This window comes from Benincasa hispida, chromosome 8 (assembly GCF_027475165.1).
Source record: "Benincasa hispida cultivar pf3 chromosome 8, pf3_genome.v1.1, whole genome shotgun sequence".
NCBI lineage: Eukaryota > Viridiplantae > Streptophyta > Magnoliopsida > Cucurbitales > Cucurbitaceae > Benincasa > Benincasa hispida.
The window spans coordinates 5264648-5336736 of record NC_143485.1 but is presented as its reverse complement, the minus strand read 5'-3'; the positions used below and the strand labels follow the sequence as shown (position 1 = coordinate 5336736).

General features: G+C 34.5%; 1 protein-coding gene across 2 annotated transcripts; it reads left to right on the top strand.

The window, feature by feature from the left end:
* The first annotated feature begins 29874 nt into the window (after window positions 1-29874).
* On the top strand, window positions 29875-44996 carry VPS41 (vacuolar protein sorting 41). Of its 2 annotated transcripts, none has more exons than XM_039038384.2 (19): window positions 29875-30289; window positions 30685-30954; window positions 31047-31226; window positions 32489-32752; window positions 33432-33564; window positions 33653-33743; window positions 34286-34388; window positions 35174-35277; window positions 35348-35441; window positions 35540-35695; window positions 35778-35840; window positions 35946-36011; window positions 40125-40325; window positions 42371-42448; window positions 42520-42639; window positions 42771-42851; window positions 42934-43019; window positions 44007-44088; window positions 44173-44996. In XM_039038384.2, the coding sequence occupies exons 1-19, from the start codon at window positions 30029-30031 to the stop codon at window positions 44620-44622; spliced, it is 2883 nt and encodes a 960-aa protein (XP_038894312.2). In that variant the 5' UTR covers window positions 29875-30028; the 3' UTR covers window positions 44623-44996. The 2 variants fall into 2 exon arrangements, with proteins under 2 accessions (XP_038894312.2, XP_038894313.2); XM_039038385.2 differs by having other exon boundaries at window positions 29918-30289; window positions 30685-30895.
* The last annotated feature ends 27093 nt before the right edge of the window (window positions 44997-72089 follow it).

The window sequence follows — 72089 nt, the reverse complement described above, 5'->3', positions numbered from 1 at the left end:
CCCGAGATTACGTCTTATTCCTCAAGTTCATACTGATCCTCTAATGAACAACTAGTTTGTGATCCAATCACTAAACCAAACTCTCTCAACCCAGTGAGAGGGTAGGACCCCTTGTTCAAGACCTGAATTCAGTACTTAAGAGAACAACCTTTCTCCTTTCCCTAAATCGGGTAGGCGTGAACTCCGTCTTGCACCCTATGTTCCCAGCTATCTATTCGGTCTTACTCATGAAATGGGAGTCTTATTGAGCAGGCGTTGTTGAGCCAACCTCACCTATGCAAATCTAAGAGCAAACCTGAATAAACAGAAGTTCATAGTTAGCTCAGGATTAAGATCGAGTTACCTAGGTCATCTAGGTGAAATAGTTAGTCTTATACAATAAACAACGTTATAAAGTAAGAGTGACTTATTTCGTGGTTCGATCTTATGCAAACTCATTGCATAGGACGCCCCCACTCCTCATGTCATAACATGTATGAATTAAGATCACATTGTATGTAGCACTTTACAACTCTTTGTAACAACTATAGAGTAGGCCGCATCCAATGGTGTGACCAGAATAAGGTACCCAACCTTATTCATGTATCATAGATCATTTTGACTATTTACTCGAACCTGATTTACTCTTATGTCTCCACATAAAGTTCAAGTACTCATACAATAGTCATGAGTCTTAGTTTATTGGATTTAGACTTTCATACAATTTATGAAATCAATAATAAGTATATTGATTATAGAAAATGTTTATCATTTTACAAACTGCGACTTTTAGGACATAAAACCCAACAAAGAGGACCCAATCATAGTAGGACTATGACTTATGTCCATTAGAGGAATCAGTGGTACTTAAGGAGTTAGATATAACTACAGGGGCAAAATGGTATATTGGCCCATCTATACTTACGAGCGATCTGTGAAGGGTTATCACATTGTTGATTGGTTGATATGGACACAGAAATATATCTATAGTGAGGAGAGTGCAGCTGTTGGTCTTTAGTGGAGTGCCCGGCAGTTAACAGATGGTGGATCTCGTGGCTAAAAAGTTTAGTCAACTATTCACGTACTGTTGGAGCTTCAAGTTATAGGTCCGTAAGGTCCCCTTGGTAGCTCAATGGGTTTAATTTGAGAATCAGTTCATAGGGTTGATTTGAAGCGTTCAAATTAACATGAGAAAAATCAATTATATATGATATAATTAGTGTGATGTATGAGATACATAAAGTGGAGGATTAATGTAAATATGATTTACATTAAGTACCATAAAAATAGAAAAAGAACAATGGTTTATATGTTTCATGAGATGAAATATTAAAACTATAGGTTATAAATATAATATGATAAGTTGGTTATCATATTTATTTATAATAATATTAATTATTTGATAATTAAATCTTTTTCTCTAATAACCAATTGAGTGGAAGGTTATTGGTGGTTTTATGATAACCGTGAGATAAAAGGAAAAATGTTTTCCTAAAATTAGAAGAGTTGCCACTTTCAGAAAGGAACTCATGGTGAAAGCTATCAAGTGAAAATGTTTCACTAAACGATAGCTTTAGAGAGACTAAACAATCATGGAGTTTGACTATACGATAGTTCATCAGCTGATTGTAGCTAAACGATCGCAGGACCTTGTATATACGATAGGTTGCCATCTTCTACACGATTGAGCACATCGTCTATACGATAGGCTGTGTCATCTCCTACTTGCTCAATCGCCTACATGATTGTTGTTCCTCTAGTCTCTTCCTCTAACCAAGTTCATACAGAGCCCACAACTTTTGGATTCTCACACTGAGAATACTAAGGTAACCATTGTGGTGGTGTCCTCACTCAACTCGATTGAGTTTGAGGTTTTGGAGGTTGTTCGTTAGGTTCGTGTTTGTGTTGATCGTGCTGTGTACCGGTCATTGTGTTCGAGGGCTGAGGTATTGTTCTTTGACGCATTTGAGTGATCAAGGGAGTTTGAAGAATGATTCTTCAAAGGTATGTATATTCTATCCCTTGATTGTCTTGTCAGCATGCTATAATTTCTAGTTGTTGCATGACCTGTTAGTTTCTGTTTATTGTACTGTAATTGATTATTTTTAATTTCGAATGGAATTTGGAACGATCCTTCTGCTGCTCATGGAAATCCTCATGTCTGATTTTCTTCATGATCCACATGTATGTCTCCACATACATGCTTAAGTCACAACGATAGCCATGAACATTAGTTTATTGGTTTATGGTAAATGCAACTAAAATATCTCATATTTCATAGACAAAAGTGAATAAAATATCTCATATTATTACATCACAAGCATTTATTCATACAGGTGTTTACAAACTATAGGATCTTACGAGATTCAGGGCATCAACCCCAACAATCTCCCACTTGTCCTAAAGCGAGTGGGTGTACAAGATAAAAACAAGTACAAAACAATAAACTAGGGCACTAAGGCCCAGTACAAAATCTCTCACTTGCCCTAGTCCAACCGCGGACGGTCCCATAGACCCATGCTCTGTAGGTGACCCTAAAAAATGGTAGCCATGAGAGCCTTCATAAACGGGTCAATAACATTGTGTTTCGAAGCGATCTTCGTGACTATCACGTCTCCTTGATGCACAATCTCACAAATGAGATGATACTTCCGCTCTATATGTTTGTCGTGCTTGTGACTCTTGGGCTCCCTAGAGTTCGCCACAACACTACTATTATCGCAATAAAGGATGATGGGGCTAGATATGTCTGGAACAACTTCCAGATCAGTCAGGAACTTCCTGAGCCAAACGGCCTCCTTAGCAGCTACATACTCGACCTCCATCGTGGAGTCAGCGACGCACCCTTGCTTAGTGCTTCGCCATACTACAGCCCCTCCGTTAAGAGTGAACACTGAACCTAAAGTGGATTTCTGAGAATCCTTGTCAGTCTGAAAGTCAGAGTTCGTGTATCCAGTAAGGATCAAATCCTTAGATCCATACACGAGCATGTAGTCCCTCATTCTCCAAAGATACTTAAGGATGTTCTTGAAAGTGGTCCAATGATCCTGTCCTGGATTAGACTGATATCTATGATTATCCCCACGGCATAGCAGATGTCAGGTCGAGTACATAACATCGCATACATCAAACTGCCAACGACAGATGCATATGGGACCCGTCTCATTTCCTCAATCTCTTAAGGTGTCTTAGGACACTGTTCCTTAGACAATGTAACTCCATGCCAAAAAGGCAGTAGGCCCTATTTGGAGTTCTGCATCGAGTACTTGATCAACATCTTGTCAATGTACGATGCCTGAGATAGCGCTAGCACTTTGTTCTTTTGATCTCGAAAGATCTGAATACTTAGAACAAACTGAGCCTCTCCCAAATCTTTCATTTGGAATTGAGTCGCTAGCCAGATTTTAACTGAAGTAAGTAAACCTACATCATTCCCAATGAGTAGGATATTTTCTACATACAACACTATGAAAACTACTGAACTGTTGATGATTTTCTTGTAGACACAAGGCTCATCAACATTTTGGTCAAAGCCGTAAGATTTGATCGTAGTATCAAACTTTATGTTCTAAGATCGAGCGCCTGTTTCAGCCCATAAATGGACCGATTCAGTTTGCAAACCTTTTGCTCTTGACCTTGGGGTATGAATCCCTTGAATTGCACCATATAAATGGTCTCCTCAAGATTACCATTCAAAAAGGCAGTCTTGACATCCATTTTCCATATCTCATAGTCATAATATAAGGCAATGGACAGGAGGATGCGAATAGACTTCAACATGGCAACATGCGGATAGACGGTTGTCCAAACATTCCCTGTAGGGACTCCATGATCTTACGCGCAGAGACCATAGGCTCATGCTTCTTGGCCAAAACATCGTACAGACTGGTCAAGATATAAGCTCAGGCCTTCTCGTTCAATTGTGTCCATTTCTCATATGCCTCCCGAACATTTCGAGCGGCAGCATGATTTGGAATAGGAGGACACTCCTTTGTAAGAACAAACCTAAGGTCATCGATGATCATTATGGTACTTATCATGTTTTTCCAACTAGCATAGTTTTCGCCAATCAGTTTATCGGCACTTAATAGAGCTAACGTGGCTGTAGCCATTTTAACGTTGCTGAAAAACATTAACAAACTTAAAATGTCTATGCATTACCACTTTTTAACACCAATTTTTGTTTTAGCAAAATAGTTTCTATGTGTCCTAAGTGAAAAGACATCTATTTTGCAATGATATCCCAGCGAAGCAGGACAAAAGTCACCGGTGGGGTGATCAAGTGCCCCTTCACTGGGATAAGACATTCTCAATCATTAGACAGAAACAACTCTTGTAACTGACTCTAACAGTCACCATTTTTGGGTCTAGAACTGTTAACCTTTAACAATTCCGCATAAGTGTAACGCCTCATTTTAGGAACTAGAGTCCCGCCCTAATGCGCCCACCTTAGGAAAAAAGCAGATTAGGACAAGAGACTAAAGCGACCTTATCCTCTACAGGAGATCAGATAAAAAGTCGTGCATAACTACCATCCTTTAGAGGGACACTCCCAAGGTACCTTGGGGCAATGTATAAAACGTTATCCAAGCTAATGAGAGAGACCATGAGATATGTTGTCACACGTTCCGCTCCCACTTACTATGAGCATTCTCTCCATTCACCTTAGTATTGACCTACCCAAACACCATTCTTTAGGGGGACACTCCCAGGGGGCCTTGAGGTCGAGGATAGATCTCATGGTGTGAACATTAGGGAGAAACGTGAAGAGGTTTAAGTGCAGCATCATATACCTCAAGTACCTCCCACTGAATGTTCTACTTAGCGATTCATTAATTTAGACAATATGGCTACTGATTTTATCTAAGTGTGAGTTTATTTTGCTCAGAAACAACTCTTGCTTTTGATAATTAAACAAGTTTGAATCAAGTCCCATTAAACTCTTTAACGGACTATCATCAAATTTGCATGCATGCAACAAATCTTTCTAATTTACCTTTCCAGGTAGGTTCCCAGGTAGGGATGTTTTATTTTCTTATGCTTAAGTACCCCAGCCTAAACAGAACCTGTCTTAGATAAAAGGTCCCTTATAGATAGACTTGGTACATATTTAATCTTTTATTAGTCAATTTAATCCTATTAAACTGATTAAAGATTAAACCTTAAGTATCTAATCTCATTAGAACCATGATCTTAGGTCTATCTCCATCAAATTTTAAAACTCTTTTAAAACATGATTCAAGCCTAAGTTTGCATGCATGTCTTTCTTATTGATTTTAGTTCTAATTTCCATTATAAATCTTATAAAAGAAACAATCAAAATCATCCACATTGCTAAGCTAGACTAGGTATTTATCTCTTATAAATTTAACTTATGTGTCATGCTTCATGCAATGTCCATTTATTACTATATATAACTCTTATATACATGGTAATGAACTAAACATACATGCTTCCGTAGACCCTTATACTATAACATTTATAATATAAAGATGATGCATGAATATGCTTAATACATGCATAAATATAACCCTTATATTATATGATGCATTAGCATGCTCTTAAGTAATATAATCATGCAAAATATTATATCATAACTCTTACAATATAGAGATGATGCATGGCCAATGCATGACCTATGGTAGGATTTAGTCTATATGGCATACTATATGACATATAATAAAAACATACATCTCATGTACATTTACCAAAATTAATGGACCGGGATGATTAGCCTAAAAAATCAGAAGTTAAATCTATCTATTACATTAAACCATCAAGTAAACCAATTCAACAAGCGAACCGAGTCTTGATCCACCTGGGCAAAGCCTTCTTTGTGATTGTTTAGCAAAAGTGGTCACGTAACCACGATCGTGTAGCAATGATTGAGTACCTTTGACTATGTGATGCAGCATGAAGGCCACTCTATCGTTCAACGCACTAAGTTTAAACACAAGTCTAAACGATCGTGTAGACGACTACTATCACTAAAAGAAAAATAACTTTCAATGACGAATAAAATGTGTTGCTAAAAGCATAAAAAGTCCACTAAAAGTATTAACAACGCGTAGAGGCGTGTCACTATGAATGTCGCGGTAGCCGCGTACTTAAAAGTTTTAGTGACGCATTTCATTATGTACCTCTAAAACACAACTTTTACAGACACTAACACATTATTGAAAGGGTACTTTTAGCAACGCACAATTTGTTGCTATTAGTTTTATATAGTGACATGACAAGTTTTTCTCTAAAAGTTAAGTTTTAGCGACATATAGGACTACTGCTAAATGTGAACTTTTGGTCATCTCATTACAAGCATCTTTTGCAACATTGACAAGCGTCAATAAAAAAAAATCGATTTACTAACGTTATATAAAGCGTTGCAAAAAGTATTTTATTGAATAAAAAAACAATGCTCAATTTAATATGTGAACCTGTTACAAAATCTAAAATGTAATAACCTTTTAAACATTTTAAGAATTGATTAATCATTTTAAATTAAAACAAAAAATTATAAATGAAGATGCACACATTCCCAAACATCAAAACACTATCATTAAAACAAAATGAAATACCAACTTGATCACAAGTTTGGATGACAAAAATCTCAATGTAATATCAACCTACTGAAATCATTTCCTAAATGTGCTCAAAGCTATATCAATCAAAATTAGTACCAACACTAGCTATCACAAGTTTACATAACAAAAATCACTATGAAACATGATCGTCTAGACGATCGAAGAACAAGCGCTAAATAACATTTACCGAGCGATCGTGTAGCAAGTAACTATCCGTTCAAGCATGTGTTAAGAGTTAGATAATAACCAGCAGAAGTATCAAGGATCCATAAGCATTCAAATTCACTAATTTTGGCAGAAACTAAAGCATGCTCTTCTAAAAAGAGGGTTTTAAGATCATACTTTTGAAGAACTCTCCAAGAACTTGATCAATCTGCAACAGTCTTCACCAAAGATCACCATGAACCACCTCAAGATCTTCCCCACTATCCTCTTAGAGCTTTAGATCGAGTTGTGGGACTCAAGAACAGCTTGAAACGATGAAGAACAATGAAATACTCATAGCAACTCACTTGGAAGAACTCTTTCTTCTCACTGAAAATTTTCTCTCAAAATTTCTGTGTTAGCATGCCTTCAAATCACTCCAAACTTCTTTATTTATTGCAGATGAACATGCAAAGAAGAGAAATGCATGGCTTGCAGCTCATGCTTGGAGTATTAATGAAGAGAAGAAAATGGGCTTTGTGTGAGCATCAAGAAGATGATATTGGAAAATCAACATTTTCCATTTTAAAAGCATGCAATCTGATTTTTCCAATTTTTGTTTTTTAAAACCAAAATTTGATTTCAAAATTCAATTTTGATTTTAATAACTGAAAAAATCATTTTCTAAAATTAATTTCATAAATTAATTTAATATCAAATATTAAATTAATTTTTGCATAATAATCATCTTCATATATTTAAATCATATTTAAATATATATTCTCCTATCCCGTTTAATTTGAATGTTTCAAATTAATTTCTCAAGCTACTCTAAAGCTTAACCATTTACGAGCTAGTAGGGGAACCTTGCGGACCTACAGTTCATGGGCTCCAACGATTCGAGATTAATCGGTTAAACTCATTAGTTCGATCTAACCCCCATTCGTTAACTAATGGGACACTCCACTATAGCCCATAGTTGAACTACCTTCACTGTAGATATATTAGGTCAATTTAATAACCATAATCAGTAAGTCGATCATTCATAAGTTGTTCGTAATCACAGCTAGGTCAAAAATACCGTTTTACCCCTGTGAATACATCTTGTTCCTTAAGTTCCTATTGACCCTCTAATGAACAATTCTGATTCATAATCTCTATGAATCAAATCCTTTCTCTATCATAAGAAGGCGGGGCCCTGATTGTTCAAGACTTGGAATCAGTACTTAAGAGAACAACCTATCTACTAACCTTAAATAGGGTAGGAGTGAATTTCATCTTGCAAGGCTATATCCCCAGCTATTCATCCGGTCTTATCCCCAAAATGGTAAGCTTATTGAATAGTACTATTGGACTATTTTCACCGTTTGTAGATAAAAGGATAATCCCGAACAAACAGGAGTTCATAGCTAGCTCAGGATTAAGATTAAGTTAACCTAGGTTATATGGTAAATGAAATAGTCAGTTTTAACAGTAAACGGTCGTTATAAATAAAAGTGACTATTTTCATGGTTCAGTCTATATGCAAACTCATTGCATAGGATGCCTCCACTCACATGTCTCAACATGAACGATTTGTGGATCACATCATTTGTAGCACCTTACAACTTCTTGTAATAACTACAGAGCGGGCCGCATCTAATAGTGTTACCAGGATGAAATACCAAATTTCATCCATATACTTATTAGACCATTTAAGCTATATACTATCAACTTGATCCTGTTTATGTTACTACATAAAGTTACAGTATTCAGACTATAGCCAATGATACGTTTATTGGATTTTCATAATAAGATGCAAAATCAACAAGTCATTATTATTGATAAATAGAATGTTTAACACGAACTGCGAGTTCTATAACATTCCCAATAGTAGGATGGCCTACACGATCGTGTAGTGCATGCACGTCTACCTTGCAATGAGTATCCCATACTCAACGATCGTTTATCCCCATCGTTTACACAATCTGACCAACCCTTGGTCTTCTTCTTCCTTGAAGTAATTTGCATTTCTATGCCTTGAAACTTCATCACGAGTGACTCGAACAGACTCAAACACTTTGAATTACAGACTCGATAGCAAGTTAATATGCCCAAAAACACAGGGGCCCTCACAATTAACTTTGAAATATAAGAGAATTCAATAACCAGAGGTGATCATCCCAAAAACTCCATTAATCCACATCCATAAACACATTTAACACTTAAACAGAATGTAGACATGCTTAAAACCCACCAAGAAAGTAAATGCAATTCTATACAGCAATGGATTTGGAATATCAGCACCTGGCTCTGATACCAATTGAAGGAACTCTTATTCAAGAGAACCAGTGAACGGAAGCAAGATCTTTCCAAGTCTATTGTGAAAGAATAAAGGCATTCACAAACATACATAACAGTTATGCATCTTAGAACGAATTACAACATGCTATCTTAATCAAATACAAAAGGAAAGAGAGACATAACTTTAAAGCACACTTCTTCTGTAAATCTCTCGTTCTCGTGAAGAATTGGATAACAACCTCTCGCTATCGTTCAAATCACCTAGCCAATTGTCTAATAGTCACAAACTGTCTGATCCACACACAGCAACCACCCAGCAACCTTAGTATTCTCGGAGTGAGAATCCAGGAAGTGTAGGCTCTATGTGAATTTGATAGAAGGATGGAGGAAGAAAACGATTGAACTACACGATCAAGCAAGTGGGAGAAGGTACCGTCTATCGCATAGATTGAGAATGCTTAACCGTTTAGTAAATCTTGCTAGCACACGATCGTTTAATAAAACACGGTAGATCATTTACATGATCATTTAGTAAACCTCACTAGCACATGATCATTTACTAAACCACGCTAGATCGTTTAGAAAATGTCGCTCTATCGCTTAGTCTCTCGTGAGGCCTATCGTGTAGTCTCTCGTGAGTAAACGATTAGTAGTGCAACAAATGAAGCGATCTCTTAACAAAAATGAAAACACTTTTCATTTTATTCTTCATTTATTCAAAACTGAAAATAACCTCCCACCTTCACGGTTAATGGAGAAAATAACCAACCACAATTATCATACAATTGTTTAAATTATAAATAAATATAATAACCAATTTATCATATTATATTTATAATCTATGGTTTTAATATCACATCATATGTAATATTTAAACCATAGTTATTTTCTCCTTTATTTAATATAAATCATATTTATATCAATTACTCCAAATAATGTATCTCATACATCATATCAATTTATCACATATAATTGAACCAATTTAATTATATCATATATAATCAAATTCCCTCTTGTTAATTTGAACACTTCAAACTAACCCAAAAACTAATTCTCAACTTGAATTCATTAAGCTACCAAAGGGACCTTATGGACCTGTAGCTTGATGCTCCAACGGTACGTGAATAACTGACTAAATTCTTTAATCACGAAATTTACCATCCGTTAACTGCCGGATACTCCACTAAAGACCGACAACTGCACTCTTCTCACTACAGCTATATTTCTGTGTGCATTGGATATAACCAATCAATAGTATGATAACCCTTCACAGATCACTCATAAGTACAGCGAGGCCAATTTACCATTTTGCCCTATAGTTACATCTAACTCCTTAAGTACCACTGATTCCTCTAATGAACAATACATCATAGTCCTACTATGAGTGAGCACCTCTCGGGCCATGAGAAAGTGTGTGGCGCCACATCATTCAAGTCCCGGAATCAACCCTTAAGGGAGCAATCTATCTACTTACCCCTGCTTCGGGGAAGGAGTGAATTTCATCTTGTGTAGCTGAGTTCCCAGCTCCCCAATTAGACGAATACCCAAAGTGGTAGGTTTAGTCGGCAATCTGGCCATTCGCACCCATGCAAATCAAAGGACCGCCCTCATAGGTACGAGTTCCCAACTCACTCAGGATTAAGGTCATGTTACCTATGGTCATCCTAGTGAAATGAAAGTCTCTGTCTTGAATGGCGTTATATAACGAGACTAAACATTTCGTGGTCCAGTCTTATACAAACTCCTTTGTATAGAACACCTCCACTCACATGTCTCTACATGTATAATCAGGATCAACCCGTCTGTAGCACTATACAACACTTGTAATATCTACAAAGCGGATCGTATCCGTAGTGTCACCAGGATAAGGTTTCCCTCCTTTATTCATATACTACAGATCATTTAGGCTATCACTTAAGGCATGATCCATTTGTATGTCTCTACATACATGCTTAAGTTACAACGATAACCATGGATCTTAGTCTATTAGTTTTTGGTAAATGAAACTAAAGTATCTCATATTTCATAGACAACAGTGAACAAAATATCTCATATTATTACATCACAAGCGTTTGTTCATACAGGTGTTTACAAACTACAGGACCCTACGAGATTTAGGGCATCAACCCCAACAGACATCTGATGAATGATCATGGTGTTATTGCGATTCACTCATACTACATTCTTTACGCTCGAAAACAAAATGTGAAAAATTAGGGCAGCAGCATCGTTATGCTACGGATTTTGACGAAACACCAGAGTCCGCATGCATGTGTCTCTTACCCCACTCAGCGTTGCTACCCTGTCATTACCCTCGCTTTATGCTCGAGGGTAGGCTATAGCAAAATCCTAATTACACCGTACCTTTAGTATGATAGAGAAAACCAATCCTTTTATGTAGGAGATACCATTTCCACTCGATTTTCTCTTAATTTTCTTAGTTTTCTGCACTTTTTCTTTCATTCTTTTCTTACCTTTGATGCATTCATGTAATTCCTCGATCAAATCTTGAAGGAGGTGTTATATTAAGATAAGTAATTCTTAGTTTAGGATAGATTCTTAAATTTCTTGGTATGAGGCTGAATTTTTTATAATTTCTAATGTAAGTTCTTGATTTCTCTCATAAATTTTTGCTGTAATTCATTCTTGAATGTTGAGATAACTTCTATGCATTGGATTTTAGAATCTTTGGCCAATTTTCTTTAATTTAGTGAAGGCTAGAATTTAAGTATGTCTATGTGTTTGATTTCTTAGGGCAACAAAACTAAAAAGGGAAAATGTGTGAATTTAGGTTACTGGAATTAATCTTGTTCACAATTATGCATGAATAGTTAAATTCAAGAATAAATGAATTAGTAACTTAGGCTTTCCGAACTACTAATACAAATGGACAATTAATATGGACGTTATTGAACCAAATTAGTTGTGTCATTTAGAATTGATTGGATTTTTTAATCATAAAATTGTGGTATTGCAATTCTAGGCTTTTAGGTTGCATAGGCTAAGTGTATAATTAGCAAGAATATTGATTTGTTGAATGCCAATATGTACCAAGAAAAATTAAGAGGACACCTAAACTAGGCTAGATTATTTTTAAAATTGAGTTCCTCTCTTTACATTTACACATTTACATTCCCATCTTTACATTCTTGCACAATTTTATCAATTTTTACATCTCCCCACTCTCCCATCACAATGGAGTTCATTAATTGTTTTAACGCTAGTCGATGGTTGGACGATCTCTTTCTTGCCATCTATACTACATGTTAATGTAGGTTGTTGGATTGGAGTTATAAATTTATTTGGTCCTTTGAAGTGTGATCACGACATGTATTTCCTTGTCGATCAAGGAGGTTTTGAATATTTCGTCTCTTTTATAGACAATTATTCGAGAGTTCGGTATCTTTACCTAATGCAACATAAGTCTGAAACTTTTGAAAAGTTCAAATAGTATAAGACTGAAGTTGAAAACTTGTTAGGTAAAACAATTAAGACACTTCTATCTAATTGAGGTAGAGACTATATGGATTTGAGATTCTAAGACACTGTGATAGAACATGGAATCACCATCCCAACTCTTGGCACCTGGTACACTTGAACAGAATAGTGTATCAAAAAGGAAAAACAGAACATTATTGGACATGATTCGGTCTATGATGAGCTATGCTCATTTACCTGATTCTTTTTGGGTTTATGTAGTTAAGACTACAATATATATCATGAACAATGTTCCATCCAAAAGTGTCTTTGAAACACATTTTGAATTATGGAGAGGTCATAAAGGGAGTTTACGACATTTCAAAATTTGGGAATATCTAGTTTATGTGCTGACAACAAACCTAAAGAAATTGGAACCTTGTTCGAGGGTATTTCTATTTGTAGGCTATCCCAAGGAAACCAGGGATGGTCTCTTTTATGATCCAAAGGAGAAAAAGATCTTTATATCGACAAATGCTACAATCTTAGAGGAAGATCAAATAAGAGATCACAAACCATGCAGTAAATTAATTTTAAGTGAAATTTTCAATGAAAATAACAGTACTTCAACGAAAGATGTTGACAATGCTAGTACATCAACAGGATTTGTTGATGGTGCTAGCACATCTAGTCAAAATCCTTCTCAAGAGTTGAGGGAGCCTTTTTGTAGTGGGATGACTATATCCCATCCTACGAGATATATAGGTTTAACAAAAGCCCGTGTTATCATATTTGATGATGGCATTGAGGATTCGTTATTTTCTAAAAAGGTAATGGAAGATGTTGATAAAGATGAATTGGTTAAAGCCATGGATCTTGAAAGGAATCTATATATTCCAATTCAGTGTGAGATCTTGTAGATAGGCCTACTGGGGTAAAACCTATAGGTTGCAAATGGATCTATAAAAGGAAAAGAGGTGTAGATGGAGAGGTTCAAACCTTCAAAGCAAGGCTTGTGGCAAAGGGTTATACCCAAGTAAATGGGGTTGATTATGAAGAAACTTTTTCTCCTGATGTCATGTTAAAGTCTATTTGCATTCTTTTATACATTGCCACATATTATGACTATGAAATATGGCAAATAGATTTCATGACTGCTTTTCTGAATGGCAATCTTGATGAGAACTTCTACTTGAATCAACCAGAGGGATTCATAGAACAAGGTCAAGAGCAGAAGGTTTATAAGCTAAAATGATCCATTTATGAATTGAAGCAAGCATCTAGATCTTGGAACGTAAGTTTTGACAATGCGGTCAAATCTTATGGCTTTGGACAAAACATTGATGAATCTTGTGTTTACAAGAAAATCATCAAGAGCATTGTTTTTCTCGTATTATACGTGAAGGAACTATGAAGTTTCGTAGTGGAAGCGGGGATCGGCCCAATTTTAATTTTCACATAACACAACTTATGCAATTAATATTAAATTTACAGCATGCAAGGAAGAATGGGAAGAAGATCTTATCCTTGAAGATACCGAAATCTTCTTCACTAATTTGCTCTTCCTCGATTACAAACAATCACGATCTAATGAACGACAAATCCATAGGGCATCACCACAAGAATTACCTCTATATTCTCTTGGGATGAGAATTTTTCAAGAATGTGTGGGCTCTGAGATTTTGGAAGAGGGAGATAGTTTAAGTGAGAGAGGGAAAGAATTCTAGGGAGATTTTATGCAGATCTTGAAAAACACAACACCCTCTATTTTTGTGAAATCTTCTGTGAGGAAGATGAATCTCTCCCGTGGAAAAACTGGCCCACACGTTAGTGATTGAGAGAATTAAGGGGAGGGAAGTTATTTCCCTCCCTTTAATTTTGAAATTTAAAATTAAATTAAATTAATTTAATTTAAATATGTGTATATATATATATATGTTATATCATATATAACACATAACCTATAGTTTTTATATTGTATCAAATACAATATAACCTATAGTTTTAATTCTCTCAATAATGCATGGTATTTAATATAAATCACATTTATACTAAATTCAATTATATGAATCTCATTCATATAATAAGTATTTGAATCATATTCAAATATTTAATTCCTCTCTAAATAAACTTTATATTATAATGTATAGAAGACATTAAATTAATTACATCATATATAATTAATTTAAATTAATCATATCACATATAATTAATTCCCTAAATTGATTTGAACAATTCAAATTAATCCAAAATTAATTCTCAATAATCCCTGTTGAGCTATAGAGGGGACCTTATGGACCTATAGATTGAAGCTCCAATGCTACTTGAATAATTAATTAAACTGCTGTGCAATAACCTTAAAGACCGACACATCCATTAACTGTCGGCCACTCCATTAAAGACCGACAACTACACTCTTTACACTACAATTATATTTCTATGTCCATTGGATATAATCAATCAACTGTGCAATAACCTTTCATAAATTGCTTGTAAGTACAGTTGAGCCAAAACTACCGATTTGCCCTTGTAGTTACATCTAACTCCCTAAGTACCACTGATTCCTCTAATGAACAATAAGTCATAGTCCAACAATGACCAAACTCCTATCGGGCTAAGAAAGAGTGTGGCGTCACATTGTTCAAGCCTCGGAACCAACCCTTAAGGTAGCAATTTATCCACTTACCCAAACATTAGGGAATGAGTGAATTCCATCTTGTGTAGTTGTTTTACTGACTCCCCAATTAGACGAATCCCTAAAATAGTAGGCTTATTGAGTCGGCGATCTGACCACTCTCACTCATACAAATCAAAGGACCACCTTCATAGACGTTCACAATTCACTCAAAATTCAGGTCATGTCACCTATGGTCATCCTGGTGAAATGTAAGCCTCTATTATGAACGGTGTTATATAATGAGACTAGTCATTTCGTGTTCGGTCTTATACAAACCCTTTTGTATAGAATATCCTGCTCATATATTTCCACATGAATGATCATGATCATATCATTTATAGCATTTTACAACAATTGTAACATCTACAAAATATGTCGTATCCATAGTGTCACCAAGATAAGCTACCCAACCTTATCCATCAACTACAGACCATTTAGGTTATCACTTAAACATGATCCACCTATATGTCTTTACATACATGTTTAAGCTACAGAAGATAACCTTGGATGTTAGTTCATTGGTTTGTGGGTTAATGCTACTAAATGTCAAATAAAACATCTCATATTTTATTAAATAAATAAAATGTTTGTACATTACAATTACAAACTACATGACCAACGAGATTTAGGGCATTAGCCCCAACTATACGTAGATGATATCCTACTTATTATGAATGATATAGGATTTTTTACTAACATTAAAACTAGCTAGTTGCTCAATTTCAAATGAAAGATTTGGGAGAAGCATAATATATTCTTGGCATTCGAATTATTAGAAATCGTAAGAATCGAACATTAGCCTTGTCTCAATCATCTTATATTGATAAAATTCTTATGAAATATTAGATGCAAAATTCCAAGAAATTTAATTTACCTTTTAGGCATGAAATTACATTGTATGGGTAATTCAATGGACATATAAATATACTGCAATTCATAGGAGTGCAACTATGGGTCTTTATTGGAGTGTCGCATAGTTAATGAATGTTGATTAATTTAATTAAATAGTTTAATTAATTAATCTTGTATCGTTGGAGCTTATAACTGTAGGTTCATTGGGTTCCTCTGCTAACTCACAAATGAATTAAACAAGGATTTTAAAGTGGAAAGAATTTGAAAAGTTCAGTTTATTTTAAAGAGAATTAATTGTATATGATACAAAATAATATAATGTTAATTGTATATGATACAATTTATATACATTATATTATAAAGTTAATTTTGAATTAGATTCATAATTAACTATATAATAAGATAGTATTAATATTTGAATAAAAATCAAATATTAAATTAATATAAATTGGATTTATATTAAAACTATATGTTATAATTAATATAAATAAGATTCACATTAAAACGTTAACTATAGGTTATGTGAGAGATACACATTTAAATATGGTTAAAATTAATTTAATTAAATATTAGATATTTAATTAATTAATTAATTTTATTTAATTAATTAAATTAAACTCCCTTGCATTGTAGGGGAATGGGAGAGTGAGAGAGTGGAGAAAGGGCAGTTACCCTCTCTCTCTACCTTTAAATATGCATAATAGTCTGTAGTTGTTTTTTGGGGCTTGAATCATATTTAGGTTAAAAATTATACTCTCTCACACATACACTCCATCACACATACTCTCAGAGAAAGGAGTTCTCTGTTTTTTTTTTCCCTTCCCTTCCACAAGTTTACCGCAAGCCTTTTTGTCCAAAGAGGATAGTAGAAAAGATTATTGGTCGTGTCACATTGTTTTGCACGTGTTGTAATTGCCAAACCGAGAGAAGAAACATTGAAGATCGATCTTCAAAGGGAATATTATATTTCTTTGGAATTCTTAAGAGAATGCTTAATCATGTAGCTTTGTTGCTATTATGTGAAAAGTTTATATCACACAAATTAAGGCAAATAGCGATCACACGTTTCCGCACAAGAAATTTGATTCCTTCATGGTAGACATACGGGTGGATCATGTTCAAGTAATAACCTAAATGATCTATAGTATATGGATAAGGTTGGGTGTTTTATCCTTGTGACATTATAGATATGACCCACCCACTTTATAATTATTACAAAAGTTATAAAGTGTTACAAACGATTTAATCATAATAGTTCATGTGGGGACATGTGAGTGGAGGTATCCTATACAGAGAGTTTGCATAAGACCAGACTGTGAACTGATTCATCTCTCTTTATAACACCGTTGATTGAAGAAATTAACATTTCATAGGATGACCATAGGTGACTTGATCTTAATCTTGAGTGAGTTATAAACTTCTATCTATGAGTGAGTTATAAACTTCTATCTATGAGTGCAGTAGGTGACTCAACCTTAATCCTGAGTGAGTTATGAACTTCTATCTATGAGTTAGTTCTTTGATCTATATAGGTGAGAGTGGCTAGATTCATTGACTCAATAAGCTTACCATTTTAGGGATTTGTCTGAGTAGGAACTGAGAACATAGCTATATAAGATGGAATTCACTCTTTCTCACATTTAGGGTAAGTAGATGAATTACTTCCTTAAGTGTTCCATCTGGGTCTTGAACAATAGAGCCCCTCCCTCTCATTCGCCCAATAAGGTTTTGTTATGGTACAGGTCGTTCATTAGAGGATTAGTGGGACTTGAGGAGTTAGATGTAATTCAGGGGTAAAATGGTAATTTGACTCAACTGTAGTTACAAGCAATTTGTGAAAGGTCGACTCACTGTTGATTGATTATATTCGTGGACATAGAAATATATCTATAGTGCAAAGAGTCCAGTTGTGGGTCTTTAGTGGAGTAACCTATAGTTAATAAATGTTGATTAATTTGGTTAAAGAGTTTAATTAATTAGTCTCGTATCATTGGAACTTCTAAACTGTAAGTCCATTAGGTCCCCTTGCTAGTTCACCGAGGATAAAACAAGGAATAAATGGTTTTAGAATAATTTGAATTGTTCAAATTATTTAAAAGATATAGAAGTGTGAATGTGATTAATATAAAATACACTATATATTGATACATTATGGTATATAGTTAATTACAAATATGATTTAAAATTAATACTATATATGAGATAAATATTTGAATAATATCCAAATTAATATAATGCATATACATACATTATAATGTAGAGTTAATTTTGAATGAAATTTAAAATTATACTTTATTATACGAGAGTAATATATTTGAATGAGATTCAAATGTTAATTGTATGAATGAGATTCATATAATTACTATAGGTATAATTAATGTGAATGAGATTCATATTACAACTTTAGGTTACGTGAGAGATATATTTGAATAAGATTCAAATATAGTTTTAATATGAATAAGATTCATATTAAAATTATAGATTAAAATTAATATAAATGAGATTCATATTAAAACTATGGGTTATATGAGAGGATATTATTTGAATATGATTCAAATTAAGTTAAATATATGGTATTTAATTATTAATTAATTAATTGTTCATTAATAATATTATTATTTAATTATACATTAAAGGGCCCTTTTTAAATAATAAAAAATATTTAAAAATATTTACACTTTATAGCAAAAAGTTATAAAAGTACAAAACAATTTTGAAACTTTTTACTATGAAGTGTAAATATTTTGGGATTTTTCTATTTATAAGAATTTTTCTATATTAAATTAGATTTGATATATTATTTAAATAATATAAAAATGGGAATTATTCTATGCATAATGGAGGGGAGTTATTGTTGGGAATGTCCTAAACTCGCAGTTCGTAAATGTTGTTAACATATTCTATTTATCAATAAAAATGTTGTTGAGTATTTTATTCAAAAAATTATTATTGATATTGCATTTTTTTATGAAAATCCAATAAAAAATTCATGGCTATAACATGAATACTTTAACTTTACGTGGCGACATAAGAGAGGATCAAGTTCTAGTATGTAGCCAAAATGGTCTATAAGTATACAAATGAGATTGGGTACCTCATCCTGTTGACACTATTAAATGCGGCCCATTTTTGGATACTGATACAAATGATGTGAACCAAAAATATTCATGTGGAGACACGTGAGTGAAGGCATCTATGCAATGAGTTTATATAAGACTGGACCTCGAAATAGTCACTTTTCTTTATAACAACCGTTTACTATTAAAACTGACTATCTCAACTCAATGACCTAGGATAACTCGATCTTAATCTTGAGCTAACTATGAACTCTTGTTTATTCGGGAGTATCCTTTGATCTGCATAGGTGAGAGTAGCCTCCCATTTTGGAGATAAGACCAAATAGATAGATGGGGACATAGCTTTACAATATGGAATTCACTCCTACCCGATTTAGGATTAGTAGATGGGTTGTTCACTTAAGCGTCGATGCCTTTTCTTGAACAACGGGCCCCACTGTCTCATGGAAGAGAGGGTAATGATTTATAATTTGGACTATAAATCAATAGTTCAATGGAGGATCGGTAGGAGCTTAAGGAGCAAGATGTATTTATAGGGGTAAAACGGTAATCTTTGACCCAGCTGTAAATACAAACGACCTAGAGTGCAACTATCAAGCTATAGTGGAATATCTTGGTAATTAATGAAAAGTGATTAATTTAGTTTAGATAGTTTAATCAATTAATCGCAAATTGTTGGAGCTCATGATTTGTATGTCCATAAGGTCTCTTTACTAGCTCGTAATTTGGATTAGTAAATTGGGTAATCTTGATGAGATTTGAAATTAGGGTTTAGAATTTGAAATGTTCAAATTCAATTAAGGTTTCTATTAATTATATTCAATACAATTAAAATATTTAATTTTATCAAAATTAAACGAAATTGGAGAATCGATTAATATTTAAATTATGATTTAAATATTAATTATATGAAATTAAATTTATTGTAGTGAACTTGGTATTTTATTAATTTAATATTAAATATTAAATTAACAAAATTAATTAAAATGTTTAATTAATTAGTTTTATTTAAAATTAATTAATTGAATCAATTTTTATAAAACTAATCGACAAATAAATTAGTTTATTTGAAAATTGATTTAAGAAATCAATTTTGAAAATACAAAATGGAAATTTTCAAAAGTTGGAAATCTCCACTATGGGTGCAAGCACCTTATTCATCCAATTCCACTCAATTCATGAAGAAGGAGTTGGCCTTCTTGCAAACTTTGAGACTGCATGATGAAAGCTTTATAAACTAGAGTGTTGGGCTGAATCATGAGCAAGCATTCGGAATTTCTACAAGAATTCTGCAAAATTTGAAACCCTCTCCAAACCCTCTTCAGTCTTACCAAAACCAGCTCAATTTAGTGTTTCCACCACACAATCCTTACAAGAGAATAGTAGAGAAGATCTTCATGGTGGTCTACTTTTAGATTGAAGCATCTTTTCGTCGAGCTCAACTGGTTGTGAAGAAGTTTCATCAAAGGTATTGTGTTTAACAAACCCTCTTATAAATTAGTTATTCTAAATTAAGTGTAACTAGAGTGCTTATTGATTCTCATTTTCTCTGCTGCATGTTAGTTTACTCCATCAATTATAACTCCCTCTCCATTCATCACCTCTCAATCCATCACTTCTTTGAGATTTCTGTAAAAGTTACAAAACAACAAAAGTAAAATTTTCTCTCATGAACACTAACTCTAGAAACCTCTTTGTACTTTTTTCTTTGATCTTCCAAATCAAGAAGGATCCCATCATCCTATTTCTTATCCTGATAATAGTAAGGAAGGTCTAGTAGTGGGACCTTGTGTTGGGGTTGATGCCCTACATCTCGTAGGGTTTTATAGTTTGTAAACATTATTGAACAAACTCTTGATGTATTTAATAAAATATATGATATTTTATTCTTTGTCTATAAAATATGTGATATTTTAGTTGCATTAACCACAAACCAATAAACTAACATCAAAGGTTATCTTTGTAACTTAAATATGTATGTGGAGACATACGAGTGGATCATGTTTAAGTGATAATCTAAATAGTCTATAGTAGATGGATAAGGCTGGGTACCTTATCCCAATGACACAACGAGTATGGCCCGCTTTGTAGGTGTTACAAATGTTGTAAAGTGCTTCAAATGATCTAATCCTAATCATTCATGTATTAGACATGTGAGCGGGGATATTCTATACAAAGGAGTTTGTATAAGACCAGACCACGAAATGTTTAGTCTCATTATATAATACCGTTCATAATACATACTTACATTTCACCAGGATGACCATAGGTAACATGACCTAAATCCTGAGTGAGTTGTGAACTCCTACCTATGAGGGCGGTCCTTTGATTTGTATGGGTGAGAGTGGCCAGATCGTCGATTCAACAAGTCTACCATTTTGAGGATTCGTCTGATTAGGGAACTGGGAACACAACTACACAAGATGAAATTCACTCCTTCCCTGATGCAGGGGTAAGTAGATAAATTGCTCCCTTAAGGGCTGATTCTGGGTCTTGAACAATGTGACGCCACATCCTCTCCTGGCCCAAGAGGGGTTTAGTCATAGTAGGACTATGATCTGTTGTTCATTAGAGGGATCAGTGGTACTTAAAAAGTTAGATGTAACTACAAGGGCAAACAATAATTTGGCCTAGCTGTATTTGCGAGTAATTTGTCATCATACTGATTATTGTTTATATCCTATGGACACAATAATATATCTGTAGTGTGAAGAGTGCAATTGTCAATCTTTAGTGAAGTGCTCGATAGTTAACGGATGGTGAATAATATAATTAAAGAGTTTAATTAATTATTCATGTATCGTTAAAGCTTCAAGCTACAGGTCCATGAGGTCCCCTTGGTAGCTCAAAAGGATTTAGTTAAGAATCAGTTTTTGGATTAATTTGAATTATTCAAATTAATAGAGAGATTTAACTATATATGGTATAATTAAAGAGAGGGGTGGGGCCCCTTGTTCAAGACTCGGAGTCAGCACTTAAGCGAACAACCTCTCTATTATCCCTAAAAGCAGATAGGAGTGAATTCCATCTTGCACCCTATATCCCCAGCTATCTACCCGGTCTTACCCCTGAAATAGAGGTTTATTGAGCCGACGTTGTTAAACCAACCCTCACCTACAGAAATCTAAGGATAATCCTGAATAAACAGGAGTTCATAGTTAGCTCAGGATTAAGGTCAAGTTACCTAGGTCATCGCTTTGAAATAGTCAATCTTAAACAATAAACAACGTTATAAAGTAAGAGTGACTTATTTCGTGGTCCGATCTTGTGCAAACTCATTGCACAGGATGCCTCCACTTCTCATGTCATGACATGTACGAATCAGGATCACTTCGTCTGTAGCACTTTACAACTCCTTGTAACAACTAAATAGTGGGCCACATCCCATAGTATTACCAACCTTATTCATATACTATAGATCTTTTTGATTATTTGCTTGAACCCGATCCACTTTTATGTTTCCACATAAAGTTCAAGTACTCATGTAATAGTTATGGATCTTTTTAGTTTATTGGATTTATTTCTAATACGAAATAAGAAATTCATATATTCAATAAAAACTTATTGAATTTTTAGAATAAGTTTTATTGTTTACAAGCCACGAGTTTTAAGACATAAAACCCAACAAACTCCCACTTGAACTAAAACTCCAGTGGTAACTTATATATATAAATATATAATACTAAGTTTTTAAGGTTTTACAGAGAAATACAATAAACTAGGGCATCACATACCCATGGTTTACCATTTCAGTAGCACATACCCGATTTTTCTCTCACTTGCCCTAGGTTATATACCTGGTAGTCCTAGTCTTACTAGGAGATTCTCAAACACTTTAGCCGAGAGCATTTTTGTAAACATGTTATTGTTGTTAGGACTGGTGTCCTAATTCTCCAGGTGATCTCGTAGTTTGTAAACATTTTGTACACATTGTTATTAATAAAATAAGTGTTATTTTATTTGCATTTACTCATATCCAATAAACTAAGATCCGTGGTTATTTCATATAACTTAAGCATGCATGTGAGACATACAAGTGGATCATGCCTTAAGTAATAACCTAAATGGTCTGCAGTATAAGGATAAATGAGGGATATCTTATCTTGGTGACACTGCGGATACGACCCACTTTGTAGATATTTACAAGTGCTGACCATTCATGTAGAGACATGCGAACGGGGGTGTCTTATACAAAGAGTTTATATAAAATGGACCACGAGATGATTAGTATCTTTATATAACGACGTTGATAATTTAGACTTACATTTCACTAAAATGACCATAGATGTCATGACCTTAATCCTGAGTTGGGAACTCCTGCCTATGAGGGCGGTCATTTGATTAGTATGGGTGAGAGTGGCCAGATTGTCAACTCAACAAGCCTACCTTTTTGGGGATTCGTCTAATTAGGGAGCTCGGAACTCAGCTACACAAGACGGAATTCACTCATTCCTCGAAGTAGGGGTAAGTAGATAAATTGTTCCCTTAAGGGCTGATTTTGGGTCTTGAACATAGTGGCCACACCCTCTCTTTTGGAAGAGAGGACTCAGTCATAGTAGGACTATGACTTATTGTTCATTAAAGGAATTGGTGGTACTTAAGGAGTTAGATATAACTATAGAGAAAAAATGGTAAATTGGCCCAACTATACTTACGAGCGATTTATGAAGGGTTATCGCACTGTTGATTAGTCATATGGACACAAAAATATATTTGTAGTGCGAAAAGTGCAGCTGTCGGTTTTTAGTGGAATGACCTGAAGGAAATCAAACTTGGGATTTTCATGAGCAGCGGAAGCAAGACTATTCCAAATTACAATCATGAATCAAAAAATCATTTACAGTCGACTTCAATACAAGTAGCTATACAATTAACAGAGAGATTACAGCATGAAAAAACAAATGTATAGAGGGAAAAACTGTACTAACAACGGCAGAAACGTCTTCACGCTCTGATGCGTAACTCTGATCGAACACCAGCAACCACGAGCGTTCAATATACACGACCGCAACACAACACGAACTCTTCGTGCTCGTCCTCAATGATCTCCTCGATCACAATCTCCTCCGCAATAGCAAACGGCCTCCACAACACCACGAACGACCTCCGAAAAACCTCGACGGTGTCGAGTTGAGTCTGACACCACCAACAAGGCGACCTTGATATTCTCAATGTGAGAATGCAGAGGGTGGGCTTTGTTTGGACTTGGTGTGAGGCAGACGAACGGAGGAAACAACGATTGCGTACACGGCTGGGTAAGTAGGAGAAGACAGACACCTATCGTATAGGTTGATGCCCAATCGTTTAGATAAAACTATGCGATCGTTTAGCTCGGTGTGTTGTGTACAGACTCTACACAATTGTTTACCTTGGGCCAGCGATCGTCTAGCAAAGCTATGCGATCATTTAGTAAACACTGCACGATCGTTTAGCTTGTACCTACACGATCGTTTAGCTCGTCCAGCCGTCGTTTAGTAAATCTGTATTTACTTGACGACTTCCGTGAGTTTCTTTTCACCGGAGAGAAAACTCAAATTCCTTTTCAAATTTTGTAAAAACCTTCTTTTTCAAATAATAGGAAACCACTTTCCTTTATACTCATGGTTACCATGATCCAATAACCACCCACTATATTTAGTTACTTAAAAGAAAAAGTATTAATTATCTAATAATTAATTTTATTATAAACATAAATGATAACCAACTTATCATACTATATTTATAACCTATAGTTTTAATATTTCATCTCATGAAACATATAAACCATAGTTCTTTTTCTATTCCATGGTACTTAATGTAAATCTCATTTACATCAATCTTCTACTAGATGTATCTTATACATCATACCGATTATAACATATATAATTTAAATACCTCTTGTCAATTTAAACATTTCAAATCAACATCAATAACTGATCCTCAATAGAATCCAAGCTACCAAGGGGACCTCATGGACCTGTAGATCCAAAGCTCTAACGGTACGTGAATAATTGACTAAACTCTTTAGTCACGGGATCCACCATCCGTTAACTGCCAGGCACTCCACTAAAGACTGATAGTTGAACTCTCCTCACTACAGATATATTATGTGTCCATCATAACCAATGAGTAGTGCGACAACCCTTCACAGATCACTCGTAAGTACAGTTGGGCCAATAACCGTTATGCCTCTGTAGTTATATCTGTCTCATTAAGTGCCACTGATTCCTCTAATGAACATAAATCATAGTCCTACTATGATTGAGTCTTCTCTTCCAAAGAGAAGCTGTGACCACTATGTTCAAGCCCCAGAATCAGCCCTTAAGGGAGCAATCTCTCTACTTATCCCTACTTTGGGAAAGAAGTGAATTCCATCTTGTGGATTGAGTTTCCAACTCTCAGATCAGACAAGTCCCTAAAAAGGTAGGCATATTGAGTTGGCAATCTGGCCACTCTCACCTATACTAATCAAAGGACCACCCTCAAAGGCAGGAGTTCACAAAACACTCAGGATTGAGGTTGTGTCACCTATGGACGTTTAGGTGAGATGTAAGTCTCTAGTATCAACGGCGTTATATACAGAGTCTAGTCATCTCGTGGTCAAAGTCTTATACAAACTCTTTGTATAGGACACCCCCACTCCACGCCTCCATACGAATGGTCAGGATCTACCATTTGTAGTATTTATAACATTTGCAAACCTTTACAAAGCAGGCCGTATCCGTAGTGTCACCAAGATCAGGTATCCCACCTTAATCCTTATACTACATACCGTTTTAGTTTATCACTTAAGGTGTGATCCACTTGTATATCACATACATGCTTAAGTTCACATAAGATAACCAATGAGCTTTATTTATTAGATATGAGTAAATGCCAGAATTAAATAACACTTATTTTATTCATTGAACAATGTGTATCTTTACAAAACAACGAGACTCCGGGAGAATTAGGACACCAATCCCAACATGACCAACAATTAACGGATGGTGGATCTCGTGACTAAATAGTTTAGTTAGTTACTCACATACCGTTAGTGCCAAGCTACATGTCCATGAGGTCCCCTTAGTAGCTCAATGGGTTCAAGCTGAGAATCAGATTTTGGGTTAGTTTGAAGTGTTCAAATTAACAAGAGAAAATTCAGTTATATGTAATATAATTGATGTGGTGTATTAGATACATTAATTGGAGAAATTAATATAAATATGATTTATTTAAGTACCATAAAATAGAAAAAGAACTATGGTTTATATGTTTCATATGATGAAATATTAAAACTATAAGTTATAAATATAATATGATAAATTGGTTATCATATTTATTTATAATATATTAGTTATATGATAATTAATTCTTTTTCTCTAATAACCGATTTGAGTGGGAGGTTATTGGAAGTTTTATAGTAACCGTGAGATAAAAGGAAAATTGTTTTCCAAAATTAGAAGTTGGTTCCATTCGAAAAATTCTCATGGAAAAAGGCTATCAAGTAAAAATAGTTTTTACTAAACGATAGCCATTGAGAGCATACATGATTGCTTAAAGTTGACTATATAGTTACTCGTTGATCATTGCTACACGATTAAGTAGCAAAGTTTATTAGATAGACTTCCATTTACTAAACGATCGAGTACATCGTCTATGCGATAGATAGTATTCATATCTCCCACTTACTCGATCGTATACCTCCTCTTTTCCTCAAGCCAAGATTATACAGAGCCCACAACTCCTGGATTCTCACATCGAGAATACCAATGTAAAATTTTTGGTGGTGTTCTAACTCTGTTCGTGAATCGAGTTAGACTTGATTAGGTTCAAGGAGCATTCAGTTGTTCGTGCTATTGGTGTTCTGTTCATCGTGTTCGAGGGCTGTGTTTGACGCATTGGAGACTAATCAAGGGATACTTGAAGAATGGTTATTCAAAGGTACACATATTCTATCCCTTGAATCTTATTGTAGCATGTTATAATTTCTGTATATGCATAATCTATTCGTTTCCGTTTAAGACTGTAATCGTTGTGTTAATTCGGAATGGAATTTGGAACGATCCACTTTCGCTACTCATGGAGATCTCTGTTTGTGATTTCCTTCAAGTGTACAATAGACTTCTCATTAAACTATATGGGGAATGCATCTTATTGTCACAACACTTGTTTCTCAATAATGGCTAGGAAGTCATATATTCCTCCCACTACATCGAGGTACTCTCTACTCTTTGAGTAAGATGCATTTGACCTATCCGAAACAACTTTTGTTTACAGTGTCAATTTCAATCAGTAACTCTTTATTGATATATGCAAGCTTTTATGGAAACAAATAATACATGGTGATCTCGAACAATATTCTAACACTTAAGAGTTCGATATTAACACTTATATCGATCTTTTCAAATTTATGAACTATGTAAACAACTTTTACATATCATAAACAACTTTTATGAGTTTTCCATATCTCATATAGAATTTCAGAAATACCTTAAAATTAAAATGATGTTAAAAAAACAATTAAGGCAACTCAGTGTATAAAGTTTTTACTGGATTTCATGTTATATCAAATAGTCTTAGAAATCTCAAACTTTCTATACTTTGATCTAATAGAAGTATTTCGGTTTTATTTTACCTAACAAGTTTTATACATATTTGAACTTTTCAAGTGTTATAAACTTATCACTTAGGTTGAATAACTACTTGGCTTGATTGATTTTTAGCCGTTTTAAATATCTAAATATTTGCAAATGGCTTTTAACTAGGTTGTTTCTAACAGAAGTTGCTTTGCAATAGAACAAACATGACTTTTGTTAATGAACATTTCATTTACAACAAAAATTTATACAATTTATTCTTTATAACAAGACAAAATAACTTTTATTACAATAACAAAAGTAGATAAGATCATCTTCTGAGAGCAACAACAACATCTCCCACTGGTCAACTGAAGTACAACAAGCAATCTTTAGGAACTAGTTTGCCTGTTTTGCTTTCTCTGCTCTTTTCTCTGCAAGGTACTGAGGACAGTTTCTCTTCCAGTGCCCTTCTTCGTTGCAGTGGAAACATTTTTCTTTATCTGCAGTGTTAGTCTTGCCTATTCTACCAGCGGGTTTCTTCTTCCCCTTCCCCTTGTTCTTCTTAACTGGAATACTCTTAGTCTGTGAAGAAGAAACAACATCAGGCTTTTTGGAGGACATCCTCTCTTCTCAACGGTAGTAACATTTACTTCCAGTTCCAGACCTTTTGCTCTCATCATAGTCTGGTAAGCCTATAGCTCATTGAGTAGAGTAGTCAAGTTATATTCTATTTTATTCATGAGGGCGTTCGTGTAAAACTGCAGAAAACTCTTCGGAAGAGATTCTAGAATAAAACCAACTTGACTTTTCTTGTCAACGACAACCCATTTACTTATGTCACATTGAAAACCCATTTACTTCTGTCACATTGAAATGGACCATCATGTCTAGGACGTGTTAGAGGCCCATTCTTTCATACGACAGTTGTAAATATATTTAATAGTATTATGCCTCAGGGAGAATGATGGTTGTCCAAACATCCCATGGAGAGATTCCACAATCTCTTTGGCAGTACTTGTTTATCCAATAATAAAACGATGTTTAAGATTTGGCAGTGCCTAAACGCTTTTGAAATTCTTACCTTTTTTCTTTTCTTAAAATAAGAACTCTAATGGTACATTCTCTTTGCCCAATTTAGATTGTTGAATATTGATTGGAATTGTTGACATGCATATTTTGAGGATAAAACAAGGGATGAGATAATTCAGTTGTGAAAAAGGGTATATGCATAGAAAAAATAAAAGCTAAAAAATAATAAATGTGATTTTTTAAACCAATATATTAGAAAAAACCAAAATTTACGCGTGAATTATATTATATTTTTCTTAATGGGATAAGAAAATATACACGTGAATTGTATATTTTTTCTTTTTCAGTTTTCTATTAATTATTTAGGTTTTTAAAGATGTTTATTCATATTTTGATATGTTTAAAATAATTATCAAACTAATTTAAACAAGGATTAGGATTTATTGGAATCAAATATTAGAGATAACCAAATCTAAACCAAATTAATTTATGTATATATTCTTAATAATAAATTTTGGATATGAAATATTAAAATCAAATAGGAGAGGTAATCAAATTTTAAACTAATAAAAATAAAATACCCAAAATCTATATGTAAATGGTATATATATATATAAATATAATTTCCACGTGAACTATAAATTATTTTTTGAATGATTTTAATGTAAAGCTACATTATATAATCCCATAACCAATCACTAAAACGTGCATAAGAGAAAAACAAATATTTTCCGTAATAATTGGTAAATTGATTTGAAAATTAGTACTTGGATTTAAGATTTAAAAAATAAGTTAAGATTTTGATATAATATTTGGTAAATATATAAAATTTGGTATAAGATTGATGAAGATTCATAATATTTTGGAGAAATTACTTGAATATCGGTGTAATCTAGATGTACCGAGAAAGCGTAAAAGACTAAAATAATCAATAAGTTAGAAAAAATTAAATCTCGGAGATCGATTTGAAAAACTATTTAAACGAGTTTTAATAAGTTAGAAAAAACTAAATCTCGGAGATGGATTTGAAAAACTATTTAAGAGTTAAAAAAAGGGGACTAATTTTGTAAGGTAAAATCTTAAATGAGGTTATTTATGACGATTTTTCAAAAATATATTTGAGAATGTGAAATACAAACTCTGTTTTATTTAAATTAATTGTTTTGAAGATGTTGTTTTCAGATTGCATATGGAACATGCCATTATCAATTGTTGTTGTCGCACGAACGCCCTCTTCTAATAATTTTATCGCACGATTTTCCTTTGGTAAAGTAATAAGCCGTGTAATGGAAATTAAACAAACATCAAATAAATTAGGGGGAAACTAGTCTTCCTTTCCAAAGCCTTTTGTTTTTCCCCATAATTGATCTCTCTACTTCCTTTTTCATTAACTCCAACTTTTTTCCTTCTCTGGCGAACCGCGACAATCTGAATCGGCCGTACATCACAATGGCTCCCATTCTGTCGGAAAACGGCGCCGAAGGAGACGACGAGAGGGAGGAGGAGGAAGAAGACGATGAGGAAGAAGAAGAAGAAGAAGAAATGGCCGACGATGAGGAGGAGCCTAGGCTCAAGTATCAGAGAATGGGAGGAAGCGTACCATCTTTACTGGCCAGTGATGCCGCCTCCTGCCTTGCTGTTGCGGAGCGGATGATCGCGCTTGGGACTCACGCCGGCACCGTTCATATTCTCGACTTTCTCGGAAATCAGGTTTCGCTTCTTTTGTTTAAATCGGTGCTCAAATTTGATCTTCTTATTTTATTTTGGAAATTTTTGGAAATTCGGTGTGCAATTGCCTCCAGTTCCGAGCAGAGCTGTGTTAAATTTTGAGATTATGATAGTTGTTTTTGAAGTATTTCAATATGGCTCAATTTCGCGCTATCAGATACAGACCCGAGCTGCGATTTTTCCATGTATTCTATTAGATTGTACTTTGTAGTAGTGAACAAAATATATCAATGGTCAAACTATGAGATTCTGTGGTTTTCTAGTACACATGATTTTACTTTTGATGAGGCATTAGAGTGGAAAGTTTTCATGGGTAACCGTTGGTTATTGCTACACATGCTAATCGTCAAGTGTGTGCTCGATTTTGTTTTTCTTAGGTTAAGGAGTTCTCTGCTCATACTGCCGTTGTCAACGATCTCAGCTTTGATACAGAAGGTGAATATGTAGGTAGTTGTTCGGATGATGGTTCGGTTGTAATTAATAGTCTGTTCACCGATGAGAGAATGAGGTTTGAGTATCATCGACCGATGAAGGCAATTGCATTGGATCCAGACTATGCAAAGAAAACTTCTAGAAGATTTGCAACAGGTGGTCTAGCGGGCCATTTATATTTTAATTCAAAGAAATGGCTAGGATATAAAGACCAGGTTTTCAAATTTCTTTTTGCCACCCCAGTTGAGAAAATCTTCCTTGTATCAGATGACTTGATTCTCACTGCAAAGTTAGCTGCTTTTTTTAGGTCTTGCATTCTGGTGAAGGCCCAATACATGCAGTGAAATGGAGAACAAGCCTTATTGCTTGGGCAAATGATGCAGGCGTAAAGGTTTATGATGCTGCAAATGATCAGCGAATTACATTTATTGAAAGACCGAGAGGAAGCCCACGTCCTGAACTTTTGCTCCCTCAGTTAGTTTGGCAGGTTTGTTTAATTTTCATGATGTTGTAGACATACTGTAATGTACAAAGAAAGTAACTGAAGTGGATGATACTCCAACTAGCTGTAATTCTAACAGAAGAAATAGCCACATTGATTTGCAGAAGCTGACACTATCTTCTGATTATTTCATTAATACTGTAAGTTGTGTTTGTGGGCCTTTTTAAAATTAAATTCTGGTCTTCTGAATTTTCAATGTGAGGAAGATTTGAATATTCCTAAATAACTTCATGTTCTTGAACACTGGTGGAACTTTTCAAATATGAAGAAGTTGTTTCTTTTATATATATAAAAAAATAAAATTACTTGGTACCAAATTAAAGGTTAGTTATATTTAATTATTTGATCCATTAACTTTTCAAATATCAAAAACTTTTTTCAGATAACTATATATTTTTTTTCTTTTCATGGAAAAAAAATGCATTTTGTTAATTAGGTCTAGAAAAATTACTGTGTTCTCTCACTATTCATTCTCTTGGAATAAAATACGGGTAGTTTATACATTTTTTTTCTTGGGATAAAATACCTCTGTTAGTAAGAACTAAAAGAAAAAAATGATGTGCGCTTTGTTTTTCATTTTTTTTTTAAATGAATACTCTCCCTTAAGATTCTCCTCTTCGCCTCTCTCAAATATTATTGGGCCTTATGGCCACATTTTGTTCAGGGTTTCTTTTAGACAACTTGGCAAGAAAGGAACCAAAGAATTTTTAAAGATAAGGAGCCTTCTTTTTTTCTTGTATTTGTCTCTAAGTTCTTCACTCCTTTGGGAGTTTGTATCCGTTGAACATTTTCTTTTCATTATACCAATGAAAAGTTTTAATAAAGAAAAAGATAGGGAGCCCTCTTTTGGTAGAATTTTTTATGCTATTGTATATGTGACAAATACTTGGTTACACATCCTCTTTCTAATGATTATAGTTTATCTTCTCTATTATCCAATTGGAGGGCCTTTTGTAACTCCCTTGGAAAGCAGAGGTTTTCTTCTTTCTTTTGTAATTTCTTACATCAATGAAACTGTTTCTTATATTTATAAAAAAAATTGAATTCTTGGTAATGACCCTAAGTGTTTTTCTATACAATACCGATTGTTAACATTTTCACTAACTACTTTTGCACCTTTTTAGTTTTGATAAGGCGTGTAAGTAGCAGTCAAAATAACTTGGTGCTATCCTCTTGACATAGGATTATTGTTACTATTTTCTTTATCGAGTATAATTTCTTGTTGTATTTTCTTTATGTTTATGTAGGATGATACTCTGTTGGTCATTGGCTGGGGAACGTCTGTCAAGATTGCATCAATTAGAACAAACCAGAATAGAGCAGCCAATGGGACACAGAGTAGTAGGCATGTTCCAACATCTAGCATGAACCGGGTTGATATAGTGGCATCTTTTCAAACCAGCTACTTAATCACAGGAATGGCTCCATTTGGGGACGTCCTGGTTGTTTTGGCTTATATTCCCGGGGAAGAAGGTGAAAAAGATTTTAGTATAACTGCTCCATCCCGGCAGGTATATTCACACCAAGCTGAATGTACATATACCCAGTCTTACCAGCATAAGATTTTAAATGGGTTTGAATTTTATTTTTGTACAAGTTTTTAGCGACTTGTTCTAATTATACTCATACTGCAAACTGGGAGCTTAATGGTGAACTTGTGTTATGCATGTATAACAATCAGATCCAAATATATTTGATTAGTTCCTTGTCAGTTGTTTAGTGCCATGGTTTGTCAAATTTCATGAGAAATCATAGACCTTCTTTGTCTCTTCAAATGAAGGAGTATATTATTTTTTAACACTTAACAGTTCCTGATTTAACTATTTGAAGATCATGAATATGCTGTTTCTTCTGTCCAAGTGTGTATGCGAGTGAGTGGTTTATGGAATGTGAGTATAACTGTTTTTTAATCTGACTATTGTTATCTAAAGGAAACAACTCTAATCATTGAAATAATGAAATAGACTAAAGCTCAAAATGCTAGCATGACCACATGCTCTATTCATCTGACTATTGTTTATTGTTTGTCTGCTATTTCCTATTTCTTCTAATGTGTTTCTTATGTAAGAGCATGACCACATGCTCTTTGTTTTATGATTGTGTTAGGTGCCTGCTCATTTTTCTTCATAAAGGTGCTGGTTACTCCCTTTGATGTGTTATTCTTATCTTGTGTAAATCACTTTCAAGTAGGGAAATGCCCAAAGACCAGAAGTTCGTGTTGTAACATGGAACAATGATGAATTATCTACTGATGCCCTACCCGTACATGGTTTTGAGCATTACAAGGCAAAGGACTATTCCCTTGCACATGCTCCTTTTGCAGGTTAATTTATATCTATGGAAGAATATAAATTTTTCTAGCACAGGGTAAATTGTCTTAAATGTTCAAATACTTCTTTATGTCAGTGTAGGCAGCAGCTATGCTGGTGGTCAGTGGGCTGCTGGTGTTGAACCTCTGTACTATATCGTATCCCCGAAAGACATAGTTATTGCAAAGCCCAGGTTGGTTTTTAATCTGTGTTGTTTCATAACTATAGATTTCTCATTTATTGTTGTACCTAGCACTTTTAATTGGTAATCACCGGAGGAAGAACTCTTATGACATGGAGTCATGGACAACGTGAAAATTTATACAACTACAAACAGGTTTTCATATTTTCATCTTTAAAATAATATGCATGTCTTATGTAGTATGCTAACAACTCTTATGATATGGACAACATGAGGATGCTATTAAATGGAACTTCTCCACGGATCCTCAGATTTGGGCAGGTCTTACAAGTCCCAAATGAATAATCAAATTGAGAATAGTTGTGTCAAAATTTATGCCTTAATTAAACAGTTTTTGCAGATAAAACTGAAATAATGATAAATTGGTGCTACATTACTCTTTCAAAAATGTTGGTAATTTGGGGTTTTCAATTGCAACGTTTCTACATATTCACCATGTCATTTTAAACAGTGCAAAAGGAACTACACCATGTATCTTTTACTCTGCATCGCATCCCTTTGTTTTCATGATTGTATGTTTTATTTTTTCTTAGGGATGCTGAAGATCATATTGCTTGGCTTCTTGAACATGGTTGGCATGAAAAGGCTTTGGAAGCAGTTGAAGCAGGTCAAGGAAGAAGTGAACTCCTTGATGAGGTACATTTCTTTGGCCCATTCATTTCTCCTCCTCCCTGTTAAACCATTCCTTTAATTTAAATTGACGTTTGATATTTAGACGCATGGTTCATGAATACATATCATTAGTTCGTTTTCTTTAAAGAACTTCTGAGCTCTTTCTCTTGTATGAAGACTGCTTCTGCATTTCATATTTTGCATACTTAGTGTTAGTTGGATGCAAGCATCCTGTCTTGATATCATAAGGGTTGGGCCCCAATATTCCCTCTACCCGATTCCTTCAGGTTGAGTCCTTTTGCATGACTCCTCTTGCTAGGCTTAGGGATCCTACCTGGCCCTTAGGTTGTCTATCTTCTTTCACGATTATCATATACATCTATTTCTCATAAAAAAAAAAAAAAAAAAATTGGTCACCCCATGTAATTTACCTAGTGTTTCAATCTTCCTTGAAGTCTTCAAACATCCCAACAGAATTATAATTTGATTTTTAATTGATATATCGGAAGTCTTATACAACAATATTATATTTTTTGTGATTCTTTTGAAAGTTTTATTTCTACACTTCATCTCACAAATGAAATTTCTTTCTCGAATGAAAATTAAGTGGTAAATATTAAGGTTGAAGTTCTTGATTGGCTCTGGGGATTGATAATCCCTTTAGTTTTCTTGAAGTTATGGAAAAATTAATGTTTTAAGTCATTTTTGTATGAAGTTGGTATAATACTACTCATAATCCCCTAAGTTTTCTGCTTCCTTCTTTTAAAAGAATAAAAGGTATAATATTTTTTTGTTCCTTATGTGTTTAGGTGGGATCCAAATATCTTGATCACTTGATTGTGGAGAGAAAATATGCGGAAGCTGCCTCGCTATGTCCCAAATTGTTGCGAGGCTCAGCTTCTGCTTGGGAGAGGTAATTAGTTGATTGCCTTGTCTGCCCTTCTTCATATGCTAGCATAATTACAGAAACATATTTTTCACAGATGGGTTTTCCACTTCGCTCATTTGCGTCAACTTCCTGTATTAGTTCCATACATACCAACAGAAAACCCTAGATTGCGTGATACTGCTTATGAGGTTAGTCTGGAAGAAAACTCTACTTTTTTTCCATTTATGAGTGATTTATTCATCTCCAACGTGAAAACTTGACATTTTTTTAAACTGGTTTATTGTAGGTTGCTCTCGTTGCTCTTGCTTCAAATCCATTGTTTCATAAGGATTTATTAACGACTGTTAAGACTTGGCCACCTGTAATTTATTCGCCCCTACCTGTTATCTCAGCCATAGAACCTCAGTTCAATACTTCTTCAATGACTGATGCTCTTAAAGAAGTAAATATTTATTTTTCTGTTATTTTTTTTTGTTCACTTAAAGTGTGTTTTGCAGTAAGCTCGTTTTTTTTTCCTGCATCAGGCATTAGCTGAACTATATGTCATAGATGGGCAGTATGAGAAAGCTTTTTTGCTTTATGCTGATGTAAGTGTTTAGTTTTGTGCTCTCTCTCTGCTGTTAACTGGATCTAGAACGCTACTACTGTTTCTCTTTTGAATACATATTTGCTTATGTTGCTCTTATTTTCAGCTGCTGAAGCCAGATATATTTGACTTTATTGAGAAATACAATCTGCATGAAGCCATTCGTGAGAAGGTATGAGAATTTGGGATTAGGAACCCTATAGTTCTCTTGTTTCTTTCTTCTGAGTAAAATTAAGTGTGTGGCAATTATGTTATGAAATGTCGCTTTTGTGGCAACACATCTTGAAAGGTAGGATCTTCTAACCATCATGAGTTGACCTAATAGCTATTTTTGAATGGAAACTTGTCACTTTCATTGATATATTGAAAAGAGCAAAAACTCAAAATACAATGTCACTTGAAATAAAGGTACAAGAGAAATAAACATCTAGATTGTAAAAATAAAAGCACTACTTTCTCTATAACCAAATTTCAGCAAGAAAGACTTTAAAGCATTTGACCATAATAATTGCCAAGAAGTATTTGTAACACATTTTCCTTGAATGAACTTCCAAAGGTCCACTGAAGATGAAAAATAGCCAATAGTTTGTACCAACAAACCGCATCAAATCTACAATAAAAAAATTGGTGCTGAAGATCTTCACTTGCTTCCATACATAGGGGGCATATTGTGGGAGACAAATAATGAACTTGAAGCTTCCTTTGGATGGTGGTAGAACAATTTAACGGTCCAAATATCATAGCCCAAATAAGGATATTAATTCTCTTGGGGCTGTTGGTTTTCCACAAATTCTGAAAAACAGCTTTAAAAATTGCAACGGAGGCTGCCAAGTGTTTAAGATAACGATTCAAGCTCATCCACGACTCTCTGAGGGGTTTCTATCTTTTTTCCCCAATAAAACTTGTAGAAGTTGTTCAAACACCTGAATTTCAACATCTTTTAGAAGCCTTTTGAAGTAAATTGCTCAAGACAAAGTATTGCCATCCAAATGGTCGTAGACCAATTGGGAGATATTGCAATCCTGAAAAGCTGAGGAAAACGAGAACTGAGTGGGCAAACATCAACTCAAGGGAGATTCCAGAATGAAACTTTTCTTCCATTTCCTAATTTAAATGATGCCAATGAATCAACTTGCAACGAATCTCTACCATGAACGCTCAATACCACTTTGCACCATAGTGAATCTAGCTCATGAAAATGTCTTTTTTTTCCCTCCTAAAAAATGAAACGAGCCTCTTTATTAAGATAATGGAATGAGACAAAACAAAGTGATAGTAACAATACAATGAAGAGACATTACTAAAGCCTAAGGATCAACAAGTGCATTAGGACATCTCAACTAGGTTCTCAACTAGGTTGACACCTCTATAGCACTCTTATCATTTCCAATACAATCAATACTAACCAAAAACTAGGTTCCAATAACAAATAGGAGCCGATACAAGCAATACATGGTCATAAATAAAGCGGTACAAAACTCAGAAACTAATACTAGATGACTACAACAAAGTACAGCCTGCAAAAAAAGACAAATCTAAGAGAATATACTATAGTGGAGGGAAGATGAAAGCCTTCCAATTGAGACTGATGTCGTGGATGGAGAAATCTTCGTAGGTTGTGGCAAGGGAACACCATGAGGAAGCGCTAAGTTGAGCTATCTCAAAGCGGATCATCCAACGTGAAGCTTTATCATGAAATACATGCTGATTTCTTTCAAACCACAGTTCTGCTCTAAGCTTTCACTGCATTAGTCCAGATCAACCTTGGTTTTTCATTAAAGGTGGGACCGATAAGCAGCTGCTCCACATTATCCTTGAACACATTACCAAAACTCCAACTGATATTGAAACATTCAAACAAGTGACCAGCAAAGTGTTCTGACTTCGAGTGACAATGGGCCAATGTAGGTTGAGAGGAAGAAATCTAATGCCTAGTGCTTTAGAGTATAATGAAACCTAAAAGCCCAATATTAGGTCTTCAATTTCCTTGAATGATCTTGTTGGCGAACCTTGATCATTAATCAATTCTGAAATCAAATTCCTCCTCTTCTTTGCTGCTAGATATCTTTGAAAATGTCTTCAACCTTATTTTGCTAGTAGTGCCACATTTCTGAATGTTAATCCTGCAATGCCAAGACTTTTCAAAAGAAAAAAAGTCCGTCAATGCCAAGACCTCCATTCTTTAATGGCTAGGAAACCGAATCCTAATTTACAAGATGATTGATTTTACTGCCTTTGTCTCCTTCCCACAAGAGAGTCTTCAAGATTCTTTCAATAATTGAAATTACTTTGGCTGGCATAAGAAATAGAGACATAATATATATTGGAAGATTCTCCAATACAGTTCTACATAAAGTGAGTCTTCCTACACGAGAGATATTAAAACACTTCCAACGAACTAATATTTTTTCTAGATTTTATCAATAGTGGGCTGCCAAAATGAGACTTTTCTTGGGATAGCCACCAATGGAAGGCCAAGGTATAAAAAAGGCAAATGTTTACCTTGCAGTGAAGCCGTGAAGAAGTTGAAATCAGCTTTTCCTCATCAATATTGATTCCACTAAAAGGAGATTTTTCCCAATTAACTTTTTGCCCCGAGCACCACTCAAATAACTCTATTGCCTTGATGAGTACATTTAACATGCCATCATTGCATTTGCACAAAAGAAGAGCGGCATCTGCAAATTGTAAAATAGACACATGGACCTTGTCTTTTTAAACAACAAATCTTTCGAAGACCTCTTTCTCATGAATATAGTCAATAATAGAACTTAGAACTTCACTAACTATGAGGAAAGAAAGGGAGAAAGGGTCTTCTTTTCTAATACCTCTAGTAGCAAGAATGCATTGTCTTGGCCTTCCATTGATAAATACTGAAAAATTGGGATTGCGAGCACAACCATTAATCCAAGTGATCCATTTAGGATTAAAGCCTTTTAACGTAAGAACATCCTCCAGGAAATCACAATCCACATGGTCAAAGGCCTTCTCCAAATGAAGCTTAAGAATCCACCCGTTTTCTTTTTTGCTTTATATTCTTCAACAATCTCATTAGCAACAAGGATATAATCTGTATTTGTCTTCCAACTATAAAGACACTCTAAGACGGAGAAACAATGTCTGGCATTATTGACTCCATTCTTTCTGCAAGAACCTTTGTGATGAGCTTGTAGATTGAAGTTGTGATATGACCTTACTTGAACAGGATCTATTCTATAGGTTGTACAACTGTGTCCTTGAGTTTTAAAGATTGAAGTTGTGAGGCTAATTGGTCGGTAATCTTTAACAAAGGAAGCAACTTCTTTCTTGTAAATCAGACAAATGAAGTTCTCTTTGATACAAGCACTTAACTTTCCATTTCTGAAGAATTTTGTAAATAGTTTAAGTAAATCAGCTCTAATCAAATTCCAAAACATGAGAAAGAATTCCACTGTAAATTTATCAGGGCCTCAGGGCCTGGGGCTTTATTCTTTCCAAGGGCTTTCAAGGCTCTCAAAATTTCTTCAGCTGTAAAAGGGGCTATAAGATTCAAGTTTTGAGCTGCAGAAACTTGAGTTAAACGAAGATTAACTGGAATTGAATGGGAACTAGGTAATTGCTTATATAAAGAAGAGATAAAATTTAAAATTTCTTCTTCAATGTCTTTGGTAAAAGTAAGATAAACTCCTTGGGTGGAAAATAATTTTGAAATCAAGTTTCTTCCTCTTCTTTGCTGCCATGAATTTGTGAAAGAAGCCTGAGTTTTCATCACCTAATCGACACCCGTTTAGCTTGCATTTTTGAATAAAATTACGCACTGCAAAAAGATAAATTTCTATAATTTCTCCTTTGATTGCTGCTTGTATATCATCTTCCAGGGAAGACAGATTATTTGCTTCAGCTTTGAATCAAAATAATCTAATTCACTGAGAAGACTTTTTTTCTTGGTTTTTCTTGTTTCTTCTGCAGTTCTGCAGCCACGTTCCACTCTTTTAATGTCTCTTTAATTTTTCTAAGCTTTGAACAAATAACAAATCCAGCCCAACCTTGAATACTATTTCCAGCAAAAGAAGCTTCAATTTCCTTGCAACAAGCAATATCCAGCAACCAACCTTGGAGTCTTGTAGTTCAGTTTGTACCTTAGTTTTTTTGTCCTTTGTAATTTGTTGGTAGCCTTTTGTAAAATGAAAAAAAAAAGGGGATTTAGAGAGAACAATTTTACAGTCCAGTCTCATGAGCAAACTATCATTATGTTTATTATCATGTTCAAATGTATGACAACCTTTCTTTTACCCATCTTTTGTAGGTTGTCCAACTCATGATGCTAGATTGCAAGCGAGCTGTTCAATTGTTTATCCAAAATAAGGAACTGATTCCTCCAAACGAAGTTGTTTCACAGCTTTTCAAAGCTGGCGATAAGTGTGATTTCAGATATTTTTTGCACCTATATCTGCATTCCTTATTTGAAGTAAATCCACATGCTGGAAAGGATTTCCATGACATTCAGGTACAAACTACTGAAGATCGAGTTATCCTTTAGCGACTTGGTTTCCATGTTTTCACTTGTGTAGATGATATATCTATTCAAGTTGATGTGAGATGTGACGAGATTGCACCATTGAAGTAAAGCGAGAGATATAAATAAAATTACAACTAGCAATAATTTGAAAAAGAAATATACTATATAATGTTAGACATTAAACATTAATATTTAAGTGATAGAAGTTCATCATAGCGGTAGCTCCGCAAAGTCTTCAATTGCAATTAAGACATCAATTTACGGACGGTGGTGGCGCTCCTAATGAGGTGGGCGGTGTAGACAAACGGCACTCAAACTTGATTACCCAAACTTAAACCCTAACCCTAACCTTGTGAGAACGTAGCCGTCAAATGAATAAACAAACGAACGAATATTTTAAACTCTAGATGGGCTCTTGTATTCTACTTCGTAGAATAATCTCTTATTATATAATTAGGCTAAAGATACATATATATAGGCAAGTAAGAAACCTTAATATAGGCAATATAAATTACAATAAAGGTCAACTATACATAATAATATATAAATACATATTATAACAATCATCACCATTATTATTGTTTTGAAAAGGTATACTTTTCATTGGTTGAAGAAAAGATTACACTGTTAAAGGGATATACCGAGAAAACATCCCCACACTCTTAACAACCAAATCAGCCCAATCTTAACAGAAATAGCTCCCTTTTAGTATTGATTATACTGATAGAATAACAAAAATTGATTTGTCAAAGAACACCATAGAGCAGCATAGTTCTTGGCACAATCCATAAATTGACCTAATCAAATACTCTCTTTAAGATTCTTTGGTCTCTTTGAAACCATATTCTTTGAAGAACGGCTTTGCTTGAATAAATTCAACTTCACTCCACAAGTTGAACTATATTCTGCTATGAACTTCTATTAAACACCCAAACCAAATTAGAAGTCTAGAAGAGCTACTCCCAACTCTAACCACTATAGACATAATGAAAGAATAAATAAAATTGATCTCCATCTGCAACCAAAAAAAGTTTACAATTGGTCAATTGCAGGGCATTTTAATAAAGTGTATTGGACAAGAAACGAAGGTTAAACTAACAAAAGCAAGTTATACAAAAACTGGATATGAGATATCCTCACAGAATTAACATGCCAAATGAAACTTTTCTGGTTTTCCAGCTAGCCTCTAATCAAAGATTAGTTGATTTTAATATGATGAAAGTTTTCTTTCACCAAGAATTTGGCTGAAATCTTGCCTAAAGAATTCAACTAGATTCTTCTATCATTATGAGATCCAATATAAAGCATTTTTTTTTTTTAAAAAAGAGAAACTTTTGGCTGCTCTGTCTTGGAGGGAAAATCGATATCACCAAAAGAGGGGGATGAAAAGAAAATAAATAGTGGTGTATAACAGTGGACTGGATTTCCTCTAATTGAAGGGGACATTGGTAAGAGAGATTGATTTGAGAGAAACCGAGGGAAAAATTGAATGACATTTTGTGTATAGAGTACTTGCCCAGTTCCAGCTTTCTGAGTGGGATGGTACAATGTACTGTTGGCTGGCTTTATGTGGTGTCCTTGCAGTGGCACTCTCTACTGCACGTTCACAATGTTGAAAGCGAAAAAAAATGTGCAAAGGAAAGCACCTATTGAAGGCACGCGACACTGTCACACAAGCAAGAAGATGGTTGCATGCCTCACCTTGCCTTGAACCATAAGCTTGCATCAAAATGCACCTCAATAACATTGCTGGATTCCTTTTCAATTTATACTTTTATCTGCTTAAATACTAAAGCTGGTTGCTAACTGAAAGTAAACTGGTGGTTTTATCAAGAATGATTAAGCTTGACCTCGAGTAAGACTGTGAACATTGCAGGTGGAGCTTTATGCTGTCTACAATATAAAGATGCTTTGTAGTTGGAGCTTTTTGGCTCATTTTGTTCATAACCATAATAGGTGGTTTCTTTGTGGTTAGAGCTTTCTTGTTCTTATTTAATAATTTGCTTCCCCTTTACCCTCCAAAACTATTGCAGGTGGAGCTTTATGCTGACTATGATACAAAGATGCTGCTTCCGTTTCTTCGTAGTAGTCAACATTATACACTTGAGAAGGTTTGAATTACCTGTTGGTGTTTCTAGTGGTTATGCTGTATCTGTTTATGACTTTGTGAATATAATCTCAGGCATATGAGATTTGCATTAAAAAAAATCTTTTGAGGGAGCAAGTCTTTATTCTTGGAAGAATGGGAAACGCAAAACAAGCCCTTGCTGTCATCATTGATAAATTAGGAGATATAGAAGAGGTACTTGCATTATTTTTTGACTGAAGGCAGCTTGGCTTCCAGATGGCACTCTGAATTTGCATTTGAGATCTCTTTCGCTTTTGAGTTGTGGTTACGAACTACTCATAAAACCTTCTTGTCATCATGGACAGGCAGTAGAGTTTGTTAGCATGCAGCATGATGATGAACTCTGGGAAGAACTAATAAAGCTATGTCTTCATAAGGCTGAAATGGTATCAATAAATGCTCTTCCCTTGTTGTCTAATTTTCCATACACTGATTTATTTTGAAGGGGTTTTCCTCTATTATTGTCAGGTTGGCATGTTATTGGAGCACACAGTTGGCAATCTGGATCCTCTTTATATTGTCAACATGGTTCCTAATGGTTTAGAGATACCTCGGTTTGTTTCACTTTCTGAAATCATTAGTTTTCAATTTCTGTGGTGTTTATATCTGTTGTCTTTCTATTGCAAGTGGCATACATCCCTGTAAAATGTACTGTGGTTCCCTTTCACTTGTATAATTCTATTTATTTAATGTTTTAGTGTTGTCCAGCCTAGAATTACGTTAGTGGTGGGTTAAAATTTTTAGAGGCACTTCTAGAATTTAAGATTTATTTATTTTAAATCCAGGTCTATCACAATTTGCAGTGCTTCTTAGACCTATTTGAATGGATTTTGTAGTTGCTCCGCCTTCCTTGTATTCTTAATTTTTGAAACACTTTGTATTTTCTGATTTGGTCTTGGTCATGTCTTTTATAGCACAAAATCCTCAGCATATTAAACTACTTTAAACATTTTAATCCTTGGAGTTATCGCTTTGCTTCTCTGAGATGAAAGGTTGTGCATAGTAGATAGCACTTATAGATATTGGGGGTTTTTATAACTATTCGTTACTTGCAAAAAGTAATAAAGAAAACCACGTGGGACTCGAATCTCGGCATTTTTATTGAATCAGCTAATGATTTTGTATTGTTTATTGATAATGTCCCGTGTATTTATTCTTCTGTTGTCATTGATTTCTGCACAATTTACAAGGTTACTATTTATTCGGTTAGTATTTTGTAATGTGCGCCTATGCTCTCATTCCATGTATTCTCCGTTTGAAATTGTCTCAAGCTGTTTATAGTTGATTGTTGAGGCATTAAAACTGGGTTATTATCTTTCTTGGGCTATGTACTTCCAGATATTTTTTTCTCAATTTTTTTTAATTTCTGACATGTTGTGTAGCAACGTGATGCAAATAAGCATTCTAACTATTAGATTTGTTGTTAGATTATAGGTTGTGCCTAAATTAAACAAATTGAACGTATGTAAAATTAGATTTATTTTCATATTTTGATGTACACCTACACATGGTCTAAAATCTTCCCCTTATTTCTATTTCAGCCTCCGGGATCGGCTAGTTAAAATCATTACTGATTACAGGACGGAAACCAGTCTTAGACATGGATGCAATGATATTTTGAAGGTATTTTTCATGCGAGACAAAATTTCTTGCTTCACTTGAACTGAACCTTGTGCTATCAAGATAGTAATATGTGATTTCTGACAGGCCGACACTGTGAATCTATTGGTTAAGTACTACAAAGAGGCCAGACATGGACTTTACTTGAGCAATGAAGAAGATGAATTGCGTGGGAAAAGGAACGAAAATAAGGTTTCTCAGTCAATTCAAAAATCTTTGAATGTTGGAATGATGGAGGTTAAGTCGAAAACTCGGGGAGGTGCTCGATGCTGTATATGTTTTAATCCCTTTTCAATACAAAACATATCAGTCATTGTGTTCTTTTGCTGTCATGCGTATCACGAGACTTGTCTTATAGAATCTACCACCAATCTTGATGCTAAGAAAGGGACTGGAGATACTCGGCATGATTTGACATCTGACTTCGATTATGAAAATGGAGAAATAGAGGACGACGAAGACGACGAGGACGATACAGATGTGGGCAGTCCTAGAATGCGTTGTATCTTATGTACTACTGCTGCTTCCAAGACTTGAAAGCGCTTTGTTTGCATTATTTGCAGTCACGGTTTTTCGTTATTTTTCTTCCCCTTTGTTGGGCTTCTTGGAATTTGTTTATGAGCATGCATGTATAGGCTATCGTCTCTTTCCTTTCATTGTTATTTGTATTTTTCCTTATCAAAGTCTGTATAATTGGTTGGAAGATTTTGGTTGATGGGTTGTAGCCATTCTTATTTTCATACAAAGCTTAAATTATGCTCGGATTTGTAGTTGAATTGAGTTGGGTTAACCGATTGATGGGTTCAGGGTGATTGACATTTGTGTATATTTCTTTTTTCAACTTCAATTCTTACGAGAATTGCAACTTTTTATAATGTCAATAATATACACGAATCATATTTGTGACAAAATATGCATCAAATGTCTCTCTGTTTATTTACTTTTATCGTTAAAATCTAAATTTCTGTTTATTTACTTTTATGGTTAAAATCTAAATTTAGTTTCTATGGTTCGAAGAATATTAGAATTTAGTCTCTATGGTTTATACTTAGAATTAAGTCTTTATGGTTTGATAAAATTCTCCTGAATAGTTTCTAATCGAATGAATTATTTACGAACATTTTATCAAAGTATAAAGATTATTTATGAATTTTTATGAAACTACGAAGACTAAAAGTCTAACTTCAAAGTCATAAGGCCTGGATTTTAACTTTCTTCCCGTTGTAGAGATTAAATTTATAATTTAATTTATTTTAGTTTCATGTTTTTGATTAAGAAAAAAAAGAAAGGACATAAAAGTTTGAACCATCAATGAAGAATATGGAAAGAACTTGGTTAGAGTTTGAAGGCGGCTTCTGAATCAATGAACCAAAGTGGCTTGTAGTTTGTTTTGATTATTGAATGGAATCTATCTCAATAAAAAAAGAAAAAAGAAATCCTATTTTTGTGGGATGGAATTTTTCTAGATAATCTGGACCAACACAATCTAAACTTTCATGAAAATGGGAGAGGGAGAAGAAGACTACGAAAATGAACAACGATAATAATGTGAATTTGAAAAAGTATATAAACGAGGTTGATTAAAAAAGGAGAAAAAAAGGGTTTTGGTTTTAGTTTTCATTTGGTTTTCCAGTTTTAAAATGTTACACTTTAATCTCTTAAGTTCTGACTTTAATTTCATTTTAGCCCTTAAGTTTAAAAATATTGTAGTTTTATTCTTAATTTGTATTTTGTTTCAATTTGGTTGTCAAAATTTACACTTTTAACTTTGAACTTTTAATAAGGTCCCGTTTGGTAACTATTTGGTTTTTGGCTTTTGTTTTTGAAAATTAAGTCTATTTCATCTACATTTTTTACAATGTTTTGCATCTTTTTTAGGTACAATGGTTAAATTTTTAGCCAAATTCAAAAAACAAAAACAATCTTTTGAAGGCTACTTTTTTTACTTCTCAAAATTTGACTTTGTTTTTTAAACCATTGATGAAAGTAGATAACAAATGAAGAAATTTGGAGGTGAAAATAATGTCTATAGGCTTAATTTTAAAAACAAATAGTTACCAAAGGGGCCTAAATAATCACTTTAAGTCAGGAGGGGATTCCCATAGGGTGAGGGGTACGTATGTCCCCTTTTTGACATGCAATGCACGTGGTTAAATTTTGTTGTAGAATTTGAATATTGAAGGAATATATATATCATTTAACTTGAAAAATAAGCATATGACATATAGTAATGAAAATAATAGTCCTAAGACTATGTATTTTGTTTTAGATTAATTTACTATGAAAATAAAAATAAATTGGACATGGTTAAAAATCTTTGAAATATAAATTTTTGTGAGGAATGAATACACTTTTCATTAATTGAAAATTATAAATATATTTGACTTTAAATTTTAAAAGGGAAAATTGCACAAACCACCCCTATACTATGGGGTTGGTTACAATCACACCTTTAAAATTTCAATTTGAGCAATTACCTCCCTTTAATTTTTTTAATGGTTACGATTAGCCCCTTTTGTTAAATTAATGTTTATTTATGATAACTCACACAAGAATAAGAGGGTAAATTTGTCATTTTAAAAAAAGCACCTTGTTGGAGAAGATGGGTCATTTCATTCCATGGGTTTTTTGTACGGATGACCTCATTTGGGAGACCCAATAAAAAATGGTCTCTGGTAGAGAAAGTAATATAAAGTGGCCTTCTACTTACGTCATAAGCATGTGATTTTACCGATTTGTCCCTAAGATGCACTCCTCGCATGCACAAATATGAATTTACTCGATCCTCGATGGCTCGTCACACGTTCCTCGATGCACGGTCACTCGATACCCAGTTTTATGGTCACTCGATACGGCTGCAATCGACATGTATATACTCGATCATATTAACGTCATACTCGATGCTCGATTACTTTATACTCGATTATTTTGAATTCAAAATCCGTTTGAAGGCGTTTGAAGTCCATTATTTCACCACTACCCATGAGCTCAGAATATTCTCTCTATTCATCCGATTGTATATCTTTCGATGACAACACCTCTACACTGGAAACTCCACGATCTCTGCATCAGGTAACATTATTCTCTTTGTTTGTAGTTTAACTCGACTATCATCAGGTAACATTTTTCTCGTTTTTTGTATTTTGGCATCATTCAATCAAAATTCGACTATATCTGTATCACGTTCCTCGATATGCGCTTGCATGTTGCTCGATACTCGATCGACACGGTTTTCATTTATGTTTTCATATCTTGCATGTTGGCTGGACTTCAAGTTTGTTTTGTTTTAGTTTTCAATTTTTTGTTATTTTGGACCGTTTGAAGTTTAAGGTTTGAGTTGGATAATGCATAAAGATGGAAAATCAAATCGAATACTCGACAATCGACCATCTAGTCACTTGTAATGTACCGAGTAAGGGACATCATGTAGCATGTATCGGGTATCGAGTATTGAAAAAAATTCCTATTTTTCCTTGTTTTTTTTATTATTCTGTGCAGTATGGCTAGACAATTCAAGATTCCTCTCCATGATCGTTTCCTAGGCCAAGCGACCAGCCTATCCTCTCACATTGGGATGATTAACAAGATTGTGAAAGAGAAGCTTACTCCTATTTAGCTTTCCCTCTTCAGGAAGACTGTATTTCGTCGATTTGTGGATATGGACGTTATCTTCAACAACCCATTGGTCCACCATATTCTATTGAGGGAGGTTGAAAACCATAGGAAGGATTCAATGACATTTGATTTGAATGATACAGTTGTAACATTCACCAAAGAAGACTTTCTATTGGTGAGGGGATTGTGGCGGTCACCCAATCTAGTAGTTGTGAGGAGGGCTGAAGGAACTGAATCTCTACATAATAGGTACTCAGGGAATGACTTCACAGGGGACATTCATATTGGTACCTTAGAGACAATGTACAAGGAGATGGAGTTTGATAATGATATGGATATTGTGAAGATGACATTGGTCTACTACACTGAATTGGCTGATGGGAAGGGAGAAGACGAGGGCCAATGTCGATAAGGACCCCTCTCATAGATAGGAATTCACAATTCACTCAGGATTCAGGTCATGTTATCTATGGTCATCCTGATGAAATGTAAGTCTCTATTATGAACAGTGTTATGTAATGAAACTAAAAATTTCGTGGTTGGATCTTATACAAACTCCTTTGTATAGAATATCTCCGCTCACATGTTTATACATGAGTGATTAGGATCAAATCATTTGTAGCACTTTACAACAATTGTAACACGTACAAAGCGGGCCATACTCGTAGTGTCACCAGGATAAGGTACTCACCTTTATCCATCTACTATAGACCATTTAGGTTATCACTTAAACATGTTCCACCCATATGTCTCTACATACATGTTTAAGTTACAAGATAACATTGGATGTTAGTTTATTGGTTTGTGGTGAATGCAACAAAAAAAGGAATAATAGACAATGAGTTTGTTCAATACATTTACAAACTATATGATCCTACGAGATTTAGGGCATCAACCCCAACAGGTATAAGGACACTAGGGTCGATAAAAGACCCATATACGGGCACATTGATGCGGAGACAACATCCTCAGAGACACATAGATCACACCATGATGAGGATGCTCGTAGTCACTCCAATGACTACAAGAGTCACGAACATCACACCCACGAGCCAGAACTTAATGAGCATCAGTCTTACAAGCTCCCTATTGACGAGCATGTGCCCCCAACTGAGGAGCAAGGGTCACCTCGGTTGAATACAGCGCATTCTGAGCCTATGAGGGGTGTGGACATTCGCACATCGCTCTGTGACATACATCAGAGAGTGGCTACGATGGAGCGTAAATTGGATGATGTATAGTCAGACTTGAAAGATGTGAAGTCCTGCTTGAGCGTCCTTTAAGCCGAAGTACAAACAATCACCAGCCTACTGCGGTCATTATGTCAGGTATGTAATATCATCTTCAACTTATTCTAATATAAATCTATATCATGTTGTGTTTGACCTAACATACTTCATAAATTATATAGGGTTTATTGTGGAGTCCACCGAGACTATTGACTCCATTCGTCCACATTCCACTGAGACCCATGACCCAACCCCTCCACTTGTGACCTAAAGTTCCAGGACCCCATTCCTCCACCCACCACTGAGACCAACACAATGGAGCCTGAGTCATGTGAGTCATGTGACCTCATTCCTCCATCAGCCACCGAGATCTAGAACCCCATTCCTCTACCTTCAATGGAGCCTGTGAACTGTGGGGGGAACAGAGACAGATAAGTAGGAAGAGAAAGCCAACAAAATCGTACACCCCTCCAGTTGACACAGTAAGTGTGACTAGAAAGAAGTAGAAATATATTCAAGTCGGTGAACGTCCGATTGACATTGTCCCTTATGACCCGACATATGCTATCTAGAGGACTTGATGAATGAGTTCATGGTCGAGTTGAATAGCGTGGACATGGGTCCTCACTGGTCGGGGAATGAAGTCCTATTCAGGATGAATTGCACAATGAAGGAGTTGTTCTAGGAGCTGATATGTGATAGTAATTGGGTTGAGAACGACGTAAGTTACCATCCCTTATTACATTTATATGCTTATTAATTACTATACCCATTCTTTGACTTAACTTGCAAACTTCAGGTTTTTGATTCTTTATTCATGTTTCTTCGACAGAAGTTTATTGGCTGGCCGGAGATATGTGCTCATCGGTTCACGACATTGCCATATGGCATATTGGTATGTATTATAGAGGGTTTAAATTTTAATGTACAATTTTGCATTATTGATATACACTTAAACCTATTGTTATCTATTTTGCAGTGTCACTTGAACCTCCAAGGTCCAGATATCTTGTTCGAGGCCATACATGGGAAAATCATGGAAGAAGCTACTAAAGTATGGGAGAAAGAGCACACGTATATCGATTACGTGCTTGAACTGGTACCTGAATATTAGCCTGATTGGGCAGATGTTGATTACATCTATAGCCCAGTCAATTACAACTAGCATTGGTTTTTGTTGGTCATGGACATGAATATCAGACGTATCCTTTTGTATGATTCACTGCCCTAGTACATCAAAGCGAAAGATCTGCTAAAATTCCTCGTGCCCCTATGCTTTACTCTCCCTTCACTGGCACAATTCTGTGGCCTATATGATGTAAAGCCCGACATTGCACCCAGTTCTTGGAAGCTGAGTCGTATCAATACAGGCGCCCTATAGAGGAATGCACTGGACTGTGGAATATTCAGTCTCAAGTACTTTGAGTACTTGCTGACCGGGTCGAGTATGGAGAGCTTACGAAAAGATAAGATGCATGATTTCAGGTTGTAATATGGTGCCGAGTTATGGGTAGATCAATTTTTTTATTAGGGCAGATTAATTTTTCTATGTAAATTTTCACATTATTTGTAAATCTAACATTATTTTTATTTAGGCTTCCCATGTGAATTTTGATACTATTTATAAATCTATACCATCTACATAGTCACCAATTTAATTTTTTTTAGTATTGTCGAGTATCGTGTAACATGCACCGAGTATATAATAATCAACCATCAATATAGTCAATGTTTATCGAGTATTGTCAAGTATCGTGTAACGAGTATATCTTAACGAGTATCGAGTATCAAGTGACTGAGTATCGAGTATTTATCAAAACGTCTCTACATTACACTGAGTATATAGTACATGTAAATCAACTATCCATATAGTCAATGTTCATCGAATATTATCGAGTATCATACAGAGTACCAAATGATTAATCAAACGCCTTCAAACGGGTTTTGAATTCAAAATAATCCAGTATGACGTTGATATGATCAAGTATACACGTATCAATTGCAACCGTAGACAATGAAGCTGGGTATAGAGTAATTTAAATAAAATTTGAATTAATTCAAAAACTATTCTTACAGAAAAAACAAATGATAAATATATTATAAAAAAAATTAAATGATTAAAAATATTTGGAGGAAAATACACATAGTTATATATAATGACTTTTAGATGTAATTCTATAATATAATTTCGTTATTTAATATTAAATGCTACTACTTTTTTTAAACGATATTACAACTAACTACCATTTATAACACATTCTTAATTATATGAATATATTTAACTTTGTGAAATTAATACATTTGTAGTATTTTGGAGCAACCTTAACATATTTATCTTCATAACTTTTAATCCTATGCCCTTTTTTAAATGTTATATTATTATATTGATAACGAATTACATATATTTTTGTCTTAAAATCGTCTTTTTTTAAAACAAATTTAAAAGAATAAATATTTGAGGAAAAAAACGCCTTCACACGGGTTTTGAATTCAAAATAATCGAGTATGAAGTAATCGAGCATCGAATATGACGTTGATATGATCGAGTATACACGTGTCAATTGCAGCCGTATCGAGTGCATATGAAGCTAGCTATCGAGTGACCTTCAAACGGGTTTTGAATTCAAAATAATCGAGTATGACATTGATATGATCGAGTATACACGTATCGATTGCAGTCGTATCGAGTGACCATGAAGCTGGATATCGAGTGACCGTGTATCGAGAAACATGTGACGAGTCATCGAGGATCGAGTAAATTCTTATGACGTAAGTAGAAGGCCATTTTTCATTTGACCCTCCCAAATGAGGCTATCCATGCAAAAAAAAATCCTTTATCCCATATGTTCATTCTCTCTCTTCTTTCCATTTCTTCTCCTTTCCTTCTTTGTTCAACCAGATTCTTAGCCAATGTTTGAATTCCCCAATCAATTAGGGTTTTACAAGAAACTTTTACTTTCTTTTCAATCTTAGAATTCTTTCTCTCCAAAGTGGGATGTTTCTGCACAACGTTTTTAATTTTCGGATTGCTTCTTTTTGCCCCTTCTCTTTTTAAAAGTGTTTTTGTTTATATTTGTACTAATGATAATTTTTCATTACACTTTGCTTCTTAAGATTAGGTTTCTAGAGATGGAGGTAATTAGGGTTAGTTCTTGTTTGGAGAAAGAGGTGGATGGGGATTTTCAAAGAGAGAAATATGCTTTAGATCTGGCTTATTAAAGTTTCATAGGCTGAAGGTGGTGCCCTTGCCAGTGAAGGCTGTGATGGTCGCATGCTCTGACCACCTAAAAATTGTTCATATGTAAAAAGAATGATTGCAATTTGATTCTTATTTTTGCCGCTTTTATCAAATCTGTAGATAATGGTTACTGTCAATTTGTACAAATATAACGGAGGAGCTAGGTCAATATGATGTGGCTATTTTATTCATATATGCAATGGCCTTGTTGCCCTCTTGAATGGATGCATGTGTCTTAAGTTTGAAGATTTATGGTTTGGGTTGAATAGAGAAAGAGTAGAGATGTCTATAGGGCGGGGACGGGGAAGCCCTCCCTGTCCCATCCTGGCCCCATATTCCATTCCCCATCAACAATTAGATTATCCTATCTTAAATATTACCATCGTTAAGGAATTAAAGTAATAAAGTCTTAAACTTAAATAACTAAAAGCCCCATAATTATTCTAACAAAGTCTACAATATTAATATATATATATATACAAAAGTCAAGGTGAGGTTGGGAAATATATTCTCCGTCCGTTCGGGGTGGGTCTCCGTGGGCCTCAACCACATTGATTTTTGGAACGAACGTGTGGAATGACCAATCTTTTCCAGCAAGCTACTTTTTTTTAATAACAAGTTTGTCCTCACGTGAGTATTCCATAATTTAATTTAATACAAGGGGCTGATTGCAACTATTAAAAAAAATTAAAAGGAGGTGATTGCTCAAATTGAAAATTTAAGATTTGATTGTAACCAACCTCAAAGTATAGGGATGGTTTGTGCAATTTTTCCATTTTTAAATAATGGGAAGAGATAGAAATGGAAAAAAATTGATGGACGAAAATATAATACATATGATGTAATTGAAATAAAAGTTATATTTAAAATTTATAAAGGGGTAGCATAATAAAATACTGAACAAATTATATTATATGGTCTTAAAATTAAAAAAATGAAACAAAAGGGAATGATTTAGATATAAAATCTTGTTTCGAGAATGATCCAAAATTTTGTTTCGTTGGAAAAAAAAAATTGAACATTCATAAAATAAGGAGGAAGATCTCTCATTGTTTTTTTAGTTATATTAAGTTGTTTTTTTAGCTATATTTACAAGCATTTTCAAATAGGTTAATGATAAATGATTATAGTTAACATAAAAAATAGAATTATTTAGATAAATAAACTTGTTTTCAAGATTTGGACATTCATAAAATGTAAAAATAATAAACATATTGAAGTGACAATTTAATAAATAAAATAAAACACTTAATTTAAATTCAGTCGGAAAAAAAAAAAAGAAAAAGAAAAAAGAACATTATGACCAATTACTTGTTTGTTTTCACAATAATTTTTTCTGGAGGAAACATTTCCAAAAAGTAATAAAAACTAATAAACAGACCGATTAAACTTATCACCTAAACTAAGAAATATATAATTTTTTATGGAATAAAATAATTTTTTTAAAAATAAAAACAAAGAAAAAAATGACAAACCTTCTTTTGATATTTTTTTCACCATCAAATCTGGGAAAAGGGCATATTGATTAAAAATGTATATAAAAATAAAATGAATTTCTTAAAATAGAAAAGATATAGAATCTTGTTTTCAAAATCTGAACATTTAAAATGTAAAAATAATTAACATATTCAATTAAACTTGTTTAGATCTTCTTAATATAAAAAAAAATAAAATTTAACTACATAAACTTGTATTCAAGATTTGAACATTCATAAAATGTAAAAATAATAAAACTATTGAAGTTGAAATTCAATATAAAAAATAAAGTCCTTAATTTGAATTTGGTTGCCTTCGACAAAAATGAAAAATAAAAATTAAAAAAAAAATATTACTACCAATTACTTTGTTTGTTTTTAGAACCATCTTAAAACCGATTAAACTTATCACTTAAATATATGATATTTTTTATGTAATAGAATATATATATATTTTTTTTTAAAAAAAACAAACCTTTTAATGTTTTTTTCCGCTTTCAAATCTTGAATAAAAAGCATATTGATTAAAAAAAAGTGTATATAAAAGTAAAATGAATTTTTTAAAGAAAAATATTTAGATACAGAATCTTAGTTTTCAAGATTTTAACACTTAAAATGTAAAATTAATAAACAATTTCAACTAAATCTCTTAGAATTTGAATACAAAACTAAAATTAAAACCCTTTGATTATGAGTTGTTCACTTTAATCTTAAGAAATATACATAGTGATTAAAGAAAGACACATGTGGATGTTCCAACTTCTAACACAAACGTATATCAAAATAAAACGAATTTATAATACACATTGATGATAAAACTTACTTAACAAAAGAGAAAATAAATGGATGAAATACCTTATATAATGATATGTTTGTCATTGTCAAATCTTGAAAAAAACATTGTGACTAAAGAGAGACATACACAAAAATATATATAAAAAATAGGGGCTTTTTTAAATAAAAAATTATTTACATATATTTATACTTTATAGCAAAAAGTTCCAAAAGTACAAAGCACTATTATAACTTTTTACTATAAAGTGTAAATATTTTTGAGATTTTTTTATTTATAAGAATTTCCCTAAAAAATATAAACATTTAGGTGTTCCAAAATGTCTATGAGAATAAAATAAATTTGTTAATTTAATTATTATACGTTTCAAAATGTCTAAAAAAAAAAATTCTAGACACAACATAATATTTAAAATGATGATATACAATACTTAAAAGAAGAGAAAAAATAGATGAAATTCTTGTCAATGTCCAATCTCTTGAAAAAAAAAACCCTAGTAATTAAAGTGAGACACACAAAATAATATACAAAAATTACAAACTTATTGCGTGTTCCAAAATGTATATGAAAATAAAATAAATTTATAAAATTGTTGATTGTATTTCGAAAAGACCCAAGAAATAAAAATCTAGACACATCTTAAGGAGATGATAAATAACACTTAAAAAAAATAAAATGAAATACCTTATTTGATGATGTGTTTATCACTATCAAATCTCTTGAAAAAATTCTTGTGATTAAAGAGACACACAAGACAAATCTAGAAAAGAAAAAAAATATACCTTCTATGATGATACATTTTCTAATTTGTCCTACTCAATCATCGATTACTCACGAGAGGTAACTTGTAATCTTGTATGTTTAAGGTTAGCCTATCACATTTAGAAAGCTAAATGGATGTCCTATTTATTAAACTAACCTATATGTCTAGATAAAAAGCATCCTAAACATGGGAATCAATTACATTAAGTTCTAGGGCTATTGATAAGATGATCAAAATAATCCAAAAATGCCTAATTAATTGTTCAATACGATTCTCATCTCGATTAGTTAAATGAATGTTAATTGATTAGAAATGAGAAAACAACCCACAACTCTAACTTAATCTTTGCCGCTTAGCGATTTAGGGACCTAACAATTACGAATTAAGTATTAATCTATTGAAATAAACTAAAGATTCTAAGCTAATTTATCAGATAATTCCAAGCAAATGCAGTTATAAGAACGAGCAGAAGATGAGAAATCCTTAAACTAGACAATTACAAAATGAAAATAAATCACAATCTCAAGAGTTTACAAATAAGGAAAGAAACATAAAAACCCGAGCTAGATAATCTTATCTTGATGGAGTTAATATTCAACATACGAAATCTATTTGGACCTTAAGCACTCTAATTATATTAATTTTAGTAAAGAAACATGCAAGTTCATAAAATACATAAATAGGGTTTCAAGAACACAACCTTTGATGAATCCTCAAATTGCTTCAAATCTCCACGAATTTCTTCTTCAAGTCTCGAAGTAGACTACTACAAGAACATTCTCAAGAACACAACCTTTGATTAATCCTCAAATTGCTTCAAATCTCCACGAATTTCTTCTTCAAGCCTCGAAGTAGACTACTACAAGAACATTCTCTACCATTCTCAGGCTTTAGATTGGGCGGTGGAACCCAAATTGAGTGAGATTTGGGATGAATTTAGAAGGTTTTTAGAGAGTGTTTAACAACATTTTTTTTTCTTCTGAATTTTGGATTGCATGAACCTAGAAATAAATTAAATTCAATCTTTTTATAGGCCTTAAGCATGCAAATCAAATTCAACAAGAATTTTTCAGTTAATCTCTCACTTAGATAAGTGGATTAGGTGTGATTTAAATGGAAAATGTGAGATTATCCCACTTTTCATTTAATCATTTTGTTTTTAATACTAAATGGAACAATTTTCAAAATATATTAAATGAGAAGAAATCTATTTTATATTTTGAATTTTATAAATTCAAAATTCAATAAAATTAGATAAATCCTGGACATGATGGTCCATTTCAACGTGACAAAAGTAAACGATGTTATTGTTAATGAGAAGAGTCAAGTTGGTTTTATTCTTGAATCTCTTCCAAAGAGTTTATTGTAGTTATGTACGAACGTAATGATGAATAAAATAGAATATAACTTGACTACGCTTCTCAATGAGCTACAGGCTTACCAGACCATGATGAGGGCTAAAGAACTAGAATCAGAAGTAAATGTTACTTCTGCTGACAAAAGAGGATTGTCTTCTAAAAAGCCTGATATTGCCTCTTCTTCAAAGAATAAGAGTATTCTGGTAAAGAAGAATAAGGAGAAAGGGAAAAAGAAACTTACAAGCAAAAAAGGCAAGGCAAATGCTGCAAATAAAAGAAAATATTTCTACTAAGTGAAGAAGGATACTGGAAGAGAAACTACCCACAATACCTTGCAGAGAAAAGAGCAGAGAAAGCAAGACAAGGAAACTAGTTCCTTGTAAACTCCAAGTTTTGAACAGGGGTATATTTCTCAGAACAACCAGTGAGAGATGCAGTTGCTATTAGAAGATAAATTTGTTTACTTATATATTGTTATAAACTTTTGTTATAAATGAAATGTTCATTAGAAAAAGTTATATTTGTTCTACTGTAAAGCAACTTCTGTTAGAACCAATCAAGTTAAAAGTCATTTGCAAATATTCAGATATTTAAATGGCTACAAATGCATGAGGCAAAGAGTTATTTAACCTAAGTAATAAGTTCAGAACACTTGAAAGGTTCAAGGTGTGTAAAACTTGTTAAAATAAATCTGAAATACTTCGATTAGATCAAAGTAAAGAATGTAGAGAGTTTGAGATTTCTAAGGGTATTTTGATAGAACATGAAATTCAGTGAAAACTCTCTACACCTTGTTGCCTTAATTGTTTTGAACATCATTCCAATTTTTTTTTTTTTGAAACTCCATATGAGATGTGGAGAGCTCATAAAAGCTATTTATGATATGTAAAATATGTTTACATAGTTCAGAAATTTGAAATAGATCGGCACATATGTTAGTGTCGAAACCTTAAGTATTGGAATACCGTTCAAATAGCATGCCTATTTGTAGACAATCCAAAAAGTAGTATACTTTTCATGTAAAATAAAAATCAAGTGTTTGTGTTGACAAATACTAAATTTTTCCTATAAAAGTATACAGGATCACCATGTATTATTTAGTTTCCATAAAAGCAAGTGTATATAAATAAGAGTTATTGATTAAAGTTGACACTATAAATAAAAGATGTTTGGACAGATCAGATACATCTTACTCAAAGAATTGAGGGTGCCTCGATGTAGTAGGAGGAATGTATGTCAACCTAGCCATTATTTGGGTTTAATGGAAACTCAAGTCATCAAGTCTTGGTGATAATATCGAGAAACAAGAGTTGTGAAAATAAGATGCATTCCCTATATAGTTTAATAAGAAGTCCATTGTATACTACCGTGTTTACAGTGATCCTCTTGGCTAAAGTATTCGAGAATTTCCTAGTAAGATTAGGATTACGAGATATATAACCTAGGGCAAGTAGGAGAAAAACCCATGGGTATGTGATACCTAAAGGCAAACCATGGATATGTGATGCCCTAATTTATTGCATTTCTCTGTAAAACTCAAAAACTTAGTATTATATATTCATATATTTATTACCACTGGAGATAGTCCAAGGGGGAGTTTGTTGAGTTTTATGTCCTAAAACTCGTGGTTTGTAAACAATAAACTTATTCTAAAAATTCAATATGTTGTTATTGAATATATAATTGCTTATTTCGTTTTAGAAATAAATTCAATAAACTAAAAGATCCATGACTATTATATAGGTACTTGAACTTTATGTGGAGACATAAAAGTGGATCAGGTTTGAGTAAATAGTCAAAATGATCTATAGTATATGAATAAGATTGGGTGCCTTATTCTGGTGACACTATTAGATGTGGCCCACTCTATAGTTGTTACAAGGAGTTGTAAAGTGCTACAGAGGAAGTGATCCTAATTCGTACTTATGATAACATGAGGAGTGGGGGCGTCCTGTGCAATGAGTTTGCACAAGATCGGACCACAAAATAAGTCACTCTTACTTTATAATGTTGTTTACTGTTTAAGACTAACTATTTCAAAACGATGACCTAGGTAACTTGACCTTAATCCTGAGCTAACTATGAACTCCTGTTTTGTCATACCCCCTCCCGAGTTTAATCTCCTGAATCTGAGGGGAGACGTGAGGACGGCAGGTACCACCCTTTTGTGATACCTACTACTCATCTGAACCTTTTTAAACTCATAAAACTTTAAGCCAAGGATGTAAACAACAGCTGTTTGACTAAACTCATTTTATTACAAACAGTACAACGTTTATACAACTCTCAGGCTTAACTACATAGTTTACATCAACAATTCTAAAATCGAAAGTGTGGTTGTGACGTGGCAGACTTTGACCTTAGCAGCATCCTAGAACTCCTCAACCTCCGCTACCTTGGGGGGGGGGGGGAGAGAAAACAAAACATGGAAAACGTGAGTGAAATAGCTCAGTGAGTGGCAATTTTATACGAAAATAGGTTTAATTTCAGAAATTCACTCTTGGGAAAACAATTCCAGAATCAAACAAGTATCAAATAATATAAAATGTAACCTCCCCAGCCTGTCAACTAGATATCCCTGGCATGATCATGTATTTTCCTTGGGTACTCTCCGCAAATAACCCACAATGACTAACGTGGACACAATCTCAACACCCTATAACCTGCCGAATATGCACATGTCGACAATTCCTGCTAGACATGTATGGGTACACTGAAAATCCCAGCCAGATACCCTGACAATCCTAGCCAAGCGTCCATAAAGCATGCTAACAATATCCTGAATACAGTTCCCAAAAGCAATTACACATGCATTGTGCTAACAACACAACAACAATCAAGTTCAGACAAAATACATTTTCCGATCATGCAAATATTTCAAATATAACCTATATATATATATATAATCACACATACACATACATATATATAGAAATCAGTCATATAAATAGTAGAATAACCACTCACCTTGGTTGGATAGGAACCTTTCTCTTTAGAAGTTCCTTGGTTCCCTCGAGTTCCCTTTTGAACTCTAAACTCCAGATTCAACTTCACGCTTAGATTTCTCATAGTCCAGACTTTATTTCGAGACACTTCCTTCTACAAACATGTTCTAAAATATCTCAGGAAGCTTACCTTAAAATCTCAGCTCATAACTCCTCGTGGTTTGGCTAGAATCCTCAAATCATCAAGACTAGCCCAAGCTTACCCAAGAGCTCGACCTTTTTGTCCTTTCATCACTCTCCAGCCCGATTCCTTTGAGCTTCTTCTTCAGCAGCCCTGCCTTGAAAACTAGACTCTCTAAGCTTTCAAATGGCTTTAAAATCACTCAAAACACACGAGTAATCTAGGAGAACTCCTCGTCTCAAATTGATACTACTTCAAGACTTCACTGTGCGACAATATCTCCTTCTCTTGGAACCACTTGACTAACGCATGATTTTGCTACCAACGCATGCTCTCTTTGATCAATGCATAGCTTCCTCCCAATCAGTCCTCATACCTCATTTGCATGAAACTTTATTTATCCACCTCTTACTTACTTAAACTTCACCTTTTCTCAGTTAGCCACTAACAGCTCATAACTCCCTCTCAACGCATTACTTATGCCATACTAACCTCAAGGCATCGCAAGTCATTGCTTGGCCGCATACCTTTCTCCTTGCATGGCTCACCCTTGGCACATGCATTAAACTAGGACTATGAACATAATAATCTTCCATTGCATACTACTTGCTCTAGATTTATCCTATGCGTCTACATGACCTTGGATGTCCTTAGCATATAGCATATTACCAACGCATACCAACCCTTGGGTCAAGCTAGGTCTCAATTCAACGCCTCATGGTTTTATCTTACCATCGCCTAGCCTCTTGCTAACGCATACCTTACAACCAACGCTAGCATGCCCTTGTTGCTTGCCAACGCCCTTAGTCTCTTGCACAAGACCAATGCAATCTAACCTCGCAAGCCTTGTGTGCCGTAAGCCCCAACAACATATAGACACTTCACTATGCGCCCATCATGGCTTGACGCATCGTGTAGCTCTTGCGCCCATCGCATAGCTCACCGTCTAGCTAATCTCGTTGTCGCTCATCACCCATCGCTCTCACTGTCGCTCCATTGTTTAGTGCTAGTTAAGGCTCGCTGTAGCTCTTAGCCATATTTTTACTAGTTAAGGCTCAACTCAAAGCTACTCAATAAATCTATTCAAACACTTAGAATTTTCCTTCTTTTCAACATAGGATTTAACTTGTACTTAGTTAATTTCCTTAATTACCTACTTAAGTAGGGAAATGGAAATCCGGGTTTCACATGTTTATTCGGGATTATTCTTAGATTTGCATAGGTGAGGGTTGGCTCAACAGCGCCGACTCAATAAGCCTCCTATTTTAGGGGTAAGATCGAGAGGATAGTTGGAGATATAGGGTGTAAGATGGAATTCATTCCTACCCGCTTTCAGGGATAGTAGAGAGGTTGTTCCCTTAAGTGTTGATTTCGAGTTTTGAACAAGGTGCCCCACCCTCTCATTGGCCTAAGAGGGACTTGGTTTGATAATCGGATCACAAACCAATTGTTCATTAGAGGATCAGTGGAACTTAAGGAACAATATGTAATCTCGGGGGTAAAACAACCTTTTAACCCAGCCGTTATTACGAACAACTTATGAAAAGTTAACTTATTAATCATGGTTATATCGAGTAGACACAATATATCTACAGTGAGGGGAGTGCAACTACGGGCTTTAGTGGAGTGACCCAGTAGTTAAAGAATAGGGGTTAATTCGGTGTAGAGAGTTTAACCAATTAATCTTAAATTGTTGGAGCCTATGATCTGTAGGTTCACTAGGTCCCCCTACGAGCTCATAAATGGATTAGTCTTAGAGTAGTGTGATAAATTGATTTGAAACGGTCAAATTAGAATTAAACGGAATTGGAGATTTGATTAATATTTAAATATGACTTAAATATTAAATTCATGAATAAAGATTCATGTTAATGGAATTGGTGATGCATTAATTTAATATTTGATATTAAATTAATTAAATTGTTTAATTAATTTTATTCGAAAATTAATTATTGAATTAATTTTGTAAAATTAATAAATTTTCAAGTTTTTTAATTAAAATGAATTTTTGATTTTGGAAATAAAAAATAAAAGAAGAAAATTGGAAATGGAAAAAGTGGGGTTTTCCCACTTTAGGTGTAAGCACCTTAGTCACTAAACCACCAAGTTTTCAGCTCAAATTCACAAGCATGAGTTGTGATTCATGCAAGGTTGTTAGTTGCATGAAACTCATGCTATATAAAGCTGGAATTTTAGTGGAATGGGCAGAGCAATCGTTGCTAAATGCTGAGAATTTGTGTTTGAAATAGTGTTCTTTACACTGTGTAAAACCAACAATCTCCTCTTTAATTCCCTTCGATTCAAGCTTGTTTTGAGTCCTACGACTCAATCTAAGGCTCCAAGAGAATAGTAGGGAAGACCTTGTAGTGGTTCACAACCAAAGAAGAAGGAGATTGCAGCTAAAGATTGTGATTCAATAGGTATTTCAAAGGTTAGTGTTAAAACTCTATTTTTAGTTTATGAGCATGCTGAATTTGAAGCCAAAATTAATGAATTAGAATGCTTATGATCCTGTTTAGCTTCCACTGCTTGCTTCCTGAATCCAGCAGGAAAAGCATGCTTAGAATGAATTATGTTTATCAAAGATTCCATCCCTCTGAATTATAATATGTAAAACGAAAATAAGGTATAACGTCAGTCAATTGCTTCCGCCTCGGGGTATTTCAAGCCATTCAGTTGGTATTAGAGTCATCTCGTGTCTCTGATTTTTGTTTTTGAATATCAATTCAAAGTTGTTGGTGGGTGTATAATCTGCATTTTGAATGTTGATGGTTTGCTTATTGGATGCTTCAAAATTGGCATAGTTTTTACTGCCTTATTCGGTCAGTTTGTAAGGGTTCAGTGTATTTTTGGACATTTAATTCTTATAATCGAGTCTGTATTTAGTTTGTGTCATTCATGAAGAGTTTTCGGCTTTCAATTTGGAGAATTGTGGAGTAAGAACGGAGCAAAAGGGATGAATGGACAAAGCAGAGGAAGTTTTCTACCTTAGAACGTAAGGTTGGAGCGTTGCGATGCTCGCCCTACATTACGACGCGACTAGAGCATTACGACACTCCAAACATGATGTGCACGGTCTAGCTATTTCCAGATCGTGGCTTCAAGTGTGGCTGGCGATTCTTCAAGCAGTTTTTTGTATTTATTATTTATTAATTTGTAATAATTAATTATTTTATTTGTTTTTTCATTAATTAAATTAATGTAAGTGTTATATTAATTTAGTTTATGTTTAGGATGCCAATTTCTGTCCAATGTTTCTTTTAAATGTTAATTAAATTAATATATAAGTGTTATATTAAGGAGGTGTTTATAGTGTTCTTCTAGCTAGTATAACTATCTTTGATACCAATTGGTGAAGTAAGGAGGTGTTTCTCCTAAATTAACACACCTTGCCTATTAATTCCATGCATTTTGAAGTGGCATCGGCTGGTCTCTTGAGTGCCTGCATGAAAGGGAATGATAAAACTCTTCAATTTTGAGATTGAAGAGGGTAGACTGCTGAAAACTAGTTTCTGTAGAAATTGTTTTCCCTCTCTGAAAACCCACAACAATTCCTTCACAATCCAGTTCAATTGTGAGTTCCACCACTCAAATTCAAGGCTAATAATATTTTTGAGATCTCTTGGTGGTCCACGACTTCAATTGGAGAAGATTGCAACTCAAATTCGAGTTTGAAGATGATCTTCAAAGGTATGTGTTGAAACTTTCTTAATACCTTATGAACATGTTTATTTTGATGTCAAAATTAAGGAATTATAGTGTTTAATGATTTTTTTTTCATCTATTGTATGTTTGTGTATTCCAACAATTTGTATCAGAGCATTATTTAAGCATTCAATGCAAGTTAATTTTGGCTTGGTGGGTATTCTCATAAGTTGTATGAAAATGGTGAACTGATATGGTTTTTCTGAGTTTTGGCATATACTCGATGGTATTTTGGTAAATACTCGATGCACAATGTCATACTCGATGGTATTTGGTAATACTCGGTGCACGATGCCATACTCGATGGTACTCGATGGCATTTACTCAATGGTATTTTGGTAAATACTCAATGCACGATGCCACACTCGATGGTAATCGATGGCATACTCGATGGAATTTTGGTAAATACTCGATGGAATTTTGGCAAATACTCGATGAACGATGCCATACTTGATGGCACTCGATGGTGTTTTGCCCGGGTTAGCCCAATTTTGAGCATTTGAGTTCCGATTCGAGAGGTTTGGGTCCAGTTCAAGGCAGTTCGAGCGGTTCATAAGTGTTTTGGAGCCAATTTTGGTTATTATTGTAATAGTTAGGCCTTTCTTTACTTAAGAATGCCAAAACTAACAACCATATCCGTTTGTGTTTAATTATTTATGCATGTGATGTATGTAATTAAATAAATCTTGTATGTGTGTATATATGCCATGTAGATTTAAAATCCCACCATAGGAAGCATGTTACATGCATTGAAAGTATGTTATAGGATGTTATAATATATAGTATGCATGTTTAGGGTTTCATTGGTTTTAATATAAGTGTTATATTAAATCATGAGATATTTGATGTATGTTATGGGTGCAAAAGCATGTCTAAAGTTTTTTAAGTTGTTATAAAATTGGGTTAGACATTAAAATTCATAACAAAGATAAGCTGCATACTCACATTTGTTAACCACTTGTTTTAATAGTTAAAATAGGTCGTTTTCTTATAAAAACTTAGGTAATAAATTCAACCGATATATAATCCTTCTAAGGCCGGAGGTATTTAAATTGACAGTCTATGGAACATCTCCTACCTGGGGATTATGGCCGAATAATTGAGCGTTGTTAACTAGTTTTATGAGCAATACGTGAGTGGTGTGAGGTTTTAAAACTGGTTTATCACCTAGACATCGTAGGTTAAATCCAAATATAAACATTATACTTGGATAAACACCTAGACTTAGGTTGTTTAATTAGTCGGAAAATTCCTAAGTAAAGATATATCTAAACAAATGTTAGGACACTTCAGCGGGAGTTTAATAACATATATGATATGTTATTAGAACACTTCAGTGGGAATTTAATAAACGCTTTATTGGGAGATTAATAACATATGTGATATGTTATTTTTAGCTCTCATATCCCTAAGAGTTCACATCGAGATCTATGCTTCACTTTGTGTCGATTATACCTCGATTGCTTCATTCGGAAAGTGTTTATATGGGTCAAGAACAAAGTGAATGGGGGAAGTAGTTCATAGTAAGTGGGTGAAGGAAATGTGTCAACATATCCTACGGTCTTCTCCATTAGTTTGAACTGTGAGATTCCTATGTTGCGTCTGCTGTCGTTTTTAGGTGGCTAATAACGGGCAGAAATGCACGTTATTACAGTGCAAAGTTATAAAACAAAGCAGGATTGCATTGATAAAAATATACAATATTGCATCCAAAAGCATAAAGTTCACAATATTATGATCGCATGCGTCCATCACATTAAAACAGTTAACTTATGTATTTTTGTGCAAAATATGTGTTGACGCAAGGCGGAATATGCGATTCAAAGAAATCAACGGCCGAGCGCATTAAGAGATTGCGTTGACGCAAGGCTATGCGATCAAAAGTTGCGCTCGCGAATATCTGCTCGAGAAGGTTTCCGCATAGAGTTGGCGTATCTTTGGTGGGCGCATCTGGGTGAAAAGCATAATAAATCACGATGGGACAGTAAGCTAATGACAGTCAATTTCGAATTAAGTTGACAAGTCGTTAACGATCTACTGTAGCAAATACACTCAACTTTTCGGTGACAAATATTCGACGCATCAGATAGAGAATTAATGCCATCCCATTAGTGCAATCATAAGAGAGAAGAAGCCTTTCACCCCGAAGCTATATAAATACCGAAGGCAACCTTCAGTGAGAGAGTTCGTTCAGTGAGATAATTTTCCATATAGATAGAAGTAGCCCTGTTCATAGTTCTTCTTTTACTTAGAAGGCGGAAGCGAGGGAAGTGAGATTTTACCGAAGGATCGTTCCGGTGAACTTGGAAGAGTGACGGAAGCGTCAAGATCAGAGAGAGGGCCAACTCCTGCGGAAGCAGGAACATCTTTTGAGCAGAATAGAGTTAACAGTGTAAAAGCCTTGGGAAGCAAGGGATTGCTACCAGGCTCTCTATCCTTATCTTCCATTGTTATTTTGTACTCTGAACTGATTTATAGAAATGGAATTTACATCTTTATATCTGTTCACTCTCTGGTTATTACGTATGAGTCGTTAAATCTATCGAAACGCTAGCTAGAGACCTTCTCAACCTGTTCCTCCGCATACTCAGTGTATCTGTCGCATAATCAATCTTTTCTCAAATCCACCGCATACTTTTTATACTTCAAACAATAAACTAACCAAACCATTAATTTATTTGTTACCAAAAAATGATCTAAAAATTACTACCGCATATTGTTTTCCTTAGTCCCTGAGTTCGACCCTGAACTTACCAGGAAGTAGGATTTATACTTGAGTCCTGCTGAGAAAACTTGTTTGCACAACGCATTTTCCACTAACGTGATGCTTATTTTTTATGAAGTGAATTATGGATGATATGCGATGGTGAAATTGCATTGTGCACTCAAGTTTCCTTAGTGGAATCCAAGTGTAAATTCCACTGAGTTTTCTGGTAAGTCTAGGGTCAAACACAGGGTCTTGTGAAAACAGGTTGCGTTGGTAATTTTTATGAAAACTTTGCGGTGGCCAAGTAAATAAATTGTTGGTTTGTTGTTGATTGCGTTAATGAGAAAATAAACAAATGTGGCAGATTTGAGAAAAGTAAGTTGTGTGATAGATGCACTGAGTATGCGATGAACGGGTTGAGAAGATCTTTAGCTAGCGTTACTTGAGAATGCGTCAAACTATGCGATCATGCTACAACCATGCACAACAAGTCATTTTTCAATGCAAATGCAATGCTCCTAAGTCTAGGACGTATGTGTTGAATGCAAAAGTGTCCATAGAGCTTATCCCTAAGTCTCTACTCTTTTCCTATGTGAGGATGTAAAATGCATAAAGGCAAGGTGACCGCATACAATCATATCCTATCTTTAGGATGCATACGATGCGTTGATAACAAATAGTGCTTATTCCTAAGCTCCTATCTTTTGATTATGCGTTCTAACCCGACTCTTCCGAGCCTAGATTCTAACCTGACCTTTCCAAGCCTAGATCCTATCCTTAGACTACCCTCCCAAGTATCTCTAATGAACGAATGAAGCATACATAATACAAGACAATCACATAGAATGAAGATTCCCTAGTTGTGCTAGCTAAATGCTTCTCAACCCATTCAACTGATTTAACTACTCATGCGTATATAACAGAGAGTGAATAGATATAGAGAAGGACTGTTCAGTTCCTTGCTGACCGAGGCTTTTACACTGTCAATCTCTATTCAGTTCCAAAGATTTTCCTACTTTCACAGGTGTCGGCCCTCTCTCTGTCCTTGAAGCTTCCGGCGCTCTCCCAAGCTTACTGGAATGATCTGCCAGCACAACCTTCTCTCTCCCGTCCGCCTTAAAATAAAAGAAAACTATGAACAAAGACGTGCGAACGTATGAATTTCGATCTAATGAATGGTGAACTGGTGAACCCCCCTTCTGAAGGATGCCCTTGGTATTTATAGAACATCCAGGGTGAAGTCGGCTTCTCTCTCATGATTGCACAGATGAGACTGCTTTAATTCCTGACTGATGCGCCAAATATTTGTCCCCGAAAATCTGAATGTACTTGTGATCATTATCGGCTATCAACTTAATTCGGATTCGACTGTCATCAGCTTTCTGTCCCATCACGATTAATTAGCCTTTCACCCAAATGCGCCCACCATGTTGCGTTGACCAAGTTGCGGCAATCCTTCTCGGACGAATATTTGCAAACACGATCACCGTAAAGCCTTGCGGTAATGTTGCGCTTGACCAATGATTTCCTATGATCGCAATTTCCGCCTTGCGTCATCGCATATTCTGCACAAAAATACAAAAAACAACTGTTCTAATGCGATGAACGCATGCGACCGCAATATTATGAAATTGATGCTTAATGGACGCAATTTAACATGTTTAATCAACGCAAACCAACATTGTTTAAGAATTTAGCACCATGATAATGTGCATTTCTGCTCGTTATCACAATACAACCCTTCCATTATTTCACCGCATAAAATAACGCATCAGTGGCACTAGTTAGTCGTTAATCGCGGTGATCCCTTCAGAGGGTTGTAACATAGGATTTAGAACAACCCAAACTCCAGAAATGGATAGGATTTCTTAGGTCCATTCCCAACCTTAACTTTCCAATTCAGTAGCATCGTTGGAGTAGACCTCTAAAGTCTTAAAATAGAGGGTTACACTTACAGAATTACTAAGTGTTAGTAATTTCTGACCAAAAACAGTAATGAAAAGACTATAGAAATAAGAGTTATTCTGGAGATAGTATTTAGTCAAGAATTTCTTGCTTTAGTGAAGGAGTATTTGACTACCCCTCGGTAGCACTTATTCTGACTCACTATAGTATCGTTGCAAATAAATAATGATATGGGTATATTATTACTTTTTGCTAAAACTTTATTTGGATTTAGTTGCAATTTACTAATAAGAATATGTTTAAAATTTCAGCATGACGAATTCTTCTAAAATACTCGCTTCCGCTTTAATTAACGCTAATAACAATTTAACATGCAAATTACTAGCAAATGATGATTCAAAACAAGTTTTAACAGAGGATTGTCCTCTATCTCCCAATCATCTAAAGTTTTGATCAATATAGATGAGAATGCAAAATTCGAACGATAAAGTAAATGTGATTTACTAGTCATCAAAACATGCTTAGTGGAAAACGATAAAAAGACCTGGATAATAGATTCAGGTGCCGCTACTCGTATCTGTATTTTCTCTCAGGAAACAAGTTCCTATAGAGAACTTACAGAGGGCGAAGCGACCTTTAAGGTAGGGACCAGGGAGGTTGTTTAAGCTAAAGCAGTGAGAAATATCAAGTTATTTATAGAAGATATCTATATTTTGCTTGAAAATGTTTATTACATTCCTTCTATGAAAAGAAATTTATTATCAGTCTCATATTTTCTGGAACAAAATTACAAAGTTTCTTTTGAAAATAATAAGTGTTCATTACTTCGAAAGATATTAATATTTGTTCTGCAAAATTAGAAAATAACTTGTATATGTTAAAACTGATTGAGGTAAAAGTCGTTTTGAACATAGAGATGTTTAAAACAGTTGAGACTCAAAATAAGAAAAGGAAAATTTCTCAAAATGCCTATATTTGGCACTTGAGACTTGGTCACATCAATCTCAATAGGATTGAAAGATTGGTTAAGAATAGTCATCTAAATTAGTTAGAAGACAGTTCATTACTGCCATGTTGAAGGAAATCAAACATGAGGATTTCCATGAGCAGCGGAAGGGATCGTTCCAAATTCCATCCAGATTAAACACAATCAATTACAGTCTTAAAAATGGAAACTAATAGGTCAGCATATACAGAAATTACAACATGCTAAATGAGGATACAATGGATAGAGGATGCATACCTTTGAAGAACCATTCTTCAAGAATCCCTTGAACAATCTACAATGCGTTCAAAGACAGCAACACACGAATGCAATGATCACCACACGAACAACCAACAGCTCCTCGAAACCAATTGAGTCTAACTCAATCCACGAACTGAGTGAGGACACCACCACAATGGTTACTTTGGTATTCTCGATATGATAATCCAGAAGTTGTAGGCTCTGTATGATCTTAGCTTGAGGAAGAGACTGGAGGTCTTCGATTGAGTAGACAATCGAGTAAGTGGGAAATAAGTACACAGTCTATCGTATAGACGATGTGCTCGATCGTTTAGTAAATGAAGCCTATAGCATAGACTTTTACTACTTGATCGTGCAGCAACGATCAAAAGGTCAACAATCGTATTGTTAACTCTTAAACGATCTTTTAGTCTCTCAACGGCTATCGCTAAGTGAAACTCTTTCACTTGATAGCTTGTCTCTGTGAGTACTTTCCAAATGAGGAAACTTCTAATTTTAGGAAAATAATTTTCCTTTTTATCTCACGATTACCATAAAACCACCAATAATGTAAAGGTAGTTTACATCACTTCAGAATCTGGGGATCCTAGCACATGTGTTGGTGTAAAATCCTAAGAAATTGGAACGACGATCAAAAGTATGCCTATTTATAGGATACCCCAAAGAAACAAAAGGTGGTCTATTTTACGATCCTCAAGAAGAAAAAAGTACTTATATCAACAAATGCTACATTCTTAGAGGAAGACCACATAAGAAATCACCATTCTCACAGTAAACTGGTATTAAATGAGATGTCCATAAAATCTGTATATAAATCAACAAAAGTTGTTGACGAAACTGGCCCATCACATCCATCTTATAAATTGAGAATGCCTCGATGTAGTGGGAGGGTTGTTCAACAGCTTGACCGATACATGGGTTTAACATAAACTCAAGTTGTCATACCTGATGATGGCTTAAAGGATCCATTGACCTTTATACAGGCAATGAAAGATGTAGATAGAGACCAATAGATAAAATCCATGGATCTTGAAATGGAGTCTATGAAGGAACTCTTATATAAGAGTACCTATGAGCGGAAGCTGATCTTTCCAATTCATTGTGACAGAATTTCCACATATACATTCACACATACAGATATGCATTAACACTACTAAATTACCGGCATGCTTTCAGATAAAAGAACAAGAGATCGAGGACACTTACTAGTTGAAGACTCTCTTCTCGACAAATCTCACTCTCACATGAACGGCCTCCTTGCGCCCTTGCTAGAACAATAGGCTATCGCTTAGAAACACCCCGATTGCTTAACACGAACGACTTCACACAAAAAAGAAGAAAATGGGGACGACACCACCACTCGGAGCCCTTAGTATTCTCGGAGTGAGAATCCAAAGTGTGGGCTTTGTTCATATTTGGTAGAGGTGGGGAGGAAACAAAATCGTGTACAACGATCAAACAAGTGGGAGAAGGAAACGACTATTATATAGTCAAGATGCTTGATCGTTTAATCGAGGTACACGATCGTGTAGGAAAAGCTTGGCGATCGTCTATATGATCGTTTAGAAAATCTCGGGCGTTAAGTGATCGTTTAGTAAAATGTAAGTGATCGTTTAGAGAAGCGCGCACGTAGGTGAGCGGTCGTTTAACAAATGCGAGCTTATCGTATATGCTCTCAATTACTAAACGATGGAATCCAAACACCTCATGAGTAATTTTTGCGTCCCTTTTCGATATCTTTGCAAAATGAAAGAAATTTTCATTTTATTCTTCAGTTACAAAAACCGAATTGAACTACCAATAATGCATGGCTACGGAGAAAACGCCGGGTAATTATCCCATAACTGTTCAATTAATAAAATAATAAATATAATCATATTATATTCATAACCTATAGTTTGATATCATATATCAACCATAGTGTTTTCTCCTTTGCATGATATAAATCATATTTATATCCAATTTCCTCCAAATTAATGTATCTCATACATTTAGTCAATCATATCATATATAATTAACCAATTCAATTATATCATATATAATTGAACACCCTCTTGTCAATTTGAACATTTCAATCTGACCCAAAAACTGATTCCAACCTTGAATCCAAGCTACCAAGGGGACCTTATGGACCTATGGCTTGAAGCTCCAACGGTACGTGAATAGCTGACTAAACTTTTTAGCCATGAGATCCACCATCCGTGAACTGCCAGGCATTTCACTAAAGAACGACAGCCGAACTCTTCTTACCACATATATATTTCTGTGTCCATTGGATATAACCAATCATGAGTACGATAACCCTTCACAGATGCTCGTAAGTACAGTTGGGCCAATTTACCGTTTTGCCCCTGTAATTACATCTTACTACTTAAGTACCACTGATCCTTCTAATGAACAATAAAACATAGTTCTACTATGTGTGAACACCTCTCGGGCCATGAGAAGATGTGTGGCGTCACATCGTTCAAGCCCCGGGATCAACCCTTAAGGAAGCAATCTATTTACTTACCTCTGCTTCGGGGAAAGAGTGAATTCCATCTTGTGTAGCTGAGTTCCCAGCTCCCAAATCAGACGAATTCCTAAAGTGGTAGGTTTGAGTCGGCGAATCGACTACTTGCACCTATGCAAATCAAAGGACCACCCTCAATGGCAAGAGTTCTCAACTCACTCAGGATTGGGGTCATGTTACCTATGGTCATCCTAGTGAAGTGAAGTCTCTGTCATGAACGACGTTATATAATGAGACATTAACACTTCGTGGTCAAGCCTTATACAAACTCTTTGTATAGGATGCCCCTGCTAGCATGTCCCCCACACGAATGATCAGGATCGGACCATCTG

Excerpts from the sequence above, each read along its gene's own strand:
- VPS41 (XM_039038384.2), top strand. The coding sequence starts at position 30,029 with ATGGCTCCCATTCTGTCGGAAAACGGCGCCGAAGGAGACGACGAGAGG. Across the intron at positions 32,753-33,431 it reads TAACTGCTCCATCCCGGCAG|GGAAATGCCCAAAGACCAGA; the intron begins GTATATTCACAC and ends ACTTTCAAGTAG. Across the intron at positions 33,565-33,652 it reads TGCACATGCTCCTTTTGCAG|GCAGCAGCTATGCTGGTGGT; the intron begins GTTAATTTATAT and ends ATGTCAGTGTAG.